General features: G+C 46.3%; 2 protein-coding genes across 3 annotated transcripts; one reads left to right on the top strand and one right to left on the bottom strand.

Annotated features, from left to right (window-relative positions):
• The first annotated feature begins 3,346 nt into the window (after nt 1-3,346).
• Nucleotides 3,347-8,375, top strand: LOC130889729 (NADPH-dependent 3-keto-steroid reductase HSD3B3-like). 2 transcript variants are annotated; one of them, XM_057793636.1, is made up of 3 exons: nt 3,347-3,491; nt 5,344-5,508; nt 7,564-8,375. In XM_057793636.1, the coding sequence occupies exons 1-3, from the start codon at nt 3,347-3,349 to the stop codon at nt 8,373-8,375; spliced, it is 1,122 nt and encodes a 373-aa protein (XP_057649619.1). The 2 variants fall into 2 exon arrangements, with proteins under 2 accessions (XP_057649619.1, XP_057649620.1); XM_057793637.1 differs by lacking the exon at nt 5,344-5,508.
• A 9,382-nt stretch (nt 8,376-17,757) lies between these two features.
• On the bottom strand, nt 17,758-57,948 carry Znf697 (zinc finger protein 697). The gene is made up of 3 exons (XM_057794253.1): nt 57,876-57,948; nt 24,613-24,890; nt 17,758-22,304 (listed from the first exon to the last, which is right to left on the bottom strand). The coding sequence occupies exons 2-3, from the start codon at nt 24,851-24,853 to the stop codon at nt 20,872-20,874; spliced, it is 1,674 nt and encodes a 557-aa protein (XP_057650236.1). The 5' UTR covers nt 24,854-24,890; nt 57,876-57,948; the 3' UTR covers nt 17,758-20,871.
• Between the last annotated feature and the right edge of the window lie 13,620 nt (nt 57,949-71,568).

Raw genomic sequence — 71,568 nt, 5'->3', positions numbered from 1 at the left:
AGACACAATGCAGCTCCTCTCTAGAGCAGACGCAATGAAGCGAGCCGCCAGGTCAGGCATGCTGAATTTTTCCCGGTAAGACTGGTGCTACATAGATTATTAGAGATGGGTTGATCAGGATATGAGAATTAGCCAGTAAGGGCTAGAGCTAATGGGCCAAGCAGTGTTTAAAAGAATACAGCTTGTGTGTCATTATTTTGGGGTATGAGCTAGCCAGGCGGCCCAGGAGCTGGGGCGGCAGGAACACAGCCAACAGCTCCCAACACAACCTGAGAGCTCTAGAGCAAAAAGAAGAAATACACCTAACAGGAGTAGCAAGAAATAAGCAAACTCGGGGTTGAAATAAATAAAATAGAAACAAAAAAATACAAGAATCAAAGAAACATAGAGTTGGTTCTTTGAGAAAAGCTACAATATTAATAAATCCTTATACATATTGATCAAAAGGCAGAGAGAATATCCAAATTAACAAAATTATAGCTGAAAAATTATAACAACAGACAGTAAGGAAATCCTGAGAATTATAAGGATTCTTTAAAAACCTGTACTCCACAGCTGGGCGGTGGTGGCGCACGCCTTTAATCCCAGCACTCGGGAGGCAGAGGCAGGCGGATCTCTGTGAGTTCGAGACCAGCCTGGTCTACAAGAGCTAGTTCCAGGACAGGCTCCAAAACCACAGAGAAACCCTGTCTCGAAAAACCAAAAAAAAAAAAAAAAAAAAAACCTGTACTCCAACAAATTGGAAAAAATAACGAAAAAGCATGTTCTCAATACATAAGATAAGATAAACAATTTAAACAGACCCATAACCCCTAATGAAATAGAAGCTATCATCAAAAGTCTCCCAACCAAATAAGAGCCCAGAGTCAGATAGTTTTAACACAGAATATCCAAATCATGTAAAGTCCCACAAAGAAACAGAATTACACAACAATTTGCTTCATGAACATAGATGCAAAAATTCTGAATAAACTACTTGCAAACTGAATCAAAGATCACATCAAAAAGATCATCCACCATGATCAAGTAGGCTCATCCCAGAGATGCAGGAATGGTTCAACATATATAAGTCAATAAAAGTAACCTACCATATACACAAACTGAAAGCCAAAAACCACAGGACCATTTCATTAGATGTAAAAAAAGACCTTTGACAGAAAACAACAGCCCTTTGTGATAAAAGATCAGGGACACAAGGGACATACCTCAACATAATAAGGGCAATTTATATCAAACCCACAACCAACATCAACTTAAATGGAGAGGAACTCAAAGCATTTCCACTAATATCAGGAACAAGACAACGTTATCCACTCTATCCATATCTACTCAATGCAGTACTTGAAGTCTTGACTAGATCAACAGCACAACTGAAGGAGATGAATGGGTACATCTTGAAAAGGAAGAAGCCCAAACATCTTTATTTGAAGATAGTATGATAGTCTACTTAAGTGATCAAAAAATTCCACCAGAAAACTCCTAAAGCTATTAAACACTTTCAGCACAGTAGCAAGATAGATAGCTCACATAAATCAGGAGCCCTCCTATATACAAAGGACAAATGGACTGAAGGAGAAATTTGGGAATTAACACCCTTCACAATAGCCTCAAATAATCACCCATCTAGTTCTATAATCTAAGTCTGTGCCTAGGTGTGTCTATACCACTTTTAGGTAATATGAAGGAAGTGTTCGAAGTGTGAATGGGTGAAATGTATGTGTTCTCTGTGGAGAGAGCACATGCTTCTGTGCTTGAGGGCTCCGCAAAGTCACCCCATGTGGAACCTACACTGGGGTCTTTGTGCACCTTAACCATCAGAAGGGTTGCGAGCCCCTTCCATGCAGGTATGTCCAATCTTTTGAAACAACAACCAGGCTTGCTCACCTACAAAGTTCATGGTTAAGAACCTCACAATGGAATCAAAAAATGGAATGAACTTTTCATAATGTTCTAAGTAAATTCTCAACTTTGTATGGGGCTACATTCATAGATATGCTTGGCCACATGGGCCTATGGGCTAGAATGGAAAATCCTTGGAGAGTTTCTACCAGAAGGTGATTTGTTCGCCTGTTGTCAATCTAAACAAACCAACTTACGAACAAATAATCAGAGGTCATTTATTCTAATAAATAAGAACATGTCTTTTAGATGCATGGTATGTTGTTACCTGTGAGTTTCTCAAAGATGTTGGGACAAAGAGAAGTTTATAAAAAAAACAATAATAAAGGAATATTACATCTAACATGCTGAGAGACTACTCTTTGGCCATGTTTGATTAGCCTTGGTTGTATACAATATAACCTAGAGTCATCGGAAATGAGGAAACCTCAAATTGCCTACATCATATTGACCTGTAGGGCATTGTCTTGATTATTTATTTCCACAGGGGAATCCAGCCTCCTAAGCTTCTGGGCAGCTGAACAGTTAGACATTCTTGCTGTAAATGGAGGTTTCTCTCCTGTCTGCCAGTTCTTAAATAACCATTCAGAGGCTAAATATCAATTATAAATGTTTTACCAATGGCTCAGACTTATTACTAGCTAGCTCTTACATTTAAATTAACCCACTTCTATTAATTTAAGTATTGCCATATGGCCGTGATATTTATTATTCTCCTGGCATGTTCCTCCTTGGGTGACTGTTTGGCATCTCCCAGTTTCCACCCTTCTTCTCCTGTAGCTCTGCTTGGATTTCCTACCTGGCTCTATACTGCCTTGCCATAGGCCAAAGAAGCTTTTTTTTTATCAACCAATGAGAGCAATATATATTTACAGTGTACAGAAAGACATCCCACAGGATCTTGAAGATTGTTACATCAAGTAAGAATGTAGAAGTCTTGTTCCCATTTCTCAATCCTCAGACTGTACATCTCTTCCTCCATATTCTTGGTGGCATCCTTCATAGGAAGCCGATCAATGTAAGCTTTCTCTCAAGTCTATGGGGAGCTAGAACCCCAGTGTGTGTGAGGTTTCTTAGAAGCACAGGTAAGACAGTCTGGGCCTTGGAAGTGGCAGCTAATATGAGAGGGGCAACCGTGGAGTACAACCTGACACTGAGATCCAAGGGTGTCTCGGTGTCAGAGCTGATCTGAATTAGAGGTTGTACACCTGGTGTCTGCTGTGAAACTGACCTTCAGCTGACTTTCTGAAGACGATCCACACACTTTGGAATACAGAAGTGATGTTATGAAGGAAGTGGTGAGGAAAAACCTCTTTTCTACTATGCCATCACAGTAGAAACTCCATGACTCTGTACCAATCCATCGCATCTCTCTCTCTCTCTCCCCCTCCCCAGGGTCACCGGACATCACACCTGCTCCCTCTGCAGTCTGCTTCCTGTGTTGACCATGCCCAGGTGGAGCTGCCTGGTGACAGGAGCAGGAGGGTTTCTGGGCCAGAGGGTTGTCCGCATGTTGACTCAGGAGAAAGACCTACAGGAGATCAGGGCCTTGTACAGGTCCTTCACTCCAAAACACAGGGAGGAGCTATCCAGTAAGTGACCTAGAGGCTGGTGAACATGTACTATGCATGGGGAGGGGCCTCTTGTCACCAAATAAAAACAGGTAGATCTGTAAAGAGGCTCAACAGAGATAATCACAGTTGGTGCCGCATACAGTCAAGAAGACAACTGACTTCTCTACAATCTTGCAGCTATAATAAGACAAGGAAGGGTAGGCGTTCAGGTCAGGTGGTCTGTTCTTTAAAGGCTGGGGTGTGGTAGCTTCTCTCCGGTTCTTCTACTTCCGCCCCACAGCGCAACATCAGCTCCATGATGTGACAGGGAAGAATAATTGCCAAGTCCGTGGTGTCTTGGACAAGGTGGGAGACGTGGCTCTACCACATAACACTCAAATTATATCCTCCTGCTATCTCAGGACTCCCCAAAGAACTGACGTGTGAGTCTACTTTATCCTGTGTCTGGGCTCCTCCGGCCCTGGCATATCAGCCCTTTTGACTCAGTCTGTCCAAAGTCAGTAGCAAAGCAGAGAAGAGGAAAAACCGCACAGGAAGAGACTCAAATCCTGATATCTGCCTCCATCCCAAAGGCTTTCCCCCATCCTTCTCTACTTCAAGGCCTTCTTGGGGTTGCCTGCCAGGGATGGGGGCCTAGAGTAGACACATTCAGTAGAAGCTGTAGTCTATCCCGAGAGTGATTTCTCTTGCTCTAGATTTCTACTTCTGCCTCTGTTGAAGTATTCTTTGGTATTCCTTGCAAATTCAGTGGACCGGAATGTTGCAAGAGTTGATTCCAAAGGAGTCTTGCTTTTAGAGTGCATAGAGAAGTGAGGATGGATTGGGAGGAGGCAGAGGGACGACAGAGCCATCACTGGAAATATGTGTGTCCTCAGACATGCCCTGGAGCTGTCTGCACTTTCCCCAACATTTGCCAGGGACATCAGGATCCCGACTTCATGAGGTAGCCAGAAAAGAAGATAGCAGACTGAGAAAGTCATATATAAACTATGAAGCTCAAACCAACGCGGGGCATTGGTACAGGCTGCATGTGGCACACTGTCAGTTTTGTGAACTAACTTAGGTGGCATTGTGATTGCTGGTATCATCCCCTAAATTTGAGAGGAACCTGAAGATAATCCATTGCTCCTAATGTAGTGCAGTCCCTTGGAGGAGGCCTCATTTACAATGTATCTATCTGATAAGAAATACTCACCTAAACCCTCGCTGGAGCCCTTTCTCAGTTCTCTCATTGGCCCTCAAGTTCCCCCTTGTAATTGAGCTGACTCTCCATTTGGACTCAGCACAGACCCAGAAGGCATCAAGTCCTATCAGGGCTGACCTGAATTTTCCATCTTTGTGCCCGCTTCTTCTGGACCCTCCTCACTGGAGCTCTGGAGGACACAGTCTGAGTAACCTGTTCCTTATCCAGGTTACTCTTACGTCTTTATGCCTGGACATTCACAACCTGAGACCGCTGTTACAGTCTTCCCACACAGGACTCTGCCTCTGCATCTCCCTCAGTCCAAATCCACAAGTGATTCCGCTTCCTGTCAATCAAATCCTACTTCTCCCATTTTACATTTGACTACCACCACTTCTCTGATCAGGATAATGAGTTTATGAGTTTCCATAACTCTGTTTTTATGTGCAAAGCACAAAGGACATCTTACTGCTCGGATTCATATCTGCAAAAGAATGGGTGTACAAACGATGCTCCTCCTTCCCTACAAATGCTACATTCTGACTGTTGTACTCTATTGTTCCTTCAGTAGAAAGGCCTCCTCCCCAGTATTCCCTCGCTCTGGCTGCCCTTGAAGCCAGACACTGTGTCAGGAAACTTCCATCCCAAGCAGGAGGGTTTCCCAATGAGCTGCTTTGTGTTTCTCAGAGCTGCAGACAAAAGCCAAGGTGACCGTGCTGAAGGGAGACATCCTGGATGCCCAGTGCCTGCAGAGAGCCTGCCAGGGCATCTCTGTTGTCATCCATACTGCGGCCGCCATTGACGTCTCAGGTTTCATTCCCAGACAGACCATCGTGGATATCAATCTGAAAGGTACAGTACCTCAGGAAGATATGGAGTGAGTGGGTAAATCTAAATGGCCAAATAGCACGAGGACAAGAAGGGACATGCCAACCGTGCAACACCTGCTCTGCTCTGGGTTGTCTCGGCTTGCCAGCCCAGTGAGCAGAACTCGGGGCTATGGTGTTTAGAAGAAGACACTGGACTGAGAGAGGAGGGAACCGTGGCCACACAGGCAGTCAGTAGGAGAGAAAAGACATAAAGTCACAGCCATGACTCTCTGACTGCTAGAGAAGTTCTACTGTTCCTCCCTGCCAAAGTGAGGGGACGTCATCTCCAAATGTTTGATGTCCATCCACACACTCACTGCCTCTCTGAAGCAGACCCTGGCCTTTCCTCTCTAGAGAGCCATCACAGCTGCTCCTCTGGGGTCTGCCAAGAAAAATAACCCACCACTTGTTTTCTTAAAAGCAACAGTTTTTCAATTTCCATAACGCCATCTCTTCAGATCAGCATCAATCTCCTCTTGAAGACTGGTCCTAGCCAGAGCACAGTCTCTTTCTCAAATCCCCATCCCTAAATGCTTAGTGCCTCTGAAAGTAGATTCCAATATACTTTAATAAAGGACTTTACCGTATAACACCATCACTCTGACCACATGCCAACCCCAAGACAGTCTTCTTAGTACCACTGTGCTCCAAGGTCCTGCCTGGCATGTATGCTTCAGGTGACCTCCAGATTTACTGACTCAGACTCCTTTTCCAATTCAACTAATTATTTGGGGATTCTCCATTACCAACTCAAAAGGATCCCTTTGAGTTCTACCTAGCTTCTTCGCTCATACCCTACACTGCGGGTGGTGCTGGGAATACCAGGATTCTCAATCCTGTATTAGTCTTTACTAAATGAGAAAAAAATGTCAGTTTAGTGTCTAATTGTGAGTGTATACTGCATCCCCAGGGGTACTGGTGCCCATCTGTAATCCTAGCACTCAGGAGGCTGAGTCAGGAAGATCATACCTTCCAGGACAGTCTAGACTGCACAGTCATAAGACTCTACCTGAAATGTAAAATAAAAATACATATTGCTTATATTCTTATACCTGAGTGGGCATGCTGTAAGTTCTGCACTACATCTGAGAAAATGTGTCTTGAATTTTGGATTAAGCGCTGGCCCTCCTTTAATGAAAGGAAATGCATGAACATAAGTAACTCTTTGCTTTTATTTGGGGGTGGTATCTTTTTGATTTGTTGTTGTTGTTGTTGTTTCTGGGGATTAAACCTTCAACACAAGGCAAAGGCTCAACCACTGAGCAACATCCCCAAAGTAAATGAGAATTTATTGATGCCAGTTTTTAGAAAACAGGAAGGAAGAATTTTCCAGAATGAAGATGCTGGCTTTAGTTTGTATCTCCTTGAAACATAGCAGTCACCTGAAAAGAGGGACCCTCAACTGCAGAGTTGCTTCCATCAGATTGGCCTCTGGGGATACCCGTGGGCTACTTTCTTGATTAATGATTGATATGGGAGGCCCAGGACCACTGTGAGCTGTCACCTCTTGGCAGGTGGTCCTGCATTCTATGGGTAAGCTTGCTGGGCACATGGGAAGCAAAGTAGTAAAGAGCATTCCTCCATGGTTTCTGCCTTTGTTCCTGGGGTGACTTTCCTCAGTGAAACTTATCAGAACATCTAAGCCATATATAAACCCTTTCACAGCAATAGAAAGCAAACTAAGACTCAGTGGCTCAGTTGGACGGGCCTCGTCTAACATAAGGAAGAACCTAGGTTTGATCCCTAGCACTGAAAAGTAAGTACATGCAGAGAGAGAGAAAGAGAGAGAGAGAGAGAGAGAGAGAGAGAGAGAGAGAGAGAGAGAGACTCCTATGAATTCAGAAACCTAGAAATCCCTGTTTTCCAGAATCTAATTTGTGGCTATAGAATGGCGATTTGAGTCAAGATCAGGTAAGAAGGCATTTGGATCTGTAGCGGCCCTTCCAGTGGGGTTGAGGAGGAGATGAATCTGATGTCATGGCCACAACGGGCCCTTTGGCTTATTTCCTGTCGGTAATGGCGAGCTTCCTGTGAGCAGGTACTCAGCTACTGTTGGATGCTTGTGTGGAAGCCAGTGTTCCAGTCTTCATCTACAGCAGCTCAATGTCCGTGGCTGGACCAAACTCCTACAAGGAGATCGTCCGGAATGCCTGTGAGGAAGAGAATCACGAAAACAAGTGGTCTGATCCATATCCATACAGCAAGAAGATGGCTGAGAAGGCAGTGCTGGCAGCCAATGGGCGCACCCTAAAAGATGGCGGCACTTTGCATACTTGTGCCTTAAGACTCCCATTCATCTATGGAGAAGGAAGCCAACTGCTTTTGGCCGTAATTAATAGAGCACTCGAAAACAATGGCGTTATTTGGAATTTTTCCAAATTCTCTGTGGCCAACTCAGTGTATGTGAGCAATGGGGCCTGGGCACACGTTCTGGCTGCCAGGGGCCTACGAGACCCCAAGAAATCACCAAACATCCAAGGGCAGTTCTACTACATCTCAGATGACACTACTCACCAAAGCTATAATGATTTATCTTACAATCTGAGCAAGAAATGGGGTTTCCATCTTGATTCCAGATGGAGCCTTCCTCTCCCCCTGCTGTACTGGCTTGGCTTCCTGCTGGAAGTGGTGAGCTTTCTGCTGCGTCCAATCTACAACTACCAGCCTGGCTTAACCCGCTTCACGGTCACACTGTTAAATAGTGTGTTCACCTTCTCCTACAAGAAAGCTCAGCGAGATCTGGGCTATGAGCCTCTTGTCAGCTGGGAGGAAGCCAGGGAGAAAACTTCAGAGTGGATCGGGTCACTAGTGGAGCAGCACAAGGGGACACTGAACACAAAGACTCAGTGACATGACGGTGGCAGGGACATGGCCCTGGTTGCCATCAGATCCTCAAGAACAGGTCTAAGACACAACCCAACTCTTTCACTTCCCTTTGATATACTGTATTCAGGTCACCAGAAGCCTTGCCAGCCTCTGGTCCAGCCACAATTTTCTGCCCTAAACACTTGCGCAGCAAAACAGAGGCTGTGCCTCAGCTGCTACGGCCAAAGGCTCAGTTGCTGGTGCTGAACTGCCTAGAGCCTCTTGTAACTTAGAATTCCGTCAGTGTTTCCACTTCCCCTTTCAGAGACCCACAGCATTTCTTGTCTGGGAAGATTTCCATGGCTTCATAAAGAACAATAAAAAATATTAATGCCTAATCTGCAAAAGGCTGGTTTGGTCAATCTCATTTCCTACTTTCCTTTCCATATCCAGTTAAGGCTATAGTCAGAAGAGAAACAGAATCTCACTCCTGTGTAGACGGGCCCAAGCACAGACTACTTGACTGACCTAGAGTGCCTCAGTTCAGCATCACCAGATCACAGACAGCATCTTGCCTGTGGTCTTAGGAAGTTCAAACCCTCCTCCCACTGAGTGGTGGAGCTCACAGTGGTTGTCAGTGGGTACCAGCAGAGCCCTGGAACATAGACCCTTCCTCTAGGGAAGAGTCTTGCCTCCCTTTGTCTCCCTCTTTCTTACCCTTCTTACCAACTGTACGAGGTCCCCTTTAGAACCAGGACAAGCCTTAAGAGGTACCTGGGAGGGTGTGAGCACTGTGACAAATGACCCTTGGCATCAGAGATGATCTGAGAGTCTCTTTCTAGTGGATTCCCCCAAATGTACTTCCTCCTGAGCCTATAATGAAGATCTACAATCCCTACCTCTAAATGTAACTGCCTCTCCTCTTGTCTTCCATTTCCCCATATCCCATGCCCACATCCTTCTATTGCCTTAGCATCTTTCTCCCATTCCCACATCCTTCTATTGCCTTAGCATCTTTCTTCCATGCCCACATCCTTCTATTGCCTTAGCATCTTTCTCCTGTGCCCACATCCTTCTATTGCCTTAGCATCTTTCTCCCATTCCCACATCCTTCTATTGCCTTAGCATCTTTCTCCCATTCCCACATCCTTCTATTGCCTTAGCATCTTTCTCCTGTGCCCACATCTTTCTATTGCCTTAGCATCTTTCTTTCCCCCCTCCCTCCTTCTCATCCCTCAGTTTCCCTGAGCAGAGGAAGCCAGTTGAAACAGGTTTGAGGTCTTACAGGAAAACTGAGTAAGTCACTGACTACAGAACCTGTAGTTGAAAGAGGCCCTGTCTGCTCAGTCAGACACCATCAAACTGAAGGAGCTGTGGGGACACAGTATAGAGGAAAAAACTGTCTCTTGTCACAACTGGGTATTAACTTGCCTGCCTTTTGGTTTCACAGACAACACTAAAGTCTCACCTAACATCAAAACTTCTTTCTCGTCCTGCGTTAATTAATGTTCACAGGAAGCCATTGGCTGGGACTGAGCTCCTGTGCTAGGATCAGGAGACAAAACCACAATGAAGATCTTTACAGCAAACCAAACCTAAGAGTGTTTCCCTGACCATTGATATACCAGGAAACAGCATCACTTTCAAACAGGCCTTTCATAGCCTAGGAAGCCCACTTAGTCTCACGTGTACACAGAGGGTCATCTGGAAGTGTACGCTCTGCCTTGGTCATCTAGTTCTGCTTTCTTTGCCCTGCCTGGCCAAGAGACCCCTCGGTTCAGCTCACTGGAATATGTCCTATGGTATAAAAGGAAGAGTTACCTTGGAACATAAATCCCAAGGAAGATTTCTTTCTAACCACTATTGGTTATATGATTATGTGTTGACTTCTACATCCATAGATTCCTTGAGCTGGATGGTCACTAAGGATATGGCCCCAGCAGCCACTGTCTAGAAGGAAGGGAGAAATGCTCTACCTGCAATGATACAAGAGAAAGCTCTCACTGGGCATCCAGGTTGGGGCGCACACAGCTGAAGAGTGGAGCACATACACCCCAGGCAGCTTGTACAGAGTGAGTGTCCATCAACCCTGGGTAAACTGAACACCTTCCATGAGCAGGTTCTATTAGCTCAGAAAGAAGTGATTCTGGTGGGGTATGGGAAAGGATCTTCAATCTTGATTTCAGCCTATTGAAATCCCTCACTGAATCCACCGGACCGTTTTCTCTGGGGAAAACAGTCTCCCAAGGTCTAACCAGGGTGACTGGAAAGAAAGGAAACTGGTTTGTGTATCTAGCCTGACAACCATAAGGCCTTAGAATGCTTTGGATAACAAAGACCTCCTTACCTACTCAATCTAAACATAGAGTGGTAGTTGAAGGCTTTCGCAAGGGGGCCATGTACTACATGCAAACTACCACAAGGAGGCAGTAAAGGCTCAAAAAAACGGCACCTTCCCCAGCCTGTGAGCCCCCTTCCCTTTTCCCCTAGATTGTGCAGTCTGTGGTCATGGAATAAGAGAAGCACAGGGCAGAGCTCCCCCACGGGTTTAAGTGTGGTGTGCATATGACTGAAGGAATGGAACTGAGCAGAAGACATCCGGGAACGTTTCAGGAGACAGGTGGGACTTGGAAAGGCGAGTCAGGTGGATTCGTGCAGGGCGGACAGCCCGAGAGATGGTGCAGAGGAGGCGTGTTCAAGTGGGGGAGGGCCGAGGTGAGTAAAGACATTGGACACCACTGAAGCAGAGTTTGCTGAGAGTCGGGGCATGACCTGGGTGCCAGACAGAGTCAGGCACTAGACCCAGCAGAGTGTTCAGAGAATGGTCCTTTTTAAGAGACCATCTGCAGGACAATGGCTGGAGGCAATACTTGGTCTTAGATCGCCAAGTACTGGAGTCTGAGCTTTGGGAAGCAGAGAACACACAGCTCAAGGAAGAGGGTGGGAGGCTCCTGCTCCCCGGTATGAGGAGTGTGGAATCTTGTTTCTTAACAAGATGATGGGAGGCAACAGTGTCCTAACTGTTTCCCCTTGGTGTGAGTCCCACTCATACACATCATCAAAACCTGAACTTTCAGAAAACTTGATACAAGCTTTCATTTTAAAGACATGCAATCTGACAGAAAAGAAGTAAGCAAGCTAAGAAAACTTATTTAATGCTGAACTCGGGGCTCTGACCTCAGTGTTCCATCCCCGATCTAGGCTTATAGTCTAGTAGAGGGGGAAAAAGCGACATTAGGCAGGGGCTCTAGACAGGAAGGGGTTCAGTGTCCCGAGAGCGGTCAAGTGCGAAGGGAGGGCAGTATTCTAGCTGGATGAGGGAAGTAGAAACTGTCAGCTTTAGCAATGGATAACGACGGTCAGGCGATAGGCCTTAGGCCCCGCGCAATATGCTATGAAAAGCAGTAAGTATTTACGTTCAGCTTCCTGGGGCAGATGAATTTGAAAAGATGATGGGACACCCCAAGAATCTAATAGTAACATGGAGGTCTGGTGCATGTGACTGTAACAAAACGGAATTCAGGTCTAGTGAGGCAAGTCTGGGGCCAAGTGGACGAGACACCAGGGAGGAATAAGTTTCCTCACTGCTAACCCAGGGCACATTTGCCTCAGATACGAAACTGACGTCACACAGCCCCCTCTGCTGGTTAGTTATAACCATCGTCTTGACATGACCTGGACTCTCCTGGGAAGACAGTCTTTACAAGGAAGTATATAGAACAGGTTGAGCCCTGTGCATGTCTGTTCTTAATCAAGGTGAGAAGGTGTGAGAGCGAGGAAAGCTACAGGGAGCAGAAGCAGCGGGCCGACTGCATGGATGCATTTGCACCTCTGTGCTCTTGACTGTGTATGTGACCAACCTCTTAAGTCTCTGCCTTGATTTCCCCCAAACGATGGACCATAAGCTGTGGCAGTATGCCAAATAAAACTCTCTCCCCTGATGCTGCTTCTGGCCAGGGAATTTGTCACAGCAACAGAAGTAACTTCAGCATTTCAGCAAGCCTTATAAGTCATCATTATGGGAATCGGGGTGCACTGGGGAGCACAGCAGAAAAAAGGGCTCATTCACATGACCTGTAAAAGAGGGAGCATGATAAGGAGAGGAAGGAGGGAGGGAGGAAAGGAAGAAGGGAAAGAGAGGGAGAGGGAGAGGGAGGGAGGGAGGGAGGGAGGGAGGGAGGGAGGGAGGGAGGGAGGGAGGGAAGGAAAGGAGGGAGGAAGGGAGGGAGACACAGGAAAGGAGATAGACAGACCTGAGAAGACACAGAAGACTTCCATGAAAGCAAATATCAGCTACAAAGTAACGAGAAGGGAAATTTGATAAAGTTCTAAAATAAAATAATACCCATGGCTCTGCTGTGCTATTAAAATTTAAGAAAAAAAAAAACAAGGAAAGTCTGACTTTAAAAGGTGACATACCTTAACTCTTCAACTCACAGGAGGGACACCTTCAGGGAAGTAGGAATCAATCCTCTGGATGGAAGCACTTTGCACAACATTGACATTGTGAGGAATCCTGAACTCCCACCTAGGTCAGGGTCTCCACAGAGCCCTGGCTCTCCTGGAACTCACCATGTAGACCAGGCTTGTTCCGCTCAGAGAGATCCACCTGCCTCTGCCACCTGAGCGCTGCTATTAAAGGTGTGTGCCACCACAGGCTGAAAGTTCTCTCCCTTTTTGACAGTCAAGAATCTCACACAAAGGTAACAAGCCTGGACAAGAGGCAGTTTTCTGAGGCCTGAGAGGTGGAGGAAAGGGGAGGAGAATGCAAAGAGAACGCCCACTCTCCTCAAAGGCAGGGGACCCTGGGTTTCTGTAGACTCAGTCAAGGACCTGTTCTGCAGCCCTAAGGCTCCCTGTCAGTGACAAGCACCCTGGCTCCTCAGCTGTGGATACAAGGACCTACACCAGCTAACCAAACCCTGCCAGCATGATTGCTGGGGCCTGCGGGAGCCTGAGGGCTGGGGCCTGATGGTATCCTGGCATGGACAACAACCACCAAGGCAGAAGCCTCTAAAGCACTTGGTTTTGTACTTGCAGGAATCTGGAAGTCATTGTGTAATTATGTGCTCTGGGCATGGGACTGGTGTACAAGGCCCTGTGCTTGGCTGAAGAGTCTGTACAGAGGCCCTAGACTTAACTTTACATTTAGTGGCCAAAATGTGGCACTAATGTCGCCTGTGATCAACTTTCTTCCAGCCTGACACAATGGACTCCTCCAAGTCCCCACTTATCAATGAGGACACGGAGGCTTTCGAGCTGAAGGGACTGGTTCAGGGGTGGTGGTGACAATGGCCCCCATAAGCTCACAGGGAGTGACTCTAGTGGGAGGTGTGCCCTTGTTGGAGGAAGTGTGCCACTGGGGGTGGGACCTGAGGTTTCAAATGCTCGAGGCAGCCCAGTGTCTCTTCTTGCTGCCTGCTGATCCAGATATAGAACTCTCAGTTCCTCCTCCAGCACCTGCTGCCTGCATGCTACCATGCTTCCCACCATGATGACAGTGAACTAAATCTCTGGACTGTAAGCCACACCAATTATATGTTTTCTTTTATACGGTTGCTGTAGTCATGGTGTCTCTTCACAGCAATAAAACGCTAACTAAAACACCAAGTCAGCAGCAGCAGAGTTGGGCTGAACTCCAATTTCCCTACTCATTTGCTAAAGAAAAGGCTAGCATGCTGGGATAAAAGGGGGGAGACTATAGACCTGTGAGCACAGGGCTAGAAGCACACACATCTGGGGAAGGGGATGCAGCTAGAAGCTGAGGGATTACTTCACATTATCCACCTTTACCAATACCGGAACATGCTCGAGACACACCCTACCTCCACCAGGGATGCTACGACCTAAACACATCCCATTTCTCTATCCACTGTCCCTATGACATCCCCCTAACCCCTGCTTTGAGCTCCCCTTCCCCCAGGGAGTTGTCAGGCTCCAAGTAGGGTTGCCGCTTCTCTGCTTCTCTCCACCAGGCACCTGTCACAGGACAGTGTGGTTACTCAGTAACTCCTCTGTCAACTTCCTCCTCTGAGGATTCTGGGAGGGCACCACAGGAACCCTGCCCTGGCAACCCATACTCAGCTAGTTCTCAAACCTATCCCAGAATAATGTTGAAGGGAAGGAGAGAGAACTGGGAGAGGGGGGCAGGGTGAACACCGTGTTTGGAAATGCTTCCGAGGTTGTCTCTGATCCCACCTGGAATGAATGTTGACTTTGCCAGCCCTCAGCTAAGAAAAGAGTAGGCGAGGCCTTGCTTCCCGAAAGGCCTCAAAGACACCAGACGACGAAAAGATGGTTTGCCTGCTCTGCCTCCTCCAAAGTGGGGAAGATCCGTTTTCTGTTAAGTCCTGAATCTGTGGGTTCGAATGCTGCTTGAGAGCAAAGCGATGTGAGGATATAGTCTCCCATTTCTCCACCCAACTGGCAAATGCACCTATGAGGAAAAGGCCACCATGCTCCTCTAAGGACTGTGAAGGATCTGGGGCAAGGAGGAGCTCGGGAAAGTCAGCCCATTGCCTGATATGTAGCCTCCTAAGTGGCGGCACTGCCGGCTCAGTCAGCACGTCATGAGCTCCCGTGTTCCCTGGGTGAGATTAAAGCCTTTGACAGTCCCTAGATTGTCACTAGTCTGTCAGATACAGAGGGGAAAGCCAATAATGGTGGTGTCCGTTTATCAAACGGGCTTTTAGAAAGGCCAGAGTCTTGCTCGAGACACCTGCTACTTGTTGGCAAAAATCGATCCTGCTCACCCCGATTAATTGATAGCCAGGTTTAAATAATGAAGCCATAAATTTAGTTAAAGCGTGTCTAGTCTAGCCTCAATCCAGCAAACTTGAGAACTCCAAGGTGTGCAGACAAAGTAGCTCTTGACCATGCTGAGGCTGCCCCATCAGCACTGGGCAACTCTAAACTGATCCCGGGAAACAACACACCAATTTCTTACTTTTGCTTGTTGTATGGTCTGTAAATTGTTATTGAGGCTGGCCTAAAATTCATGATACTCCAATACCACCAGTCTCCCGAGTAATGGGATCACAAGTATATGCCACCACTCCTCACTGACCCTGCTGCCCTCAGAGAAGAGAGACTTAGCTGTGGGTGGGGAATGCACTTCAGTTGGAACAATGCTTGTTTAACCTATATGAAACCCTGGGTCCAGTCACCAGCCGTGCATAAAACCAGGTGTGATAGTGTACAGCCGTCATCCCAGTACTTGTGAACTGGAGACCAGAAGAATGGAAAGTACAAGGTCATCCTTTACGAGGCTCGCGCATGCCAAAGCTCTGGGTTTCATTTCAGTTTCCTGAGATGCTTGTAGGACTAATAACCACTCCGATTAAAGTCAGGCTTGGTGAGAAACAAAGCTCTCTCTCCTCCTCTTTGCCTGCCTGTGACCCTGGTGAGTAGGGAAAGGACTCTGGGTCACCTAAACAAGGAGGCCACTGTGAATGTTTAAAGATACGGTAATAAGCCGGGTGGTGGTGGCGCACGCCTTTAATCCCAGCACTTGGGAGGCAGAGGCAGGTGAATCTCTGTGAGTTCGAGACCAGCCTGGTCTACAAGAGCTAGTTCCAGGACAGGCTCCAAAGCCACAGAGAAACCCTGTCTCGAAAAACAAACAAACAAACAAACAAAAAAGATACGGTAATAAATTCTCAGAATTTTTTCTTCAAGATCTCTTCCTTAGGAGCTGCTAAATCCGTGTTTTCATGTGGCTAGGCTCAGGCTAGCTAAGGCAGGCAGTGTTTCTCAGTCCTCCTAACGCTGCAACCCTTTAATCCAGTTCCTCAGGTTGCGGTGACCCCACAACCAGGAAATTATTTTCATCACTACTTCATAACTGTAATTTTGCTACTGTTAGGAATCATAAACACCTGTGTTTTCCGATGTTCTTAATCAACCCCGTGAAAGGGTCATTCAACCCCCCAAGGGAATCATGACCCACAGATTGAGAACCACCGAGCTAAGGTGAGGTCTCTTAGGAATTATCATTAATCATTAATACTCAATAAAATTATTGAGAGCCAAGGCAAAAGAAATTCTGTTATGAGATTCAGGAATACATATTATGGGCTCCTCCCTTCTCAATTACTAATTTTTCTTGAACCTTCCATCAAACCACCACCATCCATAGACTGCTAACTCTGGGAACGGAAAGCAGCCATAGGAACGTGAAGACATCTTCCTCCCCCCACAGGCGCGCTGCACTGAGTTACTGTGAAGAGTGTGCAAACCATGTGAACTTCAGTCGGTAACCGGTTCCATGATGATCCGGTATCCACCAGTGTTCTAGCGCAGGACTCTGGCAACTTCAGCAATTGCTATATGAATAAGTCTGAGCCCTTCGGAGACCAGAAGACCATGAGTGAGTTTCAGACATCCAACACAGAAGTATTTATACTGGTGGGGATTGCCTTGATCTGATTCAAAGTGTGCCCTGGTTCTTCCCTTTGGAATAAGAAAACACGTACCTTATTTTTCTTATTATTATTATTATAAGGAGCCCACAGTTGAGAGAGAGAGAGGCTTTGGATATTTTAAAGAGCTGGAGACCTCAAAGTGTTTGAATATTTTAAAGATGGTTGGGCTTTTACAGTTATACTGTTTTATATTATGACATTGAGATCTTGGTGACAAAAATGAGGGAGAATGTTGGCTTCATAGTGGTGTGTTTGGATAAAGAACAAGGGGTCAATTGTGCCGGTTAGGCCATACATACATCATCAGCGGAGAGAAAACTGTGACTGAGAATAAAAGGGCCTCCACAAGATTGGTCAGTGGGCAAGTCTGTGCCGCCTTTTCTTAATGATTGATGGTGGGAGGGAGCAACCCACTGTGGTTAGTGCCACCCTAGGGCAGGTGGTCCTGAGTCAAAAAGCAATTCAGGACAAGCAGAGCAAGCCACGGGGAGCAAGGTTCCTCCATGGCCTCTGCTTCAGTTCCCACCACGAGGTTCCCACCCTGACCTCCGTTCATGACAGACGGCGAGGGGAAGAAGTCATGCCCCCCAAAAAACTGTCTTTCACCGTGGTGTTTTATCACAGCCATAGAGAGCAAACGAGGATGTGTGTGTGTGCACAAATACGTATATGGATTCGAAATTATGAATCAATGTCTTACTACATAGATCAGGCTGACCTCACATTGGCATTCATTCTGTGGGAGCCTCTTGTCGCCTGTCCGTCCTCCACCCCCTGCTAGGCTGTGCCTTTAAAGGGAGATAGTAAATATTTTAGGATTATGGCCCATGTGGTTTCTGTCCCAATACTCAGCTCTGCACGAGTCTCCATAGACAGTTTGTAAGCATGGCTGCATGGATGTAGCCGCATTCCAGGGACGTTCCATGTAGAAGAGTCGAATGTGAGACACAGAATAACGAAGAATGACAAAAGACCGATAGGAATTTAATGACAAATATCCCATATTCGTTGCTGGACACCAGATGCTGTCCAAGGAGCCACCATTAAATAAAACAACCTGCAAACGAGGCGATTCTCACATCCACAAGCACACTCACGCAGAATCGGGTACTCCTTGGATCATTAAATTACTTACTACTTACTTTAACAACATATAGCAAAGAGCACAGCAGGGAAAAGTGTGCACAGACTTCAGAACACAGCTCAGATTGTCTATGAACATAGTTGTTTTTTTTTTTAATTTTTACTTTTCACATATATACAGCCTCTAGACTGTCAAGCGACCCCGTGGCTCAAAGAGCTAACTGCTTATCTTCTTCCGCCTCAGAAATTCCGCTGGGTTTTGCTTAGTGAAGGACAGCAAAGGAAGCGTGATTTTGGCCAAACTCCCCAGGAAATAAATAGTACAAAGGCCTCCAATATCAATCATGAGTTGGAGGGAGGAATCTTTAACATTTCAAGCATGAACCATAGTCTCCAGGAGATCCTGAAGAAACACTATTATTCTAAGATGGAAGACGACAAATAACCACCTGGGTGCATGGAATCTCACCTAATGTGGGCATGTTCCCTGAAGAAGTAAGAGAAATGGACTCACATTTAAACCCACCACTGGAGGAGTGCATGGGTGGCTGAACGGCCTGCTGAAGGGTTTGCTCAGCATAGGTATGAACACAGTAGCTGATTCTCTCGCCCATGGCAACAGAAAAAACAGGAACAGGAGAAGCCCAAGGATTTCCACCACCATGGCTTCACACCAGCTTGCATACCCACTCCTCACTGAACCCACTCTAAAGTCGCTGATGTGTAATATATTTGATAATGGCTATCACTCTGTGTAATGGTGATAACAAAAGGCAAAAGAATAAAAAATAAAAAACCAAAGTGGCTAAAAATATATATGAAGAATCAAAAGTTGGACAAGATTTCATTGGCACACGCTTGAGAGAATTTAAAACAGCCAGAAGAGGTAGATGTGTATTTAAAAAAAAAAAAAAAACGAAACAAAACAAAACAAAAACAATAAGCTGGTCACAGTGGCACTTGCCTGTAATCCCAGCATTTGGTGGGCAGAGGCAGGTAGATCTCTGTGAGTTCGAGGCAAGACTGGTCTACATAGTGAGTTCCAGGACAGCCAGAACTATGTAGAGAGACCCTGTCTCGAAAGAAAGAAGAAATTAAAAATTAAAGATTACTTACAAATTGGCTGTATTAAGTGGTCTCATTCACTTTGCATTGAGACTACAAGAGTCAGAAAAAACAATGGGCACAGACTTTGCACATATAACTCTTCACTCAAAGAGGACTGGAGAGAACTCGAGTTTTATAAAAATAAAAATAAAAATAAAATAAAAACTCTCCTTAGTGTATCTCTGAACAATAAAAAGATTCAGTGGACATGATCAGCAGGCAATATACAAGCCTAGATGTTCTCCAGATTGTTCTTAGAGTGATAGAAAACATGCTTTCCTACAGCCCCTACAGTAAAGATCATTACTAAAACACAAATGATCAAGTATAAATCACGAGCATTCACAGAATCTTCACTAAAACTGTAAAAACAATCTTCTAGTTTTCCCCCTTCAACTGTGTCCAACAGCTGGAGGCTCCATGAACAGTCTAGGGTAATAAGTTTCAGTGACGATAACTTCACCGCCTGCCATGACACTGACTTCTACAGGCTAATCTAGGGAAGGGGTTTTTCAGTGTAACCAAAATCTATACAAGTCATCTGCTTACAGCTCCCTACTAGAAATAGAGCATAGTGAGGACACTCGAATCGGGCGACAAAGGCCAGCTTTGTCAATAAGGACATCTTTGGTCCTTCTAGGCTTTTATGCCTCCCATCAAGCACGAGAATGCTCAGTGTTCTAGCTGTATTATATAAATCAGAGAACGTAACTCATCCTAGCAACCGAGCTGGAGAACACAAAAGGTCAGACTCCACCATCCACGGTCCTCAGCCTTCCTTCAGGAGGCTCACCACACTCTGACCCCAGATTTTTACCAAGCCAGAGTTTGTAATACTGACTGACCTCCTGAGCGCGTGAGAAACACTAGCAATCCTTAGAAAGCGTAAAACACTTTGTAAATACGAAAGTGCTGTTTTGGCAACTGTGTAACTTAGAAAACATTCCTTTGTGCTATTTGGCCACGTTGCATTCCCACCTCTCCCTGCCTCTCCCTTCCACGTGTAAATCTGTGCCTCTCACATGTAGAGGGAAAAGGGGACGCCCCTGTCTGGACTAGATCCCTCATTAACTTGTGAGGGAAGTTGGGGTTCATGGGGTCACGCACACATGCAAATGAAGGCATCCCAGCCTGTGAACTCAGCATTCTTGCATTTTCCACGTGAAGCCAGTAAAACTGAGCTGGCTACCTTTTGTGAACAGGTTTCTCAGGCAGCTGTTGATGGTCTTCATGTACCAAGCCGGACTAAGACCGGCCAAGTCCTGACTTACACGGGGGTCAGGGTCATCCATCCACCTAGGCTACCCTGAATCAACATGAAGAAGCAAGTGCAGGATTTCCTAAGAAATGTGGGAACCAGTTGCTAGTGGATGCCTAAACCCAACGTTGCTTCCTGAAGTAACTGTGCAGTTTTTCTGCTCAATTTTCCCTGGATGTCTCAAAATAGCAGCTAACTGTGGCTCATAGGGAAGGAAGTGGATACTAAACACCCTCTTCTGTAGTGATGAGAAGGATCTGACTAAAGTTGAGAGGAGGGATGTCACAGACTTATTCCTACCCGCTTATTTTTGTACCCCCATAACTCTAAACCAACCACCTCTCCGGTTCCCACAAACATGGCAGTCCAACCCTCTCTACCCAGTCCCAAATCCCCTTCCTCGGGGATCCTCCAAGCGTCTGTTCACCCAAGCTTTTAACTCCTTACAGTGAGTATTTAATTAAGCCATCAACTCAAGCACATCTCCTAAGAGTTACTTCGATGGAGGAGGTAGGCACCTCGAAATAATAACTCTTATTAACCATCCCATGGGGGAGGGGGGAAAACATTAAAAGGCTCTCCCAGACATCTTAGGCTGTCCCCCACATCTGCGAATCAGTAATCTAGCCATCTACTCCCAGCGTTGGGACTCATTGGGACCCCCCCTGCCCTAGCACAGGTGCAACTTCTGGTGCTGCGCAAGGTGCGTCTTGTAGCGGAAGCCCTTGCCGCAGCCCGCGCACTTGTGGGGCTTGTTGCCGGTGTGGATGCGCCGGTGGCGGATGAGGTGGGAGCTCTGGATGAAGCTCTTGCCGCACTCGATGCACGTGTAGGGCTTCTCGCCCGTGTGCGTGCGCTGGTGCTGCGTGAGTGTGGAGAAGTCGCTGAAGCGCTTCTCGCACTGGCCACAGCGGAAGGGCTTCTCGCCGGTGTGCACGCGCAGGTGGTTGACGAGGTGCGAGTTGCGGCCGAAGCCCTTGCCGCACTCGCGGCACACGTAGGGCCGCTCGCCCGAGTGCGTGCGCTTGTGCGTGAAGAGGTGCGAGCTCACGCTGAAGGTCTCGCCGCACTCGGAGCACATGTAGGGTTTCTCGCCCGTGTGCACGCGCTGGTGCTTCACCAGGTCCGAGCGCCAGCTGAAGCGCTTGCCGCACTCGCCGCAGCCGTGCGGTTTCTCGCCCGTGTGGATGCGCTGGTGGTTGGCGAGGTGCGAACGGCGCACGAAGCCCTTGCCGCACTCCCCACATGCAAAGGGCCGCAGCGCCGCCGCCGACCCCGCCCCGCTGGCCGCTGCGTGCGCCCGCCGGTGGCTGAGCAAGTGCGAGCTCAAGCTGAAGGCTTCGCCGCACTCCGGGCACGGGTAGGGCTTCTCGCCCGTGTGCAGGCGCCGGTGCTTGAGCAGGTCGGCCCGCCAGCTGAAGCTCTTGCCGCAGTCGGCGCACAGGTTGGGCCGCTCGCCCGTGTGCAGCCGCAGGTGGTTGGTCAGGTAGGTGTTGCGGCTGAAGCCTTTGCCGCACTCGCCGCAGCGGAAGGGCTTCTCGCGGGGGGGCCGGGCCAGCGCGGACCCGGTCCCGAAGTCGCCGGCTACACCCATGCCCATCATCCCCACCACCCCACCGCACTCGGCCGCCAAGCCGAAGGGCTCCAGGCTGGCCACCGCTGCTGCCTCTGCCAGACGGTGGATGCGCTGGTGCTGCAGGAAGGCGGTACCCGGGCTGAAGCTCTCTCCGCAGTCTGGACAGATGGTGGGCGCGTCCATAATGCTGGCCATCAGGCTGTCGAGTTCCCCGAGGTCCATGGCCATGGGATGATGGAGCCGGTGGAAACGGCGGTGGGCAGGTTTGTCACCTCGGTGTCGACCCCCCAGGGAGAGGTGACGCCTCCAGGGAAGCACCGGAGGAGGCAACTGCTCATCTTCCTCCATCAGCCGGTTCTCCCCAGCGCTTTCCTCCTCTTCCTCTTCCTCCTCCTCCTCTCCCCGGGGACTCCGGGATATACTGTCAGATTCTGACAGGCCTGGGAACAGTGTCATGTCAGGCACACCAGGTTGGTCGTCCTCTTCCTCACGGAGGACAGCCCCTTCTTCCTCACTCAGCAGCCCCTCTGCAACAGACAAGTTGGCAATTGGGGTCAACTAGACCTAGTGTACAAAGGTATTCTAGGAGAACTGTCCTTCAAAGATTGGGAGCCAACGGAGTAATATTTGTTCTTCCCGGTACTCTCAAACACCATCACCCCAGTTCCCCAGCCTCCTTACACTTCAGTCTCTTTCCCAGCGAGCGGTCTCCTGCAGGTAAGAACTAAAAGACAGTGCACTCTGCCCGATGCCAGCCAGTCTTTGGCCAGACCCCACCTACTATATACCCCAGGCTCTGCTTGGCCAGACCACCAAAGTCTGTAGATGATCAGGTGAGATGGGGACTCAGGAGATAAAGTTCTGTCTCCAGAAAAGGAAGAAAAATAATTGTATTTGCTCAACTATACTTCGTAAAGCTAGAGCCTCAAAACACAAGTCATAGAAAGTAAAAGAGAATACTTGGACGCTTCTAGAAGGTCCAGAACTGGTTTTCAAACAAAACCAAAACCATTTGGTCAACCTGGAACAGCTTGAGAGCATGTCCAGCCTTTGACACTGCAACCCTGTGCTGCAGTCTACAAAAGTCTGTGCTCAAGAAGTAAACCAGTCAAGTAAATCTTAAGAGAACAAATTTCAGGAACAAATATCTCCAAAGTGCTGGTCAAGCATGAGGACCTGACTGATTTTAATAGTCGTCTCTCAAAAGCCAAATGGGAGGCATGGTGCTCGAAATTCTAGTGCGCAGGCAGAGACAGGAAGATCTCCCTGGGGCTTGCTGGCCAGAGACTCCCAATCGCAAAATTCAAGTTAGATGATTCCTAAGGAAAGATGCCTGAGTTTGACCTCTGTGACCTCTGGCTGATACGTGTAACAGCCCACAGATACACACACACACACACACACACACACACACAGTCCTGAGTTTTAACAACATTTACAATTTTATGTTGGGTAGCATTCACAGCTGTCCTCAGTAGGAGGTTGGTCACACCTATGAGCCTTGGGAGATGGGGAAGGAATGACAGACAGCCCAGAACTGGTACGACCAAACTATAAACTGGTAGAGAATATACACCTGTTCTCTGGCTGCTTCCTCCTCCAGCAGAGGGCACTTGAGGAAGTTACTGGAAAGTGAAGGTCACGTGCTCATGTGCACAGTGATGGAGGGCAGCAGGGATATGGGACTGTGCCATAGGGAGAGGGCTATAACCACACAGCCCTTGCCATACATAGGAAGAGGGCTGTAACCACAAAGCCCTGGCCATATGTAGGGAGAGGGCTGTAACCACACAGCCCCGGCCACAGAGCGTGTCATCTCTTTTCAGGCCCTGCTGTAACCCTGAGCAGGACAAAGCAACCAATGTCCAAAGGCAGAAACAAGGAAGAGACCAGAGCCCCAGCATTTGCTTTCAGGTAAGAAATAGCAAGGGAAGCCGGGCGGTGGTGGCACACGCCTTTAATCCCAGCACTCGGGAGGCAGAGGCAGGCGGATCTCTGTGAGTTCGAGACCAGCCTGGTCTACAAGAGCTAGTTCCAGGACAGGCTCCAAAACCACAGAGAAACCCTGTCTCGAAAAAACGGAAGAAAAAAAAAAAGAAGAAAGAAATACCAAGGGAGACAACCAGGAACTTAGGCACTTGGGTAACCAGCCTCACGAACACAGGTAGGTCACTTAACCAGCAAATTTGCTTCTCTAGAAAAGAAAATGAGTATTTAACTAGAAATATCATTATACTTTGCCCAGCTACTGTGCTAAATCACTTTTGAAATTTATCGAAAAATATTTATTCATCTATTATGTGTGTATGTGAGTCTGTGTGTACCAGTCTTCTGGTGCCTTCAGAGACCAGAAGAGGGCACTGGATCCCCCAGAACTGATCAGGTGGTTGTGAGCTGATTAATATGGGTGTTAAGAACCAAATTCAGGTCTTCTGCAAGTAAGAAGTGCTTCTAACCACTGAGCCATCTCTCTCGGCTCCCAAGTCACTCTCCCAACATCTCTGAGGTAGGCCCCAGTATTGCCCATGATTCCACTGTAGTGTTGTTACAGGTAGTCAGGGCAGCAACATCCATGCATGACCCTTTACTAATACTTACCAGGGTGGGCTCAGTGGTGGGTGATATTAGAGAAAAAGATGCTCAGAGGACCAACATTAGGAGAACCAAGTGAGTTGAGAATCCTGTTTACTGGTCTCGAGAGAGCCCTCCTGCACTCCCCCACCTCACCCCTACCCCCACCCCGTGTGCCAGATCCCTGAGATGCTGGCCCTGGCTGTATTCCAGAGGAACCAAATGTGAAAGTGGTTACTTCCGTGGACACTCCAGCCTTCTCACCTGGACAAACAGTGGGCACTATTTCCCTCTCATGTGAATCCCCTCTGAGATCGTTATCCTGTGGGTTGGAGTTCATCTCCTGCTCCAGGTGGCCCCTCTCTTCTGTGTCCTGTGGGTTGGAGCCCATTCCTCTTTCTTCTGGGTCCCCCTCTCTGTCGTCAGAGTTCTCAAAGTCAGAACCCATACCTCTGTCTTCGGAATTCTGGTGTTCATGCACACCCTGATGATCTTCCTGGTCCATCCAGCAAGAAAAGGGCAAAGGAGGTAGCCGAGGATTCCTGCTCAGACAAAACATGGAGAAAGAAAGGTTACATCAAGCCTGATCCAACCCTTTACTCCATGTGGTCTTGATTTCCCCATCCAATAAAAAGGCTGGAGTTGCAAGCACCAGTAACAAGTCTACTAACTCCTGACCGCATGTACACTTAGGATAAACAACTGTGTGAAGGGGGACAATTGGGTGGTCACATCCTGAGACCACATGTCGACACTCACTCACGGGACCAAAACTAGATCAGGTCAATCTGTGAAGTAAATGTCTGGGTGTAAGTTTACACCTCAACACTGAAGTAAGCATTGCTTCTTTTCGCTTTTACTTTATTCCTTTATTTCTGTAGTGCAAGTGATTGAACCTGGGACTGCAAGCCCTCCACCACTATGCTATATCTCCAGCTACTTAGCTGTTATTTTGGAACAAGGTCATGCTAAGTTACCCAATCTGGCCTTGAACTCCTTCTGTAGGCCTGGGAGGTCTTGAACTTCCCATTCTCTGCGTCAGTCTCCTGAAAGGCTGGGATTCCACGACTGTGACGTTCCTCTTGTCATTGTTTAAAAACTTCATGCGTATTTAACTTCCTGACCTATGCTCCAGGCTTCACCACAGCTCCACCACGAGGAGAGCAAGCTTGAGCCGCCCGCTCGCCGCTGACACATTTGGCACACATGAAATCACCACAGGTCCTCTCCACCTGGGCACACACTGAATGCTTTTGCAACCTCCTTGGTATAAAGGTAAGTAATTCTCTCGCCAGGCATTTGGGGTAGAGAAGGCTATGATGGCATATTAAACCCTAGACCACTCTGGATACTTCTAAACACTGTCTGTCCACTGTCCCCAGAGGAGGGGGAAAACAAAACAAACAACAACAAAACACTTTTACAGCTGAAAAGCAAAAGTATAGAAAAGTCCTAATAACAATTCTCCCTCTTCTGTGAAGACTCTAGTATAGACAGGAAGCCAGTTTTGTGTCTCAAATTCCCATGCTTTCCTCCTTTTGGTGAAGCCTGCCCTACACAAGCCTGTAACATTCTTACAAGTATTTAGCCGGTTACTGGGGGGGGGGGGGCTTTACCGAGCCAGAAGGAAAGTACACGCAGTCCACAAGAATAACAAACATCAATATGGCAACTTCTTATCTAAGACTGTGACTCCAAAGGCAAACTCAGCCTGGCTCTGTGGCTCTAGAAGGAAGCCAAGATGATTCAAGCTGTGGCAGGTTTGCTGGAAGCAAGATGGAGAGAAGGTAGGGCCTGTTGTGTTAGAGGTCATCTCCATAGTCTAACTACATACACTGCAATGTGTCAGTTATAGATAAACTTTAATAGGAATGTGTACCAGGGACAACGTGGCAGCCCTTCTATCAAAAAGCCCAACATTTGAATTACAGGGAGGAAAACATCAGATTTTCAAGGCCTCTGTGGACGTCAGGTTTACATCTCAAACACAAAGGGACCCTGTCAAGGCTGGGCAGTTGAGCCAATAGTATTTCTTTCTACTATCCGGTTTGCTTGCAGCTTAGCTCAAGGAAGTAAAGCCACAGCCAGGTCAAGGATCCGGGTCTGTGATCTGAAGGACACCACTTCAACCAATGTCCCAACCATCGCAAACAGCACTGCAGGAATAAAGCTGGAAGGGGAGGGAGTAGTGGCCGGAGAAGTGACGCAGTTTAGAGAGTACTTGCCTGTCACACAACACAAACCCTGAGTTAATCAGACGTGCCCATGTGTCACTGTGATGCCCGCACTCAGAAGACGGAGGCAGGAGGATCAGAAGCTCATGCAGCGAGTCAGAGGACAGCTGGGTCACATGAGAGACCCTGTCCCCAAAAAGAGAGAAAGCATAAAACGTAAAGAGCAGAAAAAGGTATGGTAGGCAAGGCCATCCCATCCTCCCGCCTCTCCCGAGGCGTCCCTGAGGAAGTCCCGGTGCTGGCATGGAAAGCGGAAGTTATGGGTAGAAGAAATCCCTCCACTGGCTCAGGCGGGCCCAAGGCAAGTCAATTAACCTCTCATAGTTTCAGAGTCTCATCCGTAGAAAGAGGGTATTGCTACTTAGCCTTTCTCACGGGGAGGGCGTCTTTGGAGGACACCGGTGAGAGTGGTTAAGGCTCCGAGCTTCACTGCTGGGAAAGCCGTGCATTCGTCCTCTGCCGTCTCAGCACACCTCTCAAAGGCACAGCGGCTGCCCGTCATTCTGGGGGACCACCCCGTCAGCACCTTAGATCATTCTCAATAATGAGGAAAGCATAAAGATTGAGCCCTTCCCTAAATGTCCTGGGGAAGCCGCTGTGTCTGAACTCAGTCAACAGTATCCTGAAGGACTGTACCTCCCCTTTGGAAGGTAGCTCAACTAAGCTGCCAAATCTCAAACAGACATTTTATGGTAGGAAGAAAGGGAAATTATCACAGCCATGAACCTTCTCAGAGGCATATTCCATATGAGACTTCTGTCCCCGGTCACACTGCACAAGGTTAGACTGAATGGACAGCTGCATCCCTAGAGTCTGCACATACCATGCACCCCAAGGTGGGGTGTGGAGAGGCAAGAGGAGGCTTGCAAATGTGGCTTACTGGTTTGCTTGTGGGGGAGGGGCTTAACAAGAGAACAGATCAATGTTTCCTAATAGTCAGTGCAGCAAGAGAAAGGGGTGTCTGCCAGTGTGCATCACCAGAGAGGCCTAAAACTAAAGGCCAGTGACGGCAGCCTGCCTCCCTGAAGGGGGGAGCATGGCGGGGAGCAAGGGGTACAGCTTTACCTCTGAATCCTTTAAATGGCAGCTTGGGGACCGTCTGATTGGTGGTGGTGTGTCCAGGGACCAGATCGAATCCAGTAGCACTGTTTTTCTAACTTTAAAGAGAGTTAGGATTCGAGTTCCCCCACTGAGGTCACAGTACTTGCCACGCTGAATGTTCTAGAAAGGAGGAGAGGCCTTGTCATCCAAAGTGGCACTGTTCACGTATTTGTTCTAAAATGCCTATGTCCGTGGGAGACTAGTAGTCTGTGCCTGCTGCCCCTCCACCCCGCAGACACACACCTGCAATAACACAGATTCAATTTCACTCACACCCTCTTGTCCTAGATTGTAGTCAGCTGTCAGGCAATGGTGGCAGCTGTTTAGAGGTAAGTATATGTGGTCAAGATATGTCGATTGATAAAAAGTCACAGCTGGTTTTAAAATACCTTATTTTCATTAATATAGACACAGTAGCATATACCATAACACAAATACACGCAGGCTCAGAAAGGAAGGCCAGGAGATCATTATTAAAATGTCGACTTTCTCTTCTTGATCACTTCTTGGAGGCTTCTGGCTATTAACTCTTATCTTACCAAAATCCAGTGATGTAGGCTATTTCTAACTCACAGACCAGAAACAAGAACAGACGTGATTACACCAAGGTCCTACACATGGTGAACTGCAGTACAGGGTTGGGCCTTCCCGGACAGCTTCTGGTGCTTTGGGACGTCTTGGTCATTTTTGTATGTATCTGCATTTCCAACAGTAAACATGTATTCTTTTTTCAACAAGGAAAAACAGCTACCTTTATCTTCAGTGTGATCAATATGTTAAAGGAAAACCTGTAATTATTCTAGAAGTAACAGAAAGGCAAGCAGAGGAGTCGTGACTCTGTCTTCCTAAAGACTTCATTTTCAGAAGGACTATCTACTCACCCTAGGGTAACCAAATTGTCTATGCAGGCACATTTTGCTCCAACCTTTCCTAGTCATTCTCAAAAACTAGCAACATTTTTTTCTTAAGCTCAGCCAGGGTTGGATAAAGAGTAGGCAGCGTGGCGGAATGATGACTTTGTAGCCAGATTGACCATGCTTGAATTGTCTGTTCTCGACCAGCTGCTTGACTTTACCTGAGCCACATGACCTCGTAGGAGCTCTTAGCCTGCATCCATGAAAACAAGGAGGCTGCCACCTCCATGTAGAGTCATTCTGAGAGCTTGTAAAATCACATTTGTTAATGCTATTATGCATTAGGTACAGAGTGAACAGAATTTACAATTCCTTTATAAAGTTCCAGATCAACATCTCGACTTTAGCAATCGCACAGTAAACTAAGGCCACTATCCACAGCTATGTTCCCTAGGAATAGCCTTTCCTACTTTGGGCAGACCTTCCCTCAGCCTTGCTGCTGTTAATAAAACAAAACTCACCATGTGAAGACAAGAATCAAGGAAGGAGCAGTTGGTTAAGGGAGCTGGATACAGCGTGCAAAGCTGGTAGTCACTAAAATCCCATCATTAGCACGGAGCATGGATCTAAATCTAAGGGAGGAGTGAGCATGTGGCTTAGCAAACCCCAACTCACGCCATGTCTAATGGAGCCTGCTTTCCCACTAAGCGCAGACAGAAGCTTAATAAGAGAAAGGAGTAAAAGGAACAGCCCAGGAGGAAAAAATAATTCCGCATTTAGTTCTAGCGGCTCACAGAGGCAAAGGAGCAGCAAGTGCAGCCAGCACCACCACTGTGTTGTGTGTCCCCTCCAGGTTTCTTCTCTTTAAGAGTTTGGATGTGGGGCTGGAGAGCTGGCTCAGTGGTTAAGAGCATTGCCTGCTCTTCCAGAGGTCCTGAGTTCAATTCCCAGCAACCACATGGTGGCTCCAAACCATCTGTAAAGAGATCTGGCGCCCTCCTCTGGCGTGTGGGTATAAATGGAGGCAGAAAGTTGTATACATAATAAATAAATAAATCTAAAAAAAAAAAAAGAGTTTGGATGTGTGGGGTGGGAGAAGGGAAGGTGGGAAGATGGCTCAGTGATTCAGAGCACTTGCTGCTCTTGTATAGTACCCAGATTCTATTCCCAGCATCCACATGGCAGCTCACAGCTGTCTGTAACTCCAGTTCCAGAGGATCTGATGTCCTCACACAGACATACAGGCAAGAGGACTAAGTCATTTTCAAAAGAGAAAATTTGAATGTGCCCAAGGCGTTGACAAGCAAGTGAATTTATCCAGAGCAACATGAGGTCAGCTCCACCTTGGCAGCTCGCACCACCCCAAACATGTCCCCACCGCCATCTCCATACAGCCTTTCTCTTAAAGACCCGCGAGGAGCTGGGCACCTCCCTAACACTGCTCAGATCCAAGTTTCTAGAACTTATATATATTCATGTTCTTTATTCCTCCACCACGGTCCCAACTTAAAAAAGAATGTTTATATCCTTAAAGTAACCAGAAAAATGCTCAAGAGTTTTTAGACAAACCCAGCTTCATTTAAAGGTGCCTGAAATGTTCAGTCAGTGCACCTGGAAGACGCTGACACAGAAAGAAAAACCCCAGTAGCTTTTGGATTTTGTTGTTGTTGTTGTTTTGTTATTGGTTAACAGCATGGTCTCTAGCCCAGGCTGGCCTTGAACTTTCAACGTAGCCACAAATAAACCTGAATTTCTGATCCTGAGATTACAGGCACTATCATGCCAGGCTTATACGATGCTGAGGACCAAACCCAGGAGCTCAAGTGTGCTTCAAAGGCTCTCAGTCAACTGGGCTGCCATTCCCTGACCCACAAAGTAGCCTTAAAAAAGGAAGAGGAGAAGGCTGGAGCACAGGGGAGAGGAAGGCAGGAGCAGGGCGGAAATCAGACTTTGATCTGGGTTTACTGACATATTGGACACCCCCTAGAACTACCTGCAAACTATTCCTTTTGATCAGGGTCCCCCACCAACCCCTGCCTTTTTTAAAGATTAGATCTAACTTCCTAGGGATGGGCAGTCAAGCCCTTACCTCCCACCTTCCTGGATTTTCCAGGGAGAAACCAAGGCCAGAAATAGCACCAAGTGATAAAGCGCTAACAAGTCCCACCCTCCGGTGGCATCCACACTGCCCTGCCGCCCGGTGGGGAGGAAAAGAGACCAGCTCTGATAATCCCAGGCAGGGAGGCAGTGCCCCATTTGAATGGACCCAGACAACTTACCGTTCAGTGGGTAGAGTCCCTTTCCATTGACTCTAGCAACTATCAGGGGAGCGGGTGACTCATTTTATGTGGCGGGAACACTGAGCAGGTGGTCTATCACCTAGGCAGAGTTAGGACTCACCTGTCTCATAGCAAATGGAAGCCGCTGGCCAGCAAGCCTCGTGACTCCAAAGAGGTAGGCTAAACCTGGAACCTCCTGCCCACTCCCTCAGACCTTGATGGACAGGAGTCATGTGTCGAGGCCACTGCCAGGTGGCAGGCAGCCAGGCCAGCTGAGCGGTCTTGTCAGGGAGAGGAAGTGGTGGCTGGGCGGTGGGCCAGGAGTGGCTCCATTCAGCAACCTCCAGTCTGAAGCGTCTTTCCTGTCTCCTATTCATCTCAGGGCCCCTTCCTTACCGCCTCAGGGGTAGACCAAGAAGCCAGCAGCAGCATCTAGAACCTCCTTCCTGCTGTTCCCCACTGCTCTGGCCTGCCAGTCTCTCCCCCAGGGGAATAGTTTCCATACAAGAATCCAAGCAAAGATAAAGATTTGAAAGAAGCTGGCAAAACAACTCTGGCTGGTGGTTCAAAAGGCTGAAGTCAGGACAATCAGCAAGATCTAACTAGGAACTGCAGGGGTTAATCATTTGTCCATCTTCAACAGCAACCAAGTAAAAGAGTAAACAGCTGAATTGCCCCTAGGGGATATGGTCTCAGAGCCCTGCCTCCTCACTGGCCAGCTCATAATCGGGACCCAGGGCAAAGAGTCACCTCACTGGACTGGGGATGTCTCTAGTGAGTCTAGTGAGCGAGGAGTGGCAGCTTCACCCTCCTCCTATGCCTCACATCCAAAGGGGCCGCTGACCCTCCCCTTGGCCGGCTTGCATAGACACAGACCACACGATCCCCAATGCCAGCCTCCCAAGTGACAAACCTGCTGTGCAAGGTAACCTGAGTTCCAGACGGAGAACAGCAAAAGGTGCCTGCAATCGAGTAACGGCCATTCTCCAGGCAAAGAACAGAATGATGCGGTTTCTGCTCTGTGGTTACTGCCTTTTCTCCTGAAAAGGGAAGCCTAAAGAGCACAGCTAGTGGGAGACCCTGAGTTGTCACTGGACACAGGGAGAGACGGAGGGAGGGAGGGAGGGAGGGAGGGAGGGAGGGAGGGAGGGAGGGAGGGAGGGAAGAAGAGAGGGGGAGGGAGGGAGGGAGGGAGGGAGAGAGGCAGACAGATATATAGACAGAGATAAAGACAAAGACAAACAAACAAACCAACAATAACAACAACAAAAATGTTCATGGGACCAGGTATTCTTGTTTACTGTGAGGGGCAGGACCCCTCAGTTTGTGCCACTGTCACGCTGGTCAAGCCCTCCGTTATGTGACCATTATCCAACTCCTTGTAGACAAAATAAAAATTAATGTAATACAAGCCTAAGTGAAAATTAAATTCTCTGTCTTCAAATGAGAAGTCACAAGCCGGATGCGCTCAACTTAATTCCAGCATTGGGAAGGCTGAGGCAGGAGGCTGGTCTGCACTACATAGCGAGACCCTGACTCAAGATTAAGCAGTCGTAAGAGTTCAAAATGTTCATGCAGGCACCTATCTATCCATCCCTGCATTCTGTTTTACTGATTAGAACCGTCTACCTGTTACTCAGGGTTATATAGTGTTGGTAATTTTCCTCCCTGGTGACTGGCATTTTACTATCTACTTTTTGGTTCTTCCATTTCGTTCTTAGTAACAGAACCCCTGGGCCATGCCCAGCAGACTTGTCTTCTCATGCCTGCTCAGCAGATGGCTTATCTAGTCCATATATTCCATAGACTCATGGACCATGAACATCTCTTGAAGTTTTATGAAAACAAACTGAGGCTGAGCCAATGCCTAGGCTGGAGACCAACAGGCAGATGGTTAGAAGAGGTGTGCCCTAAAACTCAGTTTTCTGATGGTTCCTCCAATGATCCTTACATCCCTTTAATACAAAACGCCACTTAAAACAGACAGCTGGGGCAGGATATGGCAGCACACTCCTACGGTCTTGTTATGGAGAGACTGAGGCAGGAGGATTGAGATTTTAAGGACAGCCTACATAGCAAGACACCCCATCTTCCAAAACAGGAAGACTCAAGATAAACCTATGACATGTTCTGGCCCTCCTAAATCCCACGCTATGTCTGTCAGGGTTTTTCCAGACGAAACTGAACCAGTAGGATGTATGCATATTTAGAAAAAGAATTATAATAAAAAAATAACTTATACAGCTCTGGAGGCTGACACCTTCAAAATCTGCCCTGGAGAGCAGACACCAAAAGCAATGGGCTGGAGATACCCTCCTTGCGCAAGAAGATAGAGTTTTGATCTACTCAGGCCTTCACTGACAGGAGGAGGCCCAACCTCATAGTAGATGCTAGTCTGCTCTACCCAAAGTCCACTGTCTTAAATGTTAACTACATGCAAACCCATCCTTGTGGAGTGATTGCAGACAAAGTATAATGGCATGTATGCATGAAGATGTCATGAGAAGCTCTGTAAGCTAACCTAATAGACAAAACTCATAAATGGCATGTATTTGTTTATTCTCTGTGAGTGTATAGGTATGTGTGTGTGTGTGTGCTTCTGTACACACACACATACACATGAGGTCAGAGGAAAACTTGTGGGATCGTGGGAGTGGGTTCTCTCCTTCCACCATGAGGATGGAACTCAGGTCAAGCACCTTTACCCACTGAGCCATCGCAACAGCTCCTTCAAAAACTACCCTCACAGAAGTATCCATAAATATGTTTGATAATGTATCTTGACACCCTGTGCTCCAGACCCATATGACTAACCACCACACACCCTAGCTAAAATCAGTCTGGACTAATCCCTTCACATCTAATCTACCTACGAAAGCATTGCTGTTGCCATGAAAGCCACATATATACTTGGATACAGTTTGTGTTTTATGTGATGAAGAGGATGGGAGGGAGACTCAAGATTAATCTTAAAGATCCTCAGGCAGGGTAGTTCAGGATGAGAGGCTGAGGTAAGAGAACATGACCAGCTTGGGTTACACAGTAAGAGCCGGGCTAGTCAGGACCACAGAGCAAGACTGTTGCAAAACTAACCAAAATCCTAAGTAGGGGAGTGCTTCCTAGACACATGTATGGTGTGCATAGCGGAAAGGGGCACAGTTTAGTAACTAACATTGCTTAAGGAAGAAGACTTGGAATGCAGGAGCGGTGTGTCTGATGAGAGTTGCCTATCAACAGCGTCGTTCTGGAAGTACTGATGCTGGGATTCCATGTTAAAGTTTTTCCATGGGGTCAGGTGATCTCAGCAAGTCTTTCCCAATCCAGATGATTCTGTGACCATTTCCCCTGGAAAGAGTCCTAAAAGAAGTGTTCTTCACAGCAAAGGAGAGGGGGTAGACGTTCTGTCACCCAGATTCCCACGCAGATTCAACAGGAAAAAGCTGCCATTCCAGTCCACTGCCCAAAATAACTGCGTGGTGTCGCTGACGAGGAATGACTGGCGTGTTCCGGCTGGGTCAGTGACACCTCTGCGCAGAATCAGCCAGGGTAGCGTCCAGCCAATGGGGAGCAGGGAGGAAACGCAGCTACCTGACGCCTAACTGCCCCTGCCTCAGCAAGTCTTAAAACTCCACAGCTGGACTGTTTTAAACCCAGAGTACTGGGAAGCACATTTCAAAGCATTTCCCAGTCTTACTCTTGTTTCCTTAAAGTTATCAGAGTACATGATCGTAAGAAACTGCATAAGACACGTGATTCCGTTTCTTTATCAAGCCAAAGACAAAAACAGCAAGAAAAAGATAATAAAAAGCAGAAAGGAGGAAGATCCAAAGGTCAAAAGGGTCAAAAACTTAAGTAATACATCAACCAAGCTCAAGGTACATTCCTCAACAGAACCCCAGCTCAAATTAGCAAACTACAAAAGCAAAGTTCTAAGTGCTTGGGTGAGGAACATGGAGATGGGAGACGTTAAAAATTCAAGGCCAGCCAGGCGGTGGTGATGCACACCTTTAAACCCAGCACTCAGGAGGCAGAGGCAGGTGGATCTCTGTGAGTTCGAGGCCAGCCTGGTCTACAGAGCAAGTTTCAGGACAACTGAGGCAGTTACACGGAAAACCCTCTCTTTAAAATACATAAATAAGGGGCTAGAGAGATGGCTCAGCGGTTAAGAGCATTGCCTGCTCTTCCAAAGGTCCTGAGTTCAATTCTCAGCAACCACATGGTGGCTCACAACCATCTGTAATGAGGCCTGGTGCCCTCTTCTGGCCTTCAGGCATACACACAGAAAGAATATTGTATACATAATAAATAAATAAATATTTAAAAAATACATAAATAAATAAATAAATGAATAAATATTTAAAAAATACAAAACCAGCTTGAGCTCCACAGTGAGGCACTCTCAAAAATCAAAACCAAAACAAATTAGGAGACGGCTAAGGAACTGCGAACACTTATTAGGTATTTGCTATCAAGAATTGCTCATTCTTTACGATGCTGGTATTTGGCTATGTTTACAGAGCTCTTTATCTTCAGTATATGACATATTTACGGATGAGAGGATGCATCTGGAATTTGCTGCAACACAATTCCAAGGCAAAGAAGATTAGGCAGGAGTGCCGAGGAAACAGGATAGACCACGTAGCAGCCACTGCTAAACGGTATCTAAGTTCGTTATGGTGCTCTACCCACCTTCGTATTTGTTAGACAGAAAACGCGCTTATACCCACAGGTTAGTGCTGCTGTTGACCGTGGCCAGAGAAGTTTTTCTCTGCAGTGCGCGGCAGTGCTGAGCATAGGGTTGAGCACTTGGCTACTGAGTGTCTGCCCTAAATCAAGCCCCGCCCATCAAGGCGGGGAAATAAGAACCAGAGGATGGAGGGGAGTGCAGTGAAAGGAAACCCTGTCTCAGGATGTGACATGGCCTTTGCGCCCACGAACCCACTGCAGCTATGGTGACCCGTACAAAATCAAGTTAACTCGATCAGTCAGCATCCACCATGGGCAGCAATAAGTGGACTCCGTGGGCTACTGGCCAGAAAGAGAGGACAAGAATGGGAAAGGGTGACATGTTGTGGGGTGGAGTGCGGGGGTGAGGGAAGAGGTGGGGGTCCCTGGAGGAGTGGAAGGGAAGTTGATCAAGATGTAACTTTTTACATGTATGAAATCGTCAAAAATAAATAAATAAAAGATACTCTATCACAAAAGGAAATAGGCCATTTTCTGACACTGAGATAAGGCTATAGTCATTCAAATTAAGAGCCAAACATAATAAAATGTCAGAGATTTTTATAAAAGGAATGGCCTGTTTCTAAAACTTATGACAAACCGGTAGTGAGCACTATGCTTAGTACTGAACAGAGCTCCTGGGACTTGAGGCGTGGGGACAGTAGAGGAAAGAAACCAGGAGGAAAGGGGGGTTGGTGCTTTTCAATCTTTTATTTTTTTCATGAGATATAAAAATTAGTGTTCCAAAGCGATGGCTCACTGCTCTTTCAGAGGACCCCACTACGGTTTCCAGCCCCCGTGCCATGCTCAAAACCACCTACAACTTCAGCAACGGGGGAACCAGCACCCACTTCCGGCCTCTCCAGGTATCCAGACGCCCAGCATACAACCACAAAGACATACACATAGATACACACATAAATATTTAAAAAATAAAAATAAAAACCTTAATAGCTGTTGTGTACAAAAGAGAACCGGGACCCCGTTCCTACTTTCAGCTACATTTACATCGTTCAAGATCCCGGAGAAGAATGCCGTCAGCTGGGGGCTTGCTGCTTCTACCATGAACTCAGCAACTCTATACTCAAAACCGACGGACATAAACCGGGCTGGGAGTAAAGGTGACAGTTCTGACAGAGCCTGCTTTAGCCCTGGGACAGTCAAACTGAAGATCTGATGTGCGTGTCCAGCGAGGAAGTCCATCAATAACTGGCCATCTCCAGAATGTTCTTCTAAGTGGATGATAAAGGTATACACAGAAGAAAAGAGAATACAGAAGCAGTCTGGGAAAACAGGGTCTGCATGAGGCAAACCCTAGTGGGCCAGATTTACTTCACTAGCTCATGGTCTTGACCCAGTCTCACTATGTAGCCCAGGTTGGCCTCAAACTCTTGACTGGCCTGCCTAGGCCTCTCAGGCGCTGGAATTAGAGGTGTGCACCTCCATGCTTGACTCCTGGGAAGCTTTAAATGCAGATCATGTCCCCGTTAGAGAGGCTTAGGAGTTATGAACCAGATTTTATCATTCCGTGGCACAAACAAAGCAGCTAGGAAATATGTCCCCACTTTAGACAGCGAAAGCTCCCGATGTGTTCACGGTACTTGGATTGCCTCCAGGAAGGGATGGATGCATCTGTCTCTTAAGTGTTCAGGGCTCATTCACAACTTGGACACCACAGTTACTAATTCATTCAGCAGGCTCTGTCTGCTTGGGTTCCTCATGTTGCTACTACTCCTGGCTCTTCATATTCCAGAAAAGAGTAACAATACTGCACGAATCTATAAACACAGTAATCGCTTTTTTGCTTGAGCACTGCTTAGAGACCTTTAGTCTACCACTGATTTGCCATGTCCTTCTGTATATGTGCTGTTCTTATTGGTTAATGAATAAAGCTTCTTTGTCCTATGGCAGGGCAGAAGATAGCCAGGCTGGAAGAAATATAGAGAGAGAGACTAGGCAAAGTCAAAGAGACACCATGTCCAAGAAGCAAGAGGTAACATACCATGAGCCTCATGGTAAAATATAAAATAATAGAAATTGGTTAATTTAAGATGTAAGAAGTAGCCAGGAATACGCCTAAGCTATCAGCCAACCAGTGTTGTAATTGATATAGTTTCTGTGTGATTATTCAGGTCTGGGTGGCCAGGAAATGAATGAACAGCCTCCGTCTACATACCACGGAGTCCAGGAATCCCCTGTAGATACTTTAATCCAATGAAAGGCCCACAGCTTTTCCTGGGACTCTGAAAGGATGCAGGGAACAAAACCAAAACAAAATAAAACCCTATTACAAGCCACCACCACTATGAATGCCTCCTGACACATTTCTTGTCTTTAAAATGTTTCAGAAATGGGCAAGAGTGCTTTGGAGAAGAGGGGAAACAATTTCACCATTATGTTCAGCGAGATGTTTGGCTAGGCTGGTGGAGAAGAGAAAATGATAGCAGCTAATCCAAATCCAGGCCGTAACAGACAAAAATGCCAGCAGAGTCCAAGGGGCTAGAGAAAGAAGGGTTAAGGAAGTGTGAGCTGCCTGGGCACTCTCGCCAACCTCAGCTGGCAGCTGATGCTGTCTCAGTGAATGGAGACCCAGAGGCTACATGAATTGCCCATGAACACACAACCAATCGGCAGGCAGAAGGCAAAATCTCCGGCATGTCAACTTTTGCTCCAATCACCCTTGATACTCATCGTAACCAGCGTGCCTTGACTAAGCGCACTGGCGAAGTGGGCCTTCCAATCACTTCTGTTGTGTAACAGGTGCCCTCAGAGAAGAAAGCTGCTCCCCGAGTCTCTAACATACTACCTCTCTGGGATATACCAAATTTACAAATGTGACCCTGGAATTTGTAGCTTCTGTTAGCTGCTTACAATGAGGCAAATAATATCAGTCAACTCATAGTCTACCCTCACATAGATGCTTTAGTTAGGTAATCTCCGTCCTTGTCATAGGAAAAGCAACTAAAGTCTTGCCAAAGTCACCAACTCATTTTTTACAACGCATCTTACCTGCAAATGACATCCTGGGATACCTGATCAGGAGGAAGATTTTTTTAATACTATTTTTATTAGTCTTCTTATGTACATGTGTGTGTCTGGGGAGGGGGCTGTACAGGTGCCCATGACATCTAGAAGAAGCAGGTGGATCCCCTAAAGCTGGGGTTAGAGATAGTTGTGAGCCACCCAGTGAGGGTGCTGGCAGCTCAACTCAGGCTTTTTGCAAGAACTGTAAGAGCTCTTAACCAGTGAACAAGCCTGCAGGATCATTTGCTTAAAGCCAGACATCACGTGTTATCGCACGTCCTTCCTAAAGCACCATTTGTTTTCTTTCCAAAAACAAATCTTGCAGACTGCTCACCGGGAGATGAAGAAGTATTACCAAGGCACCTGGTGGCAGCTAGCTCTCACCATCACATACCTCAGTTCCCCGGGAGGAGTCTGGGTGTTCAGGTGTGAGCTTCCTTGGCACATGGCAGCAATGGCTAGCATTGAGTGGGCAGGCTCCCATCGACAGCAGCTTTGTTCTTCTGTCTTCCAGAGACAGTGGTTTCTTCCCCTTCCACCTCACCAGCAGCACGAAGTGCTTGCCACATAACCAGGACTCAATAGCCGGCCTCTGGGCTCCTGTAGGATTCTACCTGGAAATCTTCCTTTGTTTGATTGGTGACTCTGCACTGCCCTCGCTATTCTCATGCCTCATTCTCCACCCCGCCTGCTCTTCTTAATTCCTAAAACACCACAGCAGCTTTTGATGCTCTTTCTTATATTTTCTGCAGTCACTCGGCCCAATCAGAGAAGGCACAGAATAGGGGCCTTTCATTCCAAGCCCTGTCTCACTCTATATAGCCATACCCTTACCACGCACCTGGGTTATAGCTGAGGGACCTAAAACTCCTTCCAAGCCCAGAAATGCTGCCCGTGTGTTGGAGAAAGTACGGACTGAAGAGTCAACAGGTTCACACTGCAAGTCCTGGGACAGCGGGGCAATTACTATTTCATGCCTTTAAGACTCAGCTATCTCTTCTATGCAATGTTCAAAAAGAAGTTAAATGGATTTACCATATAATGGGGGAGACAATGGCCCTACTAAACGTTATATCCTAACAAGTAAAAACCACAGCTTCAAGAATTGTTGAGTTGTTGGCAAAGGGGTCTCACAAACCTATCAAACAAACCAAGTAAAGCTATTACCAATGCCACTGGTTACCCTACCCAACCTGGACGGTAGGACCCTAAAACTTCAGGCACCACTTACTTAAGTCATCAAATATGAAGAAATAGAGCTGGGGCCAAATTAGAAGCTTCACCCCTACTGACTAGCGTTCATAGTATTAGAAGGTACTCTACACATTATCAAAGGAGAAAAGTAATCATCAAACTCATCCAGCTCTACAAATCTTATGACTTACAATAGGGGCCTGTCGGCAAGATATATATGTAATATGTATAATATATGTATATATGTGTAATAGTGGCACAAATGATATGGTAGTCACCAACCACCTTTTTAAAAATTGAATTTAAGACTCACTCTATGACATGGAATACACATGACTCCATTAATACTGTCTGACTCTTGGCCTGTGGAGACCAAGACGCTAAAACTAGACAGGTCATGACCCTAGGGGAAAACATACTACTATCTGTCTGCTAAAGGAACACAGCAATACGATGACTCTCAATGACACACTGTTATAAACGCTGATTAGTGCATCACTCAATGCTTACTAGAGAACTTCTTCTTGCAGTAGACGGGCATTATCACAGAAACACCCAACTGAACGATGCACAAAGAGTGAGCACTCAGCTCTAAATGGAATGTCTTTATCAAATGCCTCCCCTCAAGGCTCAGGGATCCATAGAGGAGCAGAGTTAGCAAGAGTATATGAGCCAGGAGTGGTGGATTAGTCCAGTGGAACAGTGTCTCTAGATACAACAGTACTAATAAATGTGAAGTCACAGAAACTGTGACGGTAGGCTGTGCAGAGGTTGCAGAGGTTGAAACCAGACAACTGAGGAGGGGAAGAGGCACCAGTTTCCATCCCTAACCAAGAAGCTATTTGCGACTGATACCTACTGGGAAAGAGAAAATGGGTTTTCTCCAATGAAGTGTCACCGAATAGATCAACCAAACTCCCAGGCAGCCCCCTTGTCCGGAAGTAGATAACCAACACCAAACAGACTGTATCTTTCTGTGTGCTCTTTTTTCTTTTGTGTGTGCATGCACATGTGTGTGATTGTTATGGTTTGGTGGGGTTTTGTTTATTTTCGTGGTTTGTTTGGTTTTAGTTTTTCTTTTGAGAGAGAGATAAAGATGAGGTTAAGAGAATAGGGAGGTGAGAGGAGCTGGGAAGATCTGGAGGAAGAGAACGATTGTAATCAAAACATAGTGTATAATTTTTTAATGTAAAACAGTCACCTTAATGCCGGGCGGTGGTGGCACACGCCTTTAATCCCAGCACTCGGGAGGCAGAGGCAGGCGGACCTCTGTGAGTTCGAGCTAGTTCCAGGACAGGCTCCAAAACTACAGAGAAACCCTGTCTCGAAAAACCAAAAAAAAAAAAAAAAAAAAAAAAAAAAACAGTCACCTTAAATAGTGGTTGTATGACATGCATGGATCTAAACAGAAAGGAGAAAAGACAAGATCTCCTGAGTATATTGGGAGTGTTGGGTGGGGGTGGGGGGTCACAGGAGAGGGGAGAGGGGAGAAGAAGCGGAGGGGAAGGAAGCAGAATAAAAACAATTTTTAAAAAAGAAAAGAAAAAATGGTTGTAAAGACTAACTCTTCCCATTTTGAAATTCACATATCCGGGCTGGGTCATATCAGAAAGCAGGTATAGCTCACTTCCAGAAGCTTTGATAGTCGGCTCCTCTTGACAGAGCTGGTTCTGTTAAAGCTGCCTTTGTCCTCAATGGGCAGCCTCAACACCGGGAGCCAACTCTCTCATTCCCTCACACCTTTCAACTGAATCAGTTTCCATCTCCTTTTTTTGACTTTCCTCCTCTTTTCTGGTGCCACTGTCACTTCAGGGGACACTGACACTAGATACACACGCCGACGAGTCTGCAGAATCAATCCTAGACATAGCGTTGTTCATTCCCCTGCTCCGAAACCCCGAAAGGCACTAGAAAGATGCACAGACTCCAATGGTTGAGCCCAAGGCTCTGCCTCCCGCTCAGGACTCCGCAGAAGGCACTCACTATGCGCTGGCTCAGGACTCCGCAGAAGGCACTCACTATGTGCTGGCTCGTGCTGTCCAGGCAGGAAACCCAAGCCATGTCTCTTGCTTTCTTCCCACCTCTAGTGGCCAGTTTCATCTATGGAGCCAGACTGCTCCTCGGAATCTAGCCTCTAACGCTAGCCTTAGGCAGGCTGGTAAGCAGACCACTCTGAGCCACATCTGCAGCCAGCCCTGCTGGAGCTCTCAGAGGCTCAGTTTGTTTCATTTATAAAACAAGAAATACAATTTCACTTACCCTATAGGACTCTTGCTAAAGGTTCAGACGGAATTATTTCACTTATTTTATTTCACTATGACTGACTCTTCTTTTATTTAGGAGATATTTTATTATTTCTATAACCAAACCCATGTAGATAAGAACTTGCATATTCAATAAGGTGTGTACAAATAAAAAAACAGCATTTAATGTTTCTTGACCAACATGGCTGCTAATCTCTGTAGAATGCTAACTTCACATAGCAAAGCCCGGTTCTTTGAGGTAACTTCCCTCATCTTATTCTGGCTAACATTTGTTCTTAATTATTATCAAAGCAAATTTATAATTGACTGGAGATGCAGGTCAGTGGTAGAATAGTTGCCTAGCAGGCAAAGGGCACAGGGGAATGATACTCAGTGTTACTAGAAAACAAAGCAAATATGTGTGAATGTGTGTATATATAATAAGTTTAAAATGATTCATACCTACTCTGGCTCTTCCTCTTCTCAGCTTCTCCTTTCCTTACCGCCTTTCAATTAACTGAAAGTTCTCTGGGTAAACAAGTTGGGTTTTATTCACTCTGCTGATTCTGTTACATGAGTTCTCAAATTTTTTTTTGAAACATATAAAATTTGGTATAGTAATTTCATTGCCTCTATCTCAAAAGGCAAAACTAAGAAAAAAAAAAAAAAAAAAAAAAAAAACCTAGGAAATACAATGACCTGGCCAAGATCACATCAAGTAAACTAGAATCATGAAAGAAACCGTTTTTTTTTTCCAAAGAACCTTTTGTTTGATTTCTGAGACAGAGTCTTGCTGTCCTGGAACTCATTATATAGACCAGGTTGGCCTCAAACTCGCAAATATCCACCTGCCTCTGCCTCCCAAGTGTTGAGATTAAAGGTGTGGGCCACTATGCCCAGCTAACTGGGCACTCTTAACCAGATCCAAAAAACCCGTCAGTACCAGCAGCCAATATCAAATTATCCCACCATAGAGACAGTCACTAAAGAGATTGGTAGTTAACTTCAACATCAACAGATTTATCTCAAAAAAGAATTCTGTATCACTTGGTCCAGTATCATCAGTCACCTCTTGTTTAGATCAAATGGCCTAGCATAGGTGCTTCCTCCATTCTAGCTGTGCAAATAAAAAAATGAAAGAAAAAGAAATAGGAAGGAGGGAGGGAGGGAGAAAGGGAGGGAAGGAAAGGGAGAGGGAGGGAGGAAGGAAGGAAGGAAGGAAGGAAGGAAGGAAGGAAGGAAGGAAGGAAGGAAGGAAGGAAGGAAGGAAGGAAGGAAGAAAAAAGAGAGAAAGAAAATGGAACTGATCCAATGAGCTTGTGCTCATCAAGGAAAGCGCCCAATACTCCCCAGCCCTTACAACTCAGCTGCTTCTCTCTCACGCAACAGCAGAAATCAGATGCTGAATGAGAAAAGACCAACACACAGCCTTCCCAGAGTAATCATGAGAGTAAAGAAGTTGCTGGACAAGGATAAGGACTGGGCACCACACAAACACCAAGAGGCGCCTGTGTTTAATGTCGAGTGTCTGCGTGAAGGGAAGAGATTCTCTGATGGTTCTGTGTTGTTTGTCTTACTACAATTAGAAAAGTATGTCCAAGAAAATCCTTTCGCCAAGGGTCTAGAATTAAGCTCTGAAGTCAGAGGCGCCTGCAGGGATGCAGATGTTCTGACTCTCACTGATGTTGATGTTAGCCGTGATGCAGCAGCCACAAGCTCTCAAAGAAGTGTGAAAAGATTACATGCCACATAGGAAGTGGTGACCAGACATAGCCAACAAACCATGGATTCAATCAATAAACTCAAGTGCCTCTTAGAAAGTAGTGAGATGGAAACAAAAGGTTCCTATGGTAACCGCTGGCTGGTTACAATCCATTGGCCTTGTTCTTTTTTATTGTATAAGTCTCTGAGCATTGTGTCTGCATGTGTATAGATGCACCATGTGCTTGCATGGTACCCTGGGAGGCCAGAAGAGGGCTCTGGAACTGTAATTACAAGTGATAGTGAGCCCCGAGTTGACATGAATTGAATCTGGGGTCTCTGCAAGAGCACTAACTGCTCTTAATTGCTGAGTCATCCTTCTGGACGCTCATTTAAAAAAAAACAAAAATGAGTAAGAAGCAGGTGTTTCTTCAAGTTTAGCTGGAAGTTTTGTCTCCCGTTTCTAGAATTAAGTGGGTTTTGAATCTGGCACACCCACATCCCCGGAGAAGAAAAAGATGAGGAATTTTCAGATATAAATATAGATACAGGTACAGATATATCAAAACAATTAGAAGATAAGCTGTATACTTAGAGAAAATATTTGTAATGATGTATCTGATCCAAAGAAAAAAAAAAGGATACCATCCAAAATATATAGAGTAATCTTAGTATTCATCAGCAGGTCTGAGGAGATGGCTCATACAGTACAACAACATCCTTGTTCCTCAAACACAGGGACCTGCGTTTAGTACTGTTTGGGTGGAAGTTCCATCCCAAGCCCCCTCCCCTGGGAGTTGCCTCGGTCCAGACTCCACCTCTGAGAAAGCCTGCCAAACCAGAGATGCTCAAGACCACTCCCACAGGGTATTTAAATTGTACCCCAGAGGACAAACACCTGGTTTCCTGGTCTGCCTTCCCCATCTCCTCTCTGAGGGCCTGGAAGCCCACCAGGGAGTGTCAGTATCCATTAAACCTGGGTTTTTTTCTAATTCGGTTTGATTTGGTCTGGTTTGGATTACTGTGTTGGCAGAGAGGTTTATCAGGGTGCAAAAATTTTTCATCTGGAAGTTCCACCAAGGGACTGTTTTTCTCACTGGCCCACGGCCATGTGGTAAGAAAACACCCTCCCCTTGCACCTACTCTCTGCCAGGCTAAGATCAGCTTCCTCTGGGTATGTTTCAAGTCACTGCCTTAGAGGCCCACGGCCTCATGCGATTTTCGGGCTGTCCTGTGAAAGGCGCAGCTACGTCAGGCACCCAACCTGACCAGGACAAGGACCTACCTTGTCCTGTTCAAGGTATTTCTCACACCCCTCTGTTTTTGACCCAAAGTCTACCACAATGGACATACTGCACTAGGCTATGGGTCCTGGCATAGACTTGCAAAATGGGTACCTACAAATTCAAGGCCTAATCTCCAAAGGCCCTTGGGCGGCCTTTTACAAAATCTTTTTAAATTGGGGCTATCTGACACCGTATGTCCTTGACACCTAAACTTTCTGCCAGCATGGGAACAAATAAACACCCCCCCCCCAATATGCCCACGTTTTCTGGATGCTGTGCTCCTACCCCTCCTCCCCACCCCCTCCCCACTTCTCTTCGCTCGTTGCTGTTTGCATTCCTGTGCGATCTGGTCATGCTGGGATTCTCTCTACAAGGGATCCGTTCCCTGTCCTTCCACTCTAAACTGCATAGGTGTTCTGTCTTTATGTTTCTGTTCTTCCTTACAGCATCTGCTAATCTAGCCCTCAATGGGACCACCTGTGCGCTTGCCTGGCTTCAGCCGCCTACTCCAGGATTTTAAAGTTGGTCAGCTGACACAGGTTCCTAAAAAAAGCTTTGTTCATCTGTCTGTTAATATATATGTGCAAATAATGCGGCCACAGTCTGCTTGTTTTATGTCTGTATGTGTATATGTGCTTGTTTTAAAATCTATAAAACTTGTAACTCCAGATTACAACAGCTCTGGGAAAATTCAAACATGTGGACAGCCACCATTTTTGGTTGAGGTCAAAGTGAAAACCTCAGCGCAATCTTTGGTAAGAGTACCCATGTGTGCTGGCCCTACCAAGAAGACATTCTGCCTCCAATATACTTTGGCTTACTAAAATACTCCTTCTAATCTTCTTGCCTTTACTGACATTGGTAAGCTGTAACTGATTGGGTAAACTATACATCTAAATTTGGCTATAACTGACAGGTAATGGTACCCTGACACTCAGTGACCTTACAGATCTGAGAGTATGGCATTTAACAAAATAGCTTCTTAGGACAGAGACATGCCAGCTCCTGCATCATCCTATAGCTCCTCCAAGAAGATGCATGGTTGCAGAAGACCTTCTTCCTGGAGGCTTACCTTTGGATATGGTAAAGCCACCCACACAGCAAAAAGCTGCCTTTCACCTTATCAACCTCCTGGACACTACACAGGGAATCGTTTCATTCTGCCAAGACAGGTAGACTGAACCCTACACTCATAGAAAAATCTTTAGGCCTCCCCAGCTCATTGACTAAAGACAAGTACTGCTTCTAAGACTGGTATTCGCCAAAGACCACAGAGAGACTTAGGACTGCCTGCATAGCTAAAAAAGCTGCCTCACTTCTGCTCATTTATGTATCCCTCTTAGATCTGTCTGATATTTGATAACTTAAGGTACTGGTAGCTCATTACTTCATTTGTTAAGTTTCTTGCTAAAAATACAGACACGGTGCCTCTTTCACAGACTTCATAGTCCAGAATTAATAGTTTGAGATGTATCTTCAGAGGTTCAGAGTTTCCAGTTTCCCTTAATTGTCTTCTAAAATGTTCATGCCTTTTAATCTAAAGTCATAGCCTTTTGCTATGACACCAAGATATAAATCTGTTCCAGCTGTCTTACAGATACCTGAAGGTTCCTGGGGAAAGTTCTGCTACTGTATCAAGAAATCTGGTCTGGTGAATACAGTCTGCAGAGCCCACCAAAAGATGACCTCTCCCTAGAGATGCTTGAGACCACTCCCACAGGGTATTTAAATTGTACCCCAGAAAACAAACGTGTGGCTTTCCAGTCTTTCTTCCCTGTCTCCTCTCTGGGGGACTGGAAACGCACCTGGGAGTGTTGGTGTCCATTAAACCTGGGTTTTTTCAAATTTGGTTTGACTTGATCTGACTTTGATTATTGCATTGGTGGAAAGGTTTATTGGGGTGCCAAAACTTTTCAAGTACCTAGCATAGGGGCTGGAATGCTCCCATAACTACACTGTGGAAACAGAAACCCAGATAGTTTTCTGCTGAAAGACTACATTGCCAGGCTTCCCTGTGGACTACAGAAGCCATTTCCATCCCATAAGGGTCCACATCTCACACATTTTGTCCATCGTACTCATGGGTGGCAAAGATGCCCGCTTACAATGAATAAACATGGTCCAGCCTAAGGTCAAACCAAGCCTCTCCTTCTTTCCCTTTCCATCCCCCTACAGCTGCCTCTTAATAATGTAACATATGGTTCAGTACATGGTAAAGGGATCAGGATTTCAGAGCTTGCACCCACACCCAAAATGTCTCCAACAACAGAGGCAAATAACAATTGCCTGCCCTCAAGGTCTCCCGAACTGACATACAGGATGCTGTGAACACGAGAGCTTTGAACCTATGCCTACCATCCAACAAATATGGGACCTGCATGCTATTTCAACTAGCCATGCCCTTTACCCTGGCATTTAACTCTTCCTCTTAGCAAAAGATAATTCCAGCATCTACACCCTCACCACTCAGGTTCCCTCATTAAAGGAGGCTGCCAAATACTCTGTTATCAAACTCACACCTTTGGCAAATGATTCAGCATATCCTAGGGGTGTCTTTCAGTTGGTTTTATATCTGTAGAGTCAACAAATGATTCTATTAAATGATATTCCAAGGCTTTGGATTCTTCAGGAGGAGAAGACTTAGATGAGAAGATTCTCTCCCACCTGAGCTCACCTATGTTACTTTGAGACCATAATCAAATCTCTACACAGATAGAGAGCTCCAGCATCAGCGCCTACAACCTGGATCCTACAAGCAGTCCAGAGGCTTTGACAGTGAAGCTTACGGATGTTTTCTAAGAAATCCCCAAAGCCATTATCTGCTAAAGCTCATTTAATTTGGTTATCTGCTTTATAAATTATGCCTCCAAACAGTCAGTCTATTTTTAAATAGAATCATATTAAGAAATATACTTACTTCTGCTGTGCGTGGTGACCTGGAGATTTGTCCTTCAGCAGAAGGAGCAAAGAGTTGATGTTAGCGTTCATTGTTAATTCAGTCTATGTTGTAAATTATTTCTTAGAGATTTGGCATGGCTGACTGCTTTCATCGTTCATATCTGTTGATTGAGTGTATGGAAGGAGGAGGCAGATTTGTAACAGTTCTGTTAATAGGGTTAGGGTTAGAAGACTTTGTAAGGTGAATCATTTACTGACACGGAAGCCACTGACTCGGGTGGTAACTCAGGATGTTCTAGAATAGTGGTTCTCAGCCTGTGGGTCCTGGCCCCTTTGAGGGTCGCATATATCCTGCATATCGGACATTTACATTATAATTCAGGATGGTAGCAAAATAATTTCATGGTCAGGGGTTGCTACAACATGAAAAACTGTACGAAAGGGTCACAGCATTAGAGAGATTGAGAACCAGTCTTCTCGAGTATTCTAAAGAAGTACCTTTGGAGAACCTAGACAACAAAGAAGACCCAGAAAGAGACGTACATGGATCTAATCTACATGGGAAGTAGAAAAAGACAAGATCTCCTGAGTAAATTGGCAACATGGGGACCATGGGAGAAGGTAGAAGGGGAGGGGAGAGAAAGGAAGGGGAGCAGAGAAAAATGTATAGCTCAATAAAATCAATTTATAAAAAAAAAAGAAGAGCCTATTGAAGATAAGGCAAAGCAGTCCCTGTGTCTGGAGTATATTCAAATTAGAAATTAAAAATTATTCCTTTTTGGTAAATATAAATTGCAATTAAATTGTCTCTTAGAATATAGATATAACAATTTGGTGATTACAGAAATATATATTATTATGGTTTCAAATACTGGTTCTGGTCACTTAAGGTAATAGTCCCATTTTTAAAAAATTTTACCTTATCGAATTATTTCTAACCAAAACTTTTGTTTTACTTAAGATACTATTTTTGTTCCTTAAATAACAGTTGGTATTGTTAATATTGAAAACAAATATGTAAAATTCATCACATGTAAGAGCAAGAAATACGTCTTAGGCACATTCTGTTCGGATTTGTTCCTTGGACACTGATTTTAACTGACTTCGTTTACACAGCTTCCGGGTGTTTGTTACTTAGGCAGGAGTCTGACTTAACAGCTGATTACAGTTACTCTGTCCTTCTACAGAACTCTAGTACCTGACCCAGCCAGTTGTCCAACTGCCTTTTAACTCTTATTAATCTTGATATAAGAGTTTTCCTCAAGCCACTTTGTATCTTCATGTCCCCCACAAAGTTGTACAGTTGTTAGCTCCTGATGCTCCCCTCATTGCCTTTCTGTCAGCCTTGAAGCGGCTACCAAGAGAGCAACACCCCCAAATTCATAAAAAGCAGTCTGGATGACCTAGGGGACTAATGGACCATGGGCAGCCCAACTCATCCCTCTCTTCTTGCCATGCTGGACATTGTTTGGGGGGACTCAGAAGTAAAGCTGCTGGACTGGAGCCCCCTTTCATCAACCAGCTTCCCAGTCTCCGCAGCTCAGGTCAGCGTGACACCCTACAGGACCTGCCGACTTTGTGCCTGCTGCAGTCCTCCAGGCTTGAGAAGGACTGGACCCAACCACTGGGATGAGATCTGTGCCATCTCCACAGAAGATGCTGCTTCCATACCAACAAATCCTAACTGGTTTGAGATGGAGCCTAGAGACAGGGACCAGGAAAAAGTCAACTATACACCTCCTCCTATGTATGGGCTTCTAGTTCCCTCCCAGTCTGGCTCCTCCTCTGGATCAATTCTATCCCTCTTCTTATCCCCTATACTTAAGTTTTTACACTGTCTTTTAAATGTTTTCCTTATAGAACGTCACCCTTTACCCAAACAAAATGTCCCACGTCGGATCTCCCAGTAGTTCTCACCCTGCAACAGCTCCGTCTCTTCCCAATACATCTGCAAAAAGACCTTTCAGATGCTGCGGAGAAACTCTGGCTAAAAGGGACCGTCATCCACCCCTTTCACACCAGTCCAGACACAATCTGTCGCATTACTCTTCTATCTCCTCCTGTTGCTTTCCTTTGATGCTCTGTAGCTCCCTGCTACTTCGGCTAGCTCATTTTGGTGACAGTAGGACCAGTCACTGTCACCCTGCATCAACTCTATGTCCACTTTCAGTCACTGGCCCACTTGGTCGACTCCACCTCTACCCCTCCCTATGCCTAACCTTCCCAGAAAATCTCTCAGCTTTAATCTGTAAACAGTCATGTATTTACAGCCCTCTAGTGATTATTTCCCAAGTCCCTACAGGAATTGCAGGAGAACAATAGCATGATCCACTGTGGCTGATCAAGTTAAGGCTCTCCCCTGCTGTGTGACCAGAGGACCCCTTCTCGATGGACCCAGAACTATCCCCTCCAACACTGCTGTACCATCCCTACCCGGTATTTTGTTGATATCCTCTCAGAGTCAGGAATGATAACTTCCTGCTGAAGGACTACACTTCCCAGCTCCCCTCATGGACTGCTGAAGTCTTCCTGGCCCTATAAGGGGCAGCATCCCATCTTTCTCTGTGGGCATCTGGCCATCTTCACACATGGATGACAAAGATGCCCACTTGTCATAAGTGGACATGGTCCTGCCTAAGGTCAGACCAAGCCCCTCTTTCTGCCTTCTGTCTCTCTACAGCAAAATAATCTTCCAATCTACTCTTTTAAATAATCTAACAGACAGGAGGATCTCTGGGACTCTGGCCAGCCACTCTAACCAGATCAGTGAGCTCCAGGGTCATTGAGAGACCCTGTCTCAAAAATTAAGGTGGAAGAGGCTAGACAGATGGCTCCGTAGTTAAGAACACTGGCTGCTCTTCCTGTGGACCTAGGTTCTATTCCCAGCCCCCACACGGTGGCTCACAATCATCTGTAAGTCTAGTCTTCGCACCTCTGAGTGAACCAGGCACACATGTCGTATGCAGACATACAGACAAAATACCCATACACATTAAAATAAATAATTTTTAAACCATCACTGACATTTGTTTAAAAAAATTAATCAGATTTTAAACAACTAATGCTATAGGAAGTCTTACAGCCAGTGGTTACCCGCCCACTGGGGCATGACCTCTTATACTATCTAAGCTGATGTAGAGCATGATTTAGAGCTTTTCTGGACCCTCTGTTCAGGCTGCAGGATTCAGTTTCTGATCACCGTTCAAGCAGAGGATTCTGATTTGTGAGTCTACCCTTAAATAAATAACCATCTATTTCTCAATTCTGAGCTAGTGTGGGATTTCTTTAAGCATCCTTCTTCATTTGGCGCCCAATGTGGGGCCCAAACCAACGACCCTAAGATTAGGAGTTTCATGCTAGCCAGGCAGCTAGGACAAACAAGCGGCCCCTCCTCCAACAAACCAAGGAAGATGCCCAGCATCCACCTCTGGCCTCTACATAAGTGTATACACACACACTTATCAACATGAATTTAAAATGTACAAAAGATATGAACAGGCATGTACCAAAGAAACCATGCAAATGGTAGATGAACCTATGAAAAACTGTTCAACATCACAGGCTCTGGGGAATGGCGGCAACCCAGCTGAGAGACACTGCTCCCACCTTCAGGAATGTTCAAACCTAAAACTTCCAGCACCTTGTGCTGATAGAAACAGAGCAGCAGCGAATGGCATTCTCTGGTGGGAAAACACAGCACATTCTTTACAAAGCAAGGCATATTCATGCAGTAAGACCCAGCATATACATGCCTTGGTATTTACCTGAGCAAGATGAAAGCCTGTCAAAAACCAAAAACAAACCAATAAAACCTGCACATAAATCCTTACAGCAGCTTTGATCTCAGACTTAAACTTGGAAACAACTGAAATGTCTTTCACAAATTGAATGGCTAAACTGTGGAATTCCAATGAAATGCTACACACACATGCAAATACACAGGCACACACACATACACTTACCCCCCCAGCCTCCCACACACTCACATAAACACATCTACCAATCTGTATTTTTTAAAAAATGTATATTACTGAAAGAAGCCAATATAAAAATGACTGCATGCTTCAATCCCATCTCTATGACTCTGGAAAGTGCAAAACTATGGAGAGAGTTGGAAAAAGCAAACCAACCAACAAAACAACAAAGATCAGTGGTTGTCAAGGATTTCAAGGGAGTGATGGACAAATGAATAGAAAATGGGTTATGTCGGGGGCATCACAGTGTTCCATGCACTATTATAATGGTACTCAGGTCGTTACATGGCTCGCAGCATGCACACCACCCAGAGGAAGCCAGATGTGAAGAAGAGGCTTTGGGTGATGAGCAGTAATGGTAGCTTACCAAGTGTAACAAATGCAGTATGCTGGTACAGGACGCTGAGGGTGGAGGAGGCTGTGACAGGGTGGGGGCAGGAGGCACATGGAGACTCTGTACCTTCTGCTCAACTCTCCCATGAGCCTGGAAACTGCTCTAAAAATGTCCATTCTTAAATTATGTATGGTTGCATATGCTGCATGTGTGGTTATTTTTTCTAGCTCAGTATATAGGCATTTGTTCGTTCCCACATTTTCACTAGGCCAGAAGAGAAATGAAATGTTTAAAAATAAAATGGGTTTAATAAATATACAATCAATAAATATGTATTAAATGTGCCACAAACTACCATTCTTCTAGGTTCTCTGTTGCTAGAGATTATGTCTAATGGATTTATATCAAAGCCCAGTTTTCAACAGCACCCACCATTGTTAGAAGAAATCTTTATTAGTATCTGCTGAGAGGTTACCAAAAAGGACCAGGGAGAAAATGTGATTCTTTGCCAAGGTTCCCAAGTATGACAGCAAAGCAAAACCATCAACAACTGGGAAGAGCAGACGTTTCAGGAATGCCTTTCACCAAGCGTCAAGCGAAATGTGTTAGCCACATGGCAATGCGTGACATTTCTTAGAAATAAAACCCAGGAAGAATGGTTGCTGCCTTGTGATTCATGACAGGATCCTGGCAAAGGTCGCAGAAGGCCACATGTATGTAATACGCCTCCTTGACGAAAGGCCATGCCTAGCCTGCGAATGCGCAGAACATGACCTGCTGTGTAGGTAGGCACGGCCATCCCATGAACTGCCTGTGGGAAGGCAGGTTCAATCTCGTGACAGCGGACAGCCCTGTCCACTCGTGGAAGAGAGGCTGTTCCGCATCCATACTTGCTGAAGTAAAGTCCAAGTCCCTCCTCACTCTCCCGGAGGCGCTATCTGAGAAGCTCCTTCACCCATCTTTCCTTTCTGTATTTCCCTCCCCACTGGCATTTAGGGAACCCCTATGATTTTCTTAGATGTACAATAAAAAGGCTTTTCCTATTTTCCTAGTACCAGTGAAGGTGGACAGGCCAGCAAGGGTAGGAACGAAGCAGTGACCCCACCCACCCAACCTGAAACCATCAACCTCCACCATCATTCGGAATGTTGTTGGCCCAAACTCACGGAAGCACGGCTCTGCTCTGCATCCTTCCAGGCAGGGCTCAGCAGTCAGTCAGGTTGAAAACGTGAATGATAACTAAGAAAGGCAACTTCTTTTTTTGTCTTCCATCTACAGTATAAGCCAGCTGCTAATATTAAAATGTTCCATTTTACCCATGACTAACGGTTCACCATGAGCAGACTTCTGAAAGGCCGCCACATGCCAGGCTGTGTTCTGGGCATGCAGTCCCTGTCGTGACAATGAAACCCAGGCATTCCAGGCCATGGAGACCGAAGGAGAGCTAAGGACGGCCTGGTGTGACCAAGCCAACCTACCCAGAAGGGAAGAGACTTAGCCTGGAGAGGACAGAGAAGAATTCAGATAGACTGGAAGAAAACAAAAAAAGGAAGACGGAGGAGGATGACTCTGGGCAAAGTTGTGTGCTTAAAGGCCTTAAGGATTCTATTCTATTCTAAATTTGGTCTTTGCAACTGATGGCCATAGGAAATTAAAGACAAGAAAATATGTGGTTTATTATTGTTGTTGTTTAGCTTGTAAAGGAAAAACTTTGCTTCTCAGAATGAGAACCAGTAGGATGATGTTATAAGCCCAAAAATGTTCCTGGCTGGAAACCTGCAAATGTGGAGGGCTTTAGAGGAAGAAAGGACAGCAACCAAGTCCTTCCCACAGAAACAGTTCTGAAAGCTGTGGTGATCGGCAGACCTACATTCCAGTGCATCTTCAGGGCAGAAGCTGGGGCTTCACGCAAGCTTCTTGACGTCACTCTGTCTTCTGGTTTCCTCATTTTTAGAATGGAGATAATGCTGATAACGTCAGTTATCAGATGAAATAAGGCAACGCATGTAAACTGTCTGGTTTCTCCCGTGTACATGTGGAGGTGCACATCCAAAAACGTGTATATGGAGGCCACAGGACAGACTTGGGTGTGATCACTTAGGTGCTGCTCATAGGAGACAGATCTCTCAATAAGCTGGAACTCACCAAGCGGGCTAGACTGCCTGGCTTCAGGGATCCTCCTGTCTCCGTCTTCCCCGTGCCAGGATTACATTACATGCGCATGCACATGCCACTATGCCTAGCTTTTTTTTTTTTAACAAGGGTTCTGGGGATCAGATTCATGTCCTTGCACCTGCAAAGCAAGCACTGTACCAACCAATGCATGCATGTCCCCAACCCCAAATGTCTTAGTGTGAGCACTGATGTATTCAATAATGTAATGGTTATAAATCTCATGAAAAGAAAGCAAGAAAAGTACTCAATTATTTGGCATTGGGGAGAAAGAAACAAAGTTTGAGAATTTAATCTGCCCTGTTCTTCCATGTGCTACATTTTGGCCCTAATAGAGAGCTTAGTCTATAAGAAAGAAGAGGCATGTTCGATGCCTGACTCAGCTGCAAAGAGCAGGGCAGTCCTTGGATTCTTGCCTTCTCGAAAACGTTTTAATACTGAGAAGAAAATCACCTTCCTCCATGTAGACCTACAAAAATAACTGGCTATGCACTTGCATTAATCCATTCCATATGTTGCTAGAGTTTGAAATTCAGGTTGGCAAAGAAGCCCAATGACACGGTTCTCACGAACATCTTTTACTAGATACCATGACAAATGCTTTCAGAGTCTTTTGAGCCAGGAGAAAGGAAAGGTTTTGGTATGCTGCGACCTAGAGCTTTTATTTCCCGTCACAATGAGTCCACCCAAGTCTATGAGAAAGATTCTGTGGCTTTACTATAGAAACCAAGTAAGAGATAAAATAAGCCGTACGTGGGCCGGGGATGTAGCTCAGTTGGTAAAGGGCTTGCCAAGTTTGCACCAAGTCCTGGTACGGCATAAAATTAGGTGTCCTGAAATACACCTCTAATCTCAGCATTCACAAGTTGGAGACAAGAATGAGAGCCTAGGAGTTGTTCCGTCATCCTTGGCTGCACAGTGGGTCAGAAGGCAGCCGACCTGATCTATAAATAGAGACAAGATCGTGTGTTCTTTCATTTATTTATGAACTTCAAATCAAACATCCTTTGTGCGTCTGTTATAAAGCATCAGGCAGAAAAAAATATCATTGTCCTCAAGGGGTTGACAATTGAAAGGGAGAACAAGACGAGAGTTCTCACAGACTGGGAGGGATGTCACCAAAATACAAAGTCCAACGAGGATAAGATTAATACCAACTAGGGATTCTTGAGAGGCTCCTATGAGGGAGTTATGGATTGGGATGAAAATAACGAGAGAGGCAGTGCAGGAATGTGCTGCAGGCCTGTGGGCTGACCTGAGGAACCAACGCTCAAGAATGTGTGTTGTGTCTTGGGATGAAAGCCGTTTGTTGCAAGAGATCAGTAGGTGATGAAGAAACAACGGAGAAGTGGGCAGACCCTGGATATGTCAAGAACTCTGAATGCCAAATTTAGTTGTTAAGCTTAGTCAATTACATGAATACTACTAGCACGTGGGTATACTCAGAAACCTGCCAAGAGGCAAAGAAGAAAGGAGAAGCAATGCCTTAGAGAGAACGTCTCAAATGGCTCTCAAGTCACCCACAAGGAGCTGCGACCTGGACTTCTGCGTGCTACCGGGGCTTTGTGCGGTCTCCCTTTGGAAACAGACTAGCTCTTTCTTGTCTTATTGTATCCTTTTTAGTAACCAACTTTTACACTTTCTCCTTCCTTCCCCCAGGAAACTAAAAAATTAGGCAGACAAGCAGATTCTGGAGAAATCCAAAGAGCTTTTGGCAGGAGGCAAAGGAAATGTTATGCAAATCCATCGGACTCAGACATGCAGCCTCCAGTGAGGTCACCCTGGTCCCTTCAGCCCAGCTCCCTCCTCGGAGTTTTCTGATTTCTTGTCACTTGCTCCTTAACTCCAGTAGTTTTTGAATGACATCATGTTTGTTTCCTGCATGCTCTAGAAGACAGTCTTTTGACTTTCCCTCGGTTCAATTTCAGGTTATGTCCTTCTCTCTTGGGCCGTCAACTTTCCTCCAAGGCTCCTACCTCCAACATACATAGACAGTGTGAGCAACTGGAGACTTTTTTCAATAAAAGCCTCTTTCTCCATTTGATCCTAACATTGGCTGCCTGGACACCTCCAGCTAGTTCATTCCAACTTCATTCATGTTTCATTTAACTAGTAACACCAGTGGAAAACCTGTCTCTCCCTTCAAGCCATTTACCCAGGGTCCAGAGCATCCTTCCTCCTGTGAACTTCAGGTAACCCCTCCTCCCTTCTCAAGAGACATTCATTGGCTTCAAAGTGTATTGTACATTAAGTAATAATGACGTGTTTCCTTAAGAGAGGGGGTACACATCTGGATATACGTGGATGATCAGAAAGGCAACAGAGGCAGGTGAATATCCGTACAGGCATCTCACCCCAGCTGTGTTCAAACTTGCCCACTTGTCCACCACAGCCCTCAGAGACCACGGACTTGCTAGCTGTTGTCTCACCGCGTTTACCACAGCAGTCTCTTGGGAAGAGACCTACTCTCTGGGAATGCTGACAGCGAACTGTGCCTGACTCAACAGGCAGGATTACAGAGCCATCAAATTAAAGTATGTCTCCTACTAATGTGGAGGGGCTGCTGATTCACTGGGGGGGGGGAGGGCAAGAAAATGGGAAATCATGGAAAGCCCCAGAGGAAGTCGTAAAGTCCCGTTCTAGAGGCCCGCTATTGTGTCCTCTGACTGTAAGATACACCCAGGGCCCGTGTGTCACTGCTTCTCTTCCCCCTCCCTCGTCCAAACATATGCCTCACCCCAGGCCACCTGAGCCTCGACAAGCCCTCTGGCTGCAGGTTCTAGCTCTGTCCACCGCCTGCCCAGGACCAGCCAACGTGGACATTTGTAACTGGGGATTCTAGCAACGCCAGACAACGACCCCTCTTAGGCCACCAGGAGCTGCCTAGCCCTGCCTTCTACCCGCAGGTCCTCATTGTGCCTTTTGCCCGGTCTGATCGCAGCCCCTAAACGGTAAGGGGTTGCGATAATCCGAGTCGGGCAGACAGATGGGAGGATAGGGTAACAGACATACGTTTCACAAGGACCCAAATTAACCTGCTCGCAAAGTCCCCACCCTCATCCCCTTTCCTCACAGCAGGGCTGGGGGGCGCTGACAGAGCAGGCAAAGGGAGCGCGATCTCAGCTGGTGCACCGCTGCACACAAAGCCCTTCACCTTCTGCTCGCCTGGCAAGCTCCTCCCTGGGTTTGGTCTCCCAGGGTCTCTGATGCCCCCTTCGGTGGTCCGTGAGACGGTCCCACTCGCTCTATCAGCGCAGTCTCAACCTTTGCCTCCCCGCCCCTCACCGCTGAGCCCAAAGGGAGTTGTGCTGGCTTTAGGGATGCGAGGGCTCCTCATGCGTCCACGGTTCCTGAGCCCACGGGATGGCAGACCGCGGTCCAGTGTGCGGGACACAGCATCGCGCGGCAGCGCAGCCACAGCAGACATCCCAACCCCCGATATGGTCAGTCCCAGTGCCCAGCTCCCCATCCCCGAAGCGGATGCGCCGAGACGCAGCGGCGCTCCTACCTGCGATGCGCCTGGCGGCTCCGAGCGCAATGCCGGAGCCTGGCGCCCGCGCGTCTGCCTGGTGCGGCGGCGGAGCGGCCGCGGGCTGGCACTCGGGCTAGTTGCCCGCTGCCTCCTCGCTAGGGCTTCCTGTGGGGCTGGACAAAGGACATTTCCTGGGAGGAGCGGGGGAATGTTCCCAGCATGCCTCGATTTGTAGTTCGCGGGGACTTCCTGCCACCGCAGCAGCAGCAGGGGCCCCTACTCGGACCCTAGGACTGGAGGAGGGGCGTTCGTTGTGTCCCTGGACACTGCTGGACTGGAGTGGCGCGCGGCTGATGGCTGACCCACCGGACGCCGCTGACAGAGCCGCGGTCCTTCAGATGCATGCTTCACGTACCCGCTTGCTACCCTGTGCGCACGATGCAAGCGGCCTTTTCTTTAGAAATGAAGTTTGTGATGGGTTCTCTTTAAGTAAACTTTTCCCCCTCTAATAAGTGGTCTTCCATAATGGGAGATTGAGATGGGGACACACTCTGATACCCAGCCTGGCCAGGAACTCACTTGGACAACTCTCCGCGATTCTCCTTCTTCAGCTTTCAGGCATGTGCCAAACCGAGTTCGTTGTTTTGTTTGTTCTCTTGTGTCAAGGCTCTGCCTTAAAGCCCCCTGCGTGCTGGGCAAGTGCTCTGTCGATCTACATCCCGTTTTCTCTAACCCAGTGGTTCTCAACCTGTGAGTCGCCTCCGCTTTGGGAGTCGAACAACCCTTTCAAAGGGCTCATCCAAGACAATCGGAAAACACAGATGTTTACATTATGATCCATAACATTAGCAAAATTACAGTTATGAAGTAGCAACGAAAACGATGTTATGCCTGGGGTTCACCACAACATGAGACTGTATTAAAGTTCTCAACCTGAGGAAGGTTGAGAACCACAGTCAGGATTCAGCTGCGAGTCGTTCAAGAAGAGAACTTGACTGCTCTTCTGGAATTCAGATCCTTAAGGTCTTGGCACTTTGTCCTTAAAACCATAAGGAGCTGATCATTCCCAGATCCTGGCTCGGTGACATCCCTTTCCACCACTGTTGGCCTCTGCCCAGGCTTCTTTTCAAGAAAATTAATTGAATTGAGAGATAGAAAATAAACTTCATGAAGTAAATAATGTGAAATCCTTGAGTTAGGAACATTCCGGACTTTCTGTCTATCCTCATTCACCTTTAGGGTTCAGCTTTCTCAGCCCAGGGACACACCCCATGGATGTGTGTTTGGGTGGGGAAGGACACTGACTACCAGGGAAGGACTCCGCTTCCAGTCTAACAAGGTCTACCGTGAGTTCTCATCAGTCCGTGGGGGATCAGAAGCCCTGTGGGAAGTCAAAGCAGGGCAATGTAAGAACTAAATGACTAAAAGCTACACTTTTCAAAGGACAGTGTGGAGAGCGTGATGAACCAGTCCAGGAAAGGACAAGTCCTAAGAGTTGTCCTTAGACAACTTAAAATATAATCTGGCTAAATAGCCCCATGTCATGGCTCCACTCAGGAGGCTGGGGCAGGAGGGTGTGGAGTTTGAAGCCAACGTGAGCTACCTAGCAAGACCCTGCCATAGGTAATACATGCATATATACATGATCGGAAGGTCACAATTATCTGAAATTTCCTTTGTCATCTCACATTTTAAATCTGCATAAGTAGGGACATTTGAATGAGGACTTTTGTCTGTGTAAAGAACAGATTGTCTTCCAAAAAGCTGCAATCATTCTAGAGACCTTTAGTTATGGTGGTAGGGTGGCCGGTTTAATTCAAGATGTCAAACAAGTCGATAGGATTGTTTACTTCCCAGAAGTCCTGGTTGATCTGTTGACTATCCATCTAAATTAATCACACAAAATTCCGCCCCCTTCACATTTGTAGCCTCTGAACATCCCAGCCTAGCTCATCCCTAGGGAAGAGCTCATAGTCATTTGTTACATCACATAGCCTTGTGGGGCTCAGTCTGAGAAGGCAGTAGGCTGGCTGGCGGCACTGAACACTGTCTTTTCTGCCCTTACTAAAGCTATTTGTGCCCCTTCCTCTAACATCACCCCCCTATATTTCTTACTTTTGTTGATGATGCTGAAATTTGACTCATTACCTCTGCCATGCCTTATCAAACCTGCCCCTTCTTTTTTTTATTTCCAATGACATTAGTTCATTACTTTGGGGAAGTTTGGGGGGGTTATTTTAAACATACTCATGCCTTTATAATTTTCAACAGTAACCTCACTGATGTAACTAAATCCTAAGAAACCTGCAATGGTCACTATATGTGGAGTGGTGTGTGTGTGTGTGTGTGTGTGTGTGTGTGTGTGTGTGTGTGTTCTGGGGGATGCCAAGAAGGACACTAGCCATAAGAGTGGTACTTTGCTTCCAGACAGGCAAGGGTCTGTGAGGTCCTCTGCAGGTTATTCACTGAGTAATTACAGGTACGTGTTAGCTTCAAGAGCCCGCACCCCAGGTGACAAGATATAGTTCATGCAATCACTACACTGCACCCAAGTCCAGCGGCGTGAGAAGTTCTATATAGGAATTTGTGTTCTCAGAACATTCTGGTCTTCCCATAAGCCCTTTTGTCCCTCTATCTCAGTGGTTCTCAACCTTCCTAATGCTGTGACCCCTTAATCCAGTTCCTCATGTTGTGGTGACCCCCAACCATTAAGTTATTTTTGTTGCAACTTCATAACTGCAATTTTGCTACTGTTACAAATTGTAATGTAAATATCTGTATTTTCTGACAGTCTTAGGCAACCCCTGTTTAAAAAAAAAAAAAAAAAAAAAAAAAAAAAAAAAGGCACTTGACCCAAAGGCTCAACCCATATGAAGGTGTCATTTGATCCACAGGTTGAGAAGCGCTGCTCTTAGGGATGGGAATAAATATGAGAGGGAAGAAACAGACAAGGGGTGAACTTTGTCTCTGAAGGATGGTGGCAACAATGGAAACGGGCTCAAAACAAAGTGTCATTCATGAAGTGTTCCTTGTTTGACTTTCAAGAGGCACAGAGATGCTGGAGATATTCGGATCTGAGCTGGAGAAGAATGGCAGATGGTAAAGACAGAGGGAGAGAGGAAAGGTGAGGGAGGACCATCCAGTCTGTTAGTGATGGACTAACAGATCCCTGCAGCGTAGCCTGATTGGTGATGTTGACCCTGAAATGAAGAAGTGCGGATTCCCACCGCCAGGCGCAGAGTCTGAGAGCAGACAGCAATGGCATTCCTTTCTCCCTGCTCACACTCCCTTCCCTGCCCTCCACATCCCCCAGGGGAAGATGAGGAATGAGGGGAAGGAGAGATTCAGCCTCCCTGGTGCTAGTGAAAGCTCTCTCTGACTGAAGGATAGATTTAAAACATACACAACTTCAGAACAGTCAAAGCTTCCAAGAATTTTTGTTTTACTTATCTTTAAATAAATATTTCATCCTACCCTTGCCTGTTATTTTTCTTTCCGGTTGTGGGCATTGAACAGGAGGAGCCTCTTGAATACCAGGCAAGTACTCTGTAACTGAGTTGCAGTCCAGCACAATCTTTTTCCGTTTTATTTCAAGGCTGTGCCTGGCACTAAATTGCCAAGGATGGCCCTGAACGTTTATGCTCTGCCTCCATCGGTCTCCGGAGAATCTGGGATGACCAGCCTGTGCTGTCAGGTCCTGCTCTGTAAAACTACACCAGTTCTGTTCCACGCTCTACTCGATACGCGCTACGGGAACTAGAATGAAATATTAAAAACACACAAACACAGAAAGAGACAGACAGACAGATGAGACTCAGGGACATCCTCGAGACAAGAATGCCTCCTTTATTTTGTTCAGGGGCAGCTTATATACGGCTCTGGCCACGTCCTAGCTCTGGGGATCCTTCAGCTGCAGACTCATCCAAAGCCACCCCCCACTATCAGGGTCTGGGGTTCAGAGCAGCTGCAGGCTGCACAGAGCAGAGGAAAACAAGTTGTTTACAAGAAACTCGGGGTCTGGTGGTCCGCACTGCTCATTCCGTTACTTCGCCACCTTGAAGTACAATAAATAGCTATTCTCATTCTCGCGTTTCCAAGAGGGGAGTTGGGCTTGGAAAGATTAACCAACATCATCTTCAGAGCAAATAGCTCTTGTGGTTTTTATTACTATGATTATTGTTGTTACAGTTATTTTAGGTGGACACAAAGTAGGATTTACTGGTGGTGAAGGTTATAAAAAGTAGGGTTGCTTTAGAGGCCTTCTCCAATGCTAACACTTGCTCAAGGAATGACAACTGGGGATCTATTTAATCCTGTAACTGTTGGGGATAAGCCCCCTTTCGTCCACCATGTTATCAAATCTGCCTTCATTAAACTCGGTAAACCCCATTTCTCTGAAAAAGAAAAATCAAAACTGAGGAAAGGGACAGACCCAGAAAAGTCTCTGTGATATTGTTGGGATTATACCTGAAGTTTTGTACCCATAGGCTTTTTTGTTTTCGTGAGCCTGAACCTGGGGCTCCAGCTATTCTGAGTTAAGTTCCATGCCTTGCAGTTAAGAAGTGCTGTGTAGCTGGACAGGAGAGATTGTAGCATAGCAATTGTGGATGGGTGAGAGCAGGAGGGATCGCTCTGTGCCAGAGTCAGGAACTGGATCCTTGTGATGTGATGATCCAGGGACTGAACGGAGAATGTCAGGTCAACATTTGAAAGGAGAGTCTGAGATGTCACGATAGACAGATGTTGGAATTTTAGGGGAGTCAGTGCTTGTTCACAAGGAATCTAAAGAAAGGGCCATCTGAGACTGCCGTAGAAGCAGAGAGAAAGAAATGACAGCCTGGCTCCAAGGTGCCCTGTCTTCCTGTCAACAGAAAACCTAAGTGATAAACTGTCAAATACATTGATCCAAGCCAGCCTACAAATCATTCTCGGCCCCATGCACGATGACAGCAGAGAGTTAAAAACTGATCCTGGGAAGACAGGCTCCTGGGTCTTGAGCAGTGGTTTTCAACTTTCCCAATGCTACGACTCTTTAATACAGTTCCTCATGTTGTGCTGACCCCGATCATACAATTGCTTTATGTTGCTTCATCACTGTAATTGTGATGCTGTTATAAATTGTCATGTAAATATTTGATGTGCAGGACATCTGATATGCAACCTCCGTGAAAGGGTCTTTCAACCCCCAAAGGGGTCACAATCCACAGGTTGAGAAGCTCTGGTCTAGATAAGCTTTCCTCCTTCTGTGCCATCCACGCCTGAGGGAAGGAAGAGTTGACCCCCTTTTGAGCAGGATGACCACAGAATTTCTCCTGTAAAAGAGGCAATTCTGAGCGTGCAAGGGGTGCTGTTCGTAATTAGACCTAGTTGATATCACTAAACCAGGTAACACTAATTAAAAGAGCTGTCACTAGGACATGGTCTCACATTCAAAAGCCAAGCCCTTAGTCCTCATCACCAGACAGTTATTTCTGGTTGGCCCTGGTAGAGGTAGAAGGGGCTGGTCTGGTGAAGACTGGAGAATGAACCAGCCCTGAGCCTTTCTGTAAGAGATGGTACCAGGGCTAAGGCTTAGAGTGTGGATGAGTTCTGTTCTCTGAAATGTAGTGGCCAGTGATGGCTGAAATCATGCATCCCAAGAAGGCGGCTCTCTGAAGTTCCCACCACACTCCAGTCAAAGAATGAGGTAGGAATCCTTCTGGAGAGGAAGACGGGAGGTAAATCGGAAATGGACCAGAAACCTCTCTCTTTGGGGTAGGTAATTTTTGTTTATATGGTGAGGGATTGAACCCAGGGTCTTGCACAAACTAGACAAATACTCTACCAAACTACCCCTTTTTGTTATGTTTTATTTTGAAACAGAATCTCACTATATTTCCCAACCTTGAACTTGTAATCCTCCTATCTCAGTCTCCCCAGTAGATAGAATTTTAGGTGAGAGTCACTAAGCTTTCTGTTAGTTTTCTTCTTGAGTCCTACTTTATTTTTTGAGGGATTTTTATTTTAAAGTTTATTCTCTCTCTCTCTCTCTCTCTCTCTCTCTCTCTCTCTCTCTCTCTCTCTCTCTCTCTGTGTGTGTGTGTGTGTGCCTGAGTGTGCATTTCCACCACATGCATGCAAGAAGCTGTGAAGGTCAGGAGAGGGTGCTAGATCTCCTGAAACAGGTAGTTGTGAGCCTCCATGTGGGTCCTGGGAACTGCATCCTGGTTCTCTGCAAGAACAGGAAGTGCTCCTAACCACAGAGCCTTCTCTCCAGTCGTGTGTGTGTGTGTGTGTGTGTGTGTATGTATCTGTCTGTCTGTGTGTCTGTGTGTCTGTGTGTGTATGAAGCAAGTATACCACACAGTCCAGACTGGCCTTGAATTCAAGATTTTGCTGCTTCTGCCTCCAAAAATAAGAGCTACAGCCCTTCAGTACCACGCCTGGCAATTTTTTCTGTTTCTTCTTAGTGGCCTGAAAGACTCCCTGTGGGAGAGTCTGGGCTAGTTGTTGCCTGCTTCTACACGTCCATCAAGAGTTCTAGTGGCAAAAATCCTGATCATTCGTAGTCAAAAGAAAACACTTAGACCAGCTGACTCTTACATGTCTGCTTATCATCATTCCCAAGAGCTGAGGCATACTGAAGGTTCTCTAGTACTGTTGGGGAAAACAACACGGGTTTTCCCTCCACTGACTATTGCAGAGTGATTGCATTTGGAGTCTAGCAGTAGGCTGTCACGGAACTAGACACCAGGACGAGACAAGACAATTGCCCTTCAAGTGCGGGTGAATGCACTTCGTGCACACACGGAGTGACAGTTTGCTGTCCCATGCAGGCATCATTAAAGCTACATATCCAGTGGAAGGGAAGCCAAGGAGTGGACCACAGTCAAGTCAAAAAAAGCGCTCTTTCTCCCTCTCCCTTTCCCCTCCCCCCATGTGTGTCAGTGTGTGCCGGTGTGTGTGTGTGATATGTTAGATATGCTAATCAAAACTAAAACACAAAGAACTGGAAAGATGAATCAATGGTTAAGAACACTGGCTGCTCTTCCAGAGAACCCGAGTTCAGTTTCCAACACCCACACAGTGGCTCACAACTGCCTGTAACCCCCGTTCTAGGGACTCTAACAACCTTTTCTGACTCTACAGGCAGTGGGCGCACACATGGTACACATGCTTAAATATAGGCAAAACGTTCATACACATAAAATAAATAAAATATTTTTTCAAAAAGGAGTACTTGCACTTTTATTTAAAAAAAAAAAATAAGATAGCATATAGCTGACCTGGCTAGAAGGTCTAACCTGTGTGCAGAGTCAAGAAGAGACAGGAGGAGCAGACATTTCTTTGAGTTCAGCACATCTATCCTGTTTGTCTCCCCCACCCCTTTGTCATGTGAATCAGTCAAACCCCCTCCCCTGCCACTTTGCTTTTATCTAATCACAGAGGAAACTGTTCCAGGTGACCTCAGGGAGTTTGAGCTATTTTGTGTGTTCACGATACCCGTCAGAAAAGAGGGAGGGAAGAACAAGGGGCCACCGAAGGGTGGGTTTATGTGACCAGCAGCCACCAAGCAAGAACTTTTCCTTGGGAGACACATTGTTCTTTCATAACCAGCGGCGGGGGTGAGGGGTCCAGCTGCATGTGGTGAGCCAGTCGCTGGTCACCATGAAGGACTGAACTGAGCCGGACACCACCAGCCAGGGCCTCGCTGGTGGGGAGCACAGCTGTGTTTTCACTATTCTAGAGATTCATTTGCTTAGAGAAAGTCTTTATTTTTTTTTTATTTATTTTTTTGACACGGGGCTCTACCAACTAAGCTACATCTCCAGCCCCTGAAAAATGATGTTTAAGCCTTAAAATTCCTATTAGTTTGACTGGCTTATTAATGGGCAATATGCATTCTAGGTTCTGTTTCCTCATTTAGCATTTCTCTCTTAAACCCCAAGAGTTGCAAGCATCCCATGGCACACTGGGACACACGCCCCATCCCCCCACCCCCGTCTTCAGCCTGGTGTCAGCATTCCAACTGCAGGCCAGCCTTTGTGTGGGCAGCTCCTTCTCATCCCACCCAAATGCACAGACGGAGAGTGTAGCCCCGCAGTGGCAGGAGAGAGTGACTAAGCTCAGCGTCACCTCTAAGATCTTCTCACTCTTCTTTAGCCCTTTGTTTCCTTCTCAAAAGATGACTTAAACTTCATCAGCTATTCCGACAAAACAAGGCTAGTGACTATGTCCTCCCCAGGGTTCTGTCTGAGAGCTTAACAGAGTCGTCAGCTTTTGAAATACGCAACCGAGACCACTGATTGACTCTACCCGATGAAGACTTCATTGTCAGCAGCTGCAAGGAATGCCGCTGTCCATCTGTGGGCAATGTGTTTTGTACTAGGCTTTTCCAAAGGCAGCTTCTTGTTGACTTGCACGGTATGAAGGCGGGGTTTTCATTATCATGTTCATATTTTTAAAGTATACCTTGCTCCCCAGAGACTTTGGGGAAATGGAAAGTGAAAGTATTTCCCATGTGGCCAAAGGAATTGGGCGGGGTGTTGATGAAGAGTGATATCATTGGGATGTGCCCGGTTGTTTATTAAGAGCTATCCCTAAAATAGCCTCCTGCTCGCATTGTTTCCCACAGCAAATGCCTAAGACTGGGTGGGCTTCATCTAACTGGGATGTCTGATCCGCAAGGCGGAGAAGAGGAGGAAGCCATGAGTCGCAGGAAAAGCCAGACTCAGAAATCCCACTCACCCCAACACTCCAAAGACTCAATGTATTTCTATCCCTGAGTTTTAAAGACAAACCTGTATCTGATTTGATGGAGAAACATGAAGAACACTGCAGCCAAGAGGTGGCTTGGGATAAGAAAGCCCCATGCCATTGCTTTTCAGCTTGGCGTTGGAAACTGTTGACACCCCAACAAGAGAAGAACCCCACGAGACTAAGGTCAGAAGTGAAGAGCTCCTGCCGCTGTTTGCAGAGACCATGACCATCTGCACAGAATTCGCCGTAAGCCAAATGCCCTCTCAACTTATTCAATCTTTGAAAAAACCACCTTGAGTTTTTTTTTTTTTTTTTTTTTTTTTTAGAATGGGCTCTGTGAGGCTGTGTTTAATCAAGGTTGCTCGTCAGTAGGCATGGGGGACTGAGCTTAAGCTCAAAACAAGAAAGAATTTTTATTATATAGGACAGTGCTTCTCACCATTGTGGGGTCACCACAATGTGAGGAACTGTATTAAAGGGTCACAGCGTTAGGGAGGTTGAGAACCCACTGGTGTAGAAACACTCAGAATGGAAATGTGAAGGGGAGATCCAGGAAGTCCCGTCCACCCACCCTGTCATCAAGCAATCCATTCAACAACTTGACACTCACTATATTAGCATGTGTCCGCTCCCTTTTTCATACAGTGCTGCATTCCAGGGGCCCCACTACGAAAGACAGGGGCCCACCAGTAGTTGGGCAAGAACAATAACCCCACAGGCACTCAACGCTGTCAGCGAACTACTGGCAGGGCAGGCAATGGGGCACAGAAGACATGAGGAGCTTTCAGAGCTGCTTTCTCCCGTGGTGACACTGAACGACAGGGTGGGACTAGGTTTGCTGGACATTTCAAATAACGGCAGAACCCTGGGATAATGTAAAGCAGTGGGGTGAGGCGAGGTGGTTGTACACATAATGGCAGAGCTTGAGACAGAGGGGTGTAGACTCAGACTGATGTTTTATGCAGAGGAGAGCAATGTAAATAATTGGTCCAGCAGTGCTGCAGGGAAGCCCCGACTGGAAAAGAAATACCTGGGGCTGGAGAGGTGGCTCAGTGGTTAAGAGCATTGCCTGCGCTTCCAAAGGTCCTGAGTTCAATTCCCAGCAACCACATGGTGGCTCACAACCATCTGAAAAGAGGTCTGGCGCCCTCTTCTGCCTTTAGGCATACACACAAACAGAATATTGTATACATAATAAATAAATATTTAAAAAAAAAAAGAAAAGAAAAGAAATACCTGTGCTGACGACAGCTGGAAGGGAAAAGACTCAAGCCCTGCGGGTTGACTTCAGTGGTGGAGTTAAAACACATTGTTTTCTGTTTCTTTTGCTGTGTCTGCACTCGGTGGTGTTCGTTAACCCTGAGGTCAACAGGCTAACTTGCTGGAGCTAACACCAGCCTGACCACAGCTTTTTCATGAGTCTCACCAAAGCTTGATCTTATTCTGAATAAAACTGCATTAGGATCTAGTTGTGCTGCCTAAACCCCATCCCCACCCCCTCACCCTCCACCCCCATTCATCTCTTTAAGCACGGTTACTTTATCGCTAGCCACAGCTTCCACACAGGGGAAAAGACAACCCAACCCCATTCATTCACTAAACATTTATAAGCATTTATAGTGTGAGAAGTATGTCTGTGAACAAAACATGGATCCTGTTCTCAAAGAGCTTTTGGGCTCGAATTGACCACAGCGCTTAACCCTAACAGGAGTCATAAATATTTGATGGCAACTGGGCCAGTGCTAGGTGTAATGGCGTAAATGAATGTAGACAGATTGTAAAAATATATACAGCTTTAATGGGGAAATAGACTTACAAAACCAGAGGTTCCAGCCGGGCGGTGGTGGCGCACGCCTTTAATCCCAGCACTTGGGAGGCAGAGGCAGGCGGATCTCTGTGAGTTCGAGACCAGCCTGGTCTACAAGAGCTAGTTCCAGGACAGGCTCCAAAACCACAGAGAAACCCTGTCTCGAAAAACCAAAAAAAAAAAAAAAAAAACCAGAGGTTCATAAGTAAAAAATATCCTCGGGGGACCACGCCCCCTGCTAGCAAGGTGATTGGCTGGATCTCCCCTACATCTCCCCTTTTTGTCTAAATAAGATAGAGCCAAACCAAATACAACTATATACAATAGAAACCATATGAACCTTTCAGGTCTTCACTGTCACCAGCCACCACGTAGTAGCTCATGATGTTGTCTCCCTTCCCCCCGTCACTTTGCAGTTGGCTTGAACACCGAGTAACAGGTATTTCCGTAATAGTCCACTGACCCAGACACTTTGCGCAGAGCAATAACCAAGGTGCGCTGACACCTGAGTTGCAGGGGCCAAGAAGCACTTTCTGTGAGAGTTTTAAACTGAGCCTGGAAGACTGTTAGCGAGGCACAGAGGAAGCGGCTGAAGTAATCCTGGGCCAAAGGAACCGAACGAGCAGCGATTCTGAGTCCAGAGGCAGGTTGGCTTCCGTGACGACTGCAAGGCATCCTGGGAAGCAAAAAAATGAGGCCTCGATGCAGGGGGTGGGTGAGGAGGGAGCAGCATAAAAGTAAAAGTGATTGGAGTTTGTGTCTTTCTATCTTTCTCTCGTTGCTATTGGGTGTTTTGTTGGCTTTCTGAGATACAGTGTTGCTATGGAACACAGTCTCACCGTCACCCTGAGGAATGAGCACTTGGAGCCAGTCTAGGATAAATAGAAAGAATCCATCATAAAAAACAAACAGTTTTACTAAGGCCTGTCTCAACTAACTCATAAGTTTAACAAGAGACTACTAAGCCATTTGTAGATGTATTTAATTCTAAGTGTACATTGAGTGTTTTGTCTGCATGCATGACTGTATACCATGTGCATGCTGGTGCCCACAGAGGCCAGAAGGGGGCATTGAGTCGCCTGGAACTGGGTTTACAGACTGTTGCAAATAGCCTGATGTAGGTTCTAGAAGCTGAACCCACATCCTCTGCAAGAGCAGTAAATGCTCTTAACCCCTCAGCCATCTCTCCAGCCTTTAATTTAGTTTTAAGAAAAAAAAAAACTTGTTACTATAAATGGAAAGGCATCTAGTATCTGGATTCAGGATCTTCAGGAACTTAGCTTCATTCATTGCTTTGTGTGATTTCTTCTTTGTTTTTCCAGTGCCAACATCTTAAGATGTAAAATGGCCATCTTTTTTGTGTTTTGTTTGAGACAGCTCCTCATATAACCCAGGCTAGCCTGGAACTCAGTGGGATAGCCAAGGCTGGCCTTGAACTCCTGATCTTCTGTTTCCACTTCCTAAGCATTTGGCCAGTGTTTGCTGGGTATGGTGGTGCATGCATATAATCCTAGTACTTGGGAAAGTGAGGCAGAAGAATCATGAATTTGAGACCAACGTGTCTACAAACTAATATTCTGCCTCAAAATACCAATGATAGATGGATGGAAGGCCAGGGAGACTGGCAGGCAGACAGACAGACAGATATTACACAAAATGGTTTGAGTAACACATCCTTGCTATTGAAGAATTATAAAAAGTATATGGAATAAATGTTAGAAGCCACTTTTTTTAGCTGTTTTTTTCCTGTTGTAACAAGACTTATAAAAGAAAGCATGTAATTGATGACTTCAAACATATGAACAAATGTGAACCATCCTCATTCCAACTACCACGTCCGTCTTCACAGCACTAGTCTGCCTGCCCTTCTGGTGACTTCCAAAAGACCTTTAAAAGGAACCGTATCTTGAGTAAGATTACACAACTCCATACAGGTAGGTTATCTCGTTATCTCCACTGTGGGTGAGTACGAGTGACACGTGCTCTCCAGCTACGAGGGCTGGAGAAACTGTGACACAGAAGACGGTACAGAAGAAGGAAAATACTGTGCTATACTTAGTGTGTTTGCAGAGCCAGCATACGAACATAAAGGGGACTTTGTTTCTATTGATAGAAACAATGATCAGTGGCCCCACCCCTTTGTGTTTAAAGATATTTGTTTGGAGAGTCATACAGTCAGGGTCTGGCTCTGGCTCAGGAGACATCTGCCAGTGGCTGGGCCTCCATTTCTTCACTGTTTTCTCCCCTCAACTTCAATGCTGATTTATAAACATGTTTCAAAACCCTATGGATGCCTATGGTTTGTATAGTCTATGCACACAACACTGGGTTTTAAGCAATTTACTGCTTTTATCTCCCCAAACTGGACTCAAAGCTCTCTTACATGGGGATTATTTTTCATTTTATTTCTGATTGACACATCATAATTATGCACATTTTTATAGGCATTAGTGTGACAATGCAACACATGTATAAAATGGCTGATGAACAAATCAAGGTGATTTGGCGTTTTCAGCTCCAACAACATTTACTCTTTGAAGACTTCAAAATCCTCTCCTGTAATTCTTGTATTGTAATGCATCATAAATTGTTGAAAAGCCAGACATGTGTCTGAGGCCTTCAGACCCTTCTTTTTTAGCTCCTTATAGAACACATAACAAAACTGTTGTGTGGTCAGATATGCAGCCTCGGTACTTGGGAGATAGAGCAGGAAGTCAGAGGTTCGTGGTCCTCCTCAGTTATATGGCAAGTTTGAGGCCAGCCTGTGACACATGAGATTCTATTCACCACCATCTCACTGCTCAAATCAGTAAGTAAATAAGCAAACAAACAAAAAGCAGGTGACACGAACTACCACTGCCTTGCTATGCTATGGCACTCATTCTTTCTATAGGAGTGTACCCATGATGGCACCTCCCTCTATCCGCTTCCAGTCGTGACCTCTTTGGGGGTTCCATGACCCTTTCACAGGGGTCACATATCAGACAGCCTGCATATCAGGTATTTACATTATGACTAATAGCAGTAGCAAAATTACAATTATGAAGTAGCAATGAAAATAATTTTATGTTTGGAGCATCACCACAACATGAGGAACTGTTTTAAAAGGTTGTAGCATTAGAAATGAGAACCACTGTTCCAGGGACAACTGTCCACTCTTCTTCTCTGAGCTCAACTCTTTCA

Source organism: Chionomys nivalis, chromosome 18, assembly GCF_950005125.1.
Source record: "Chionomys nivalis chromosome 18, mChiNiv1.1, whole genome shotgun sequence".
Lineage (NCBI taxonomy): Eukaryota > Metazoa > Chordata > Mammalia > Rodentia > Cricetidae > Chionomys > Chionomys nivalis.
The sequence above is the reverse complement of the archived record's forward strand: the minus strand, read 5'-3'. Positions and strand labels throughout refer to the sequence as shown.

Excerpts from the sequence above, each read along its gene's own strand:
- Znf697 (XM_057794253.1), bottom strand. The coding sequence starts at position 24,853 with ATGGACCAGGAAGATCATCAGGGTGTGCATGAACACCAGAATTCCGAA. Across the intron at positions 22,305-24,612 it reads AGTGCCCACTGTTTGTCCAG|AGGGGCTGCTGAGTGAGGAA; the intron begins GTGAGAAGGCTG and ends TGTCTGTTGCAG.
- LOC130889729 (XM_057793636.1), top strand. The coding sequence starts at position 3,347 with ATGCCCAGGTGGAGCTGCCTGGTGACAGGAGCAGGAGGGTTTCTGGGC. Across the intron at positions 3,492-5,343 it reads ACACAGGGAGGAGCTATCCA|AGCTGCAGACAAAAGCCAAG; the intron begins GTAAGTGACCTA and ends TGTGTTTCTCAG. Across the intron at positions 5,509-7,563 it reads CGTGGATATCAATCTGAAAG|GTACTCAGCTACTGTTGGAT; the intron begins GTACAGTACCTC and ends TCCTGTGAGCAG.